The 72,089-nt window shown below is 39.8% G+C and overlaps 1 long non-coding RNA gene across 1 annotated transcript; it reads left to right on the forward strand.

Moving 5' to 3' along the window:
* The first annotated feature begins 45,190 nt into the window (after positions 1 to 45,190).
* On the forward strand, positions 45,191 to 48,326 carry LOC121826872 (uncharacterized). The gene is made up of 2 exons (XR_006069025.2): positions 45,191 to 45,370; positions 48,041 to 48,326. It is a non-coding gene; the product is annotated as an uncharacterized LOC121826872 (long non-coding RNA).
* Positions 48,327 to 72,089: the final 23,763 nt, after the last annotated feature.

The following is a 72,089-nucleotide window of genomic DNA, read 5'->3' on the forward strand; positions in this document are numbered from 1 at the left end:
TCAAATAACAAGAAACAAGCAAGCAACCAATAAAACAACAACAAAAAAGAATAATTTAAATTCCTCATATGAGAAAACAATCATGATAGTTGTTTTTCTGAGATAGTTGTATTTTCTGTTTACTTAACAGGATGGCTCTCAGTTCCATACAGATTTACTACAAATGATATACTCTCACTCATCTTTAGAAGCAGTACAAAAATCCAATGTAGTACATTCCATGTTTTTATTATTAATTTTTTGATTAGTGCACAAAATAATGGATTTCATTATTTCGATTATTTTTGTTATTTCTTGCATCTCTCCACCACTGCTTTTCTTTATATTACCACTTCATCCCCACATAGGCTCTGCTTTTATATCTTCATAAATGCATACATTTGTACATAATATGTATTGCTAAATCTGGATTCTGCATGCAATATTTGAGAGAAAGTATGCTATATTTGCCTTTCTCCATTTCGTTCTCTGTATCCATTCCTACTCACTTTATATTCCTCTCTTCTCTTACTGAGTTCCCTTATACTTTTATGTTTTATATATTTTAATAGAAATTATACATATAAAAGAACACATACAAATTTTATCTTAGTCTAGTTTTTCTTTTCTTTTTTTCTTTCTTTTTTCTTTCTTTTCTTTTCTTTCTTTTTTTTTTTTTTGCTTAACATGATGATCTTCAATTCCATTAATTTTTTCCTGAAAAATGACATAATTTCTTTCTTTCTATCTAAACAAAGCTTCACTGTATATATATTTCCCATTTTCTTGACTCATTCATTCAATTTCATTGATTTCAAATGACTTTGTTAGAAACAAGAGTCTTGCTTGGCAGTTATTTATCTGAATGGCTTGAAATGTGTCATTCCATGATTTCCCAGATTTTAGGCTTTCAGTCGATACATTTGATATAATTTCAATAAGTTTGCTTTCTAAATAAGATACTGTTTCTTTTGTCTTTCAATATTATTTCTTTGATATGTATTCTTAGCATTTTAACTATTGGTGTGCATGGGTTCTTTTGTGGTCATGTCTCTTTGGAATTTTAAATGTCTCCAAACTTTTCCTGCCTTGCCCACAGTCAGGACAAATCTTTGTCACCCGCCAGTCCCACAGCCGCTCAGACCCAACCAAGTAAACACAGAGACTTATATTGCTTACAAACTGTATGGCCGTGGCAGGCTTCTTGCTAACTGTTCTTATAGCTTCAATTAATCCATTTCTATAAATCTATACCTTGCCATGTGGCTTGTAGCTTTCTGGTGTCTTCACATGCTGCTTGTCCTGGCGGTGGCTGGCAGTATCTCTCTTTGCCTTCCTGTTGTTTCTTTTCTCCTCTGTTAGTCCCGCCTATACTTCCTGCCTAGCCACTGGCCAATCAGTGTTTTATTTATTGACCAATCAGAGCAATTTGACATACAGACCATCCCACAGCAGTCTCCTGTAATTCAATGCCAATATCTGGCCCTAGAGTTAAGAAATTTTCATTGACTATATTTTCTGTACCTTTAGTTCATACTTAGTTTTCTTTTATCTCATGAGTTCTTAGGTTTGTTTTTTTTTTATCATCTCTGAGTCCTTGAAGTTCTACTCATGCTTCCTTTTAATTTTTTGTTAAGTCTAAATGTAATATGGTATTCTGTCTCCCTAATTTAAGATGTTGGTGATGCTTTCTATTGTGTTTTTCATTTGCCTTATTAAGTATTTTCATTTCAAACAATTCTTTTTTTTCCAGAACCTCAACTTCCTTTTTGGCTTTTTCATTCATTCCTGACTTCTTCATGCAGATATTAACGTTTCTCCCTTAGTTTATTTATTTTTATAATTCTCTTTGAAGTCATTGGCATTTTAAAAACCAGACATTTGAATTTCAATATCTTTGGGTTCATTTATTGATATATTATGAACTTTTGCAATCGTATTGCCTTGATTTTTCATATTTTTTATGTTTTTACTTTTCAATTTTTGTATCTGTTGGGATACAACTTTTTTTAAAATTGGGTTTCTTCTTAGTACCTAGCTTTTATTCAATCTTTTGACTGAATAGAGAATAAGAAACAGAAGTAACTATTTTTTAAAAATACAGATATTTAAACATAGTTTTAAAAAACCTAGAGGCATCAACTAAACCCCCAATAAGATTATAAGAGAAAGGAACTAAAGTACTTCAAAACAATTAAAAGTCACTATCTATTCCTTGCAGAAGAAAACACAATGTAAACGATATGCCCCTCCCCTGCCTGTCTTTTGCAGCCTGCTGGATGAAGTGGAGGCAGCCAGTTATATCTCTGAAGTCCAAACAATTTAGACTAGAAAGGCCTTTTTGCAGGCTGAGTCCCTTCCTTGCCTTTCCCGATAGGCTGGATTTCTGCCAGGGTTTTTCCACCCCCATATGAAGACCTGCCAGCAGAGAAGGGTAGGCGGAGCAGGGGCTGCCCTTGTACTATTCCTGCTAGCTAAGCAGATAGACTCTTTCCTTCACATGCCCCTTTACACCAGACAAGGGTCTGGCACAGGAAATTCCCAAACTGTGACTGACTGCTTTCCCCCCAATTTCTCAAGCATTCTGAGAGTGCCCAAAGCAATCCATGCTGGCTGGACAGGCTACAGGGCACCAACTGACTCAATGGGTCCCTTGCTGTTATTTGCATAGAGCTCATCTCCCTCCTTTTACCAGAGCTCAATTTATAGTTGCCCTGACAAATTTGCCCTCAACTTCCTTCTGTGACACAGCCTATACTTTCCACACCAGTAGATCTATGCCCATGAGTCTGAGTGAAAGTTGCACTAGTTTCCTGGTTTCACATGGGTGCTTGGAGGGTCACTTCTTATCCAGTAAAGCAAGAGAGGCCTTTCAGGCTTAGAGATATAAAATATGAAGTGTCTGTTCTTCAGCCAAATTACTTGATGGTAAGTAGTCTCCTCACATGATCCCCTTCTAAAAATCAGTGAGCAAGCTAATAAGTGTGAGGGTCCCTTCTCCAGTGTCTACCTGCTTCAGGAAACACTGATCTCCTGCCTCAAAACTCTATTTTTGCAGAGTAACAACTCCTGTTTCCATGGAACACCCTCCAAAACACGTATATACTCTCTTGATTTTATCCCAAGTTTATTCATGTGTGTGTGTGTGTGTCTGTGTGTGTGTGTGTGTGTGTGTGTGTGTGTGTGTGTGTGTGTGTGTATGCTCTTGTGTGTAAGTTCCAACAGAGACTGGAACAGGACATCAGATCCCCTGGACCTGGAATTACAAGAGGCTGTGGATTGCCCAGTATGGGTGCTGGGAACTGAACTATAGTTCTCTACAAGAGCAACAAGAGCTCTAACCACCAAGCCACCTCACCACTCCCCTTTTCTTTTTTACTTGGAACCTTCATGGAAAACTTTACTATCATTTTGGCTAGTACCTGATGCTAGGACCCATTCTTTCTCTTATAACCTAATGCTCAATATTTTTGGATTTCACTGATTCTTGGTCTGCTGCTGCTGCTACATTCCTTTCCCTTCCCATGACACCTACCTGTTCTACAGCCTGGTGTTCGGCTTCATGTTCATGAATTTGCAGGAAAGTACCCCAACCTTCCAAACTAAAGTCTACTAGTTAGACTGGGTCCTAAAAGATAAAGTAACTGAAAATTTCTCATGAATATTCACTTCAATTTGAATTTTTTAAGTCAACCACACTATCTTGTGACATATTTCTGTGCTCTGAGTTTATAGAGAGAGGAACAGAATCTTTTGCCCCATTCAGCTTGATCAAATCATAATTTTAAAGTGTAAAGTACCAAATACTAGTTTCTGTGACACCAGAATTTCCACAAAGGGTAAAATCATGGGTTTTGACAATGCTGTCACTCTATGTGTTGGTTACAAGTCTTTTATTGCCATGACAAAAAGGAGGGATTGTCTCACAGTTTGAGAGCACAGTCCATCGAGGTGAGAAAGTCATGGCAGCAGTCCCTGGAGGCAACCAGTCACACTGCACCTGCCATCAGGATGTGGGGAACAATGGACAATGATACTCAGTTATCTTTGTGCTTTTCATTTGGTCAGTGAAATGGTGCTTCTCATAGTGGAAGTGAATCCTTCCACCTCAATGAGGCTGCCCTAGATACATTTTCACAGATGTGTCCAGAGGCTTGTCTCCTAGGTGAGTCTAGATCCTGACAAGTGAATGATAAATATTAACCACCTTATCCTCTTGGTCATCACTGATCTTATTTATATTCATTTCCCAAGTATATTTATGCCACCTTTTCTAGCCACAAATACTCTATCAAGTAGAAGCCTGTATGGAAAGGTTCTACTTGGCATTTTGATCATGCCCTTTTTGCTTACTATTCAATGATTACAACCAATCAAATATAATGTGGTAGATCATACAGGGTGATAGTTGTTAAAATATCCATTTATCCCAAACAGTTAAAGGGCATGGGAATAATAATAAAGTGGTATCTATATGCATACAAAGAAAACCCATCCACCTAGGCAACATACATATATACATACACACACATATGCACACACACACACACACACACACACACACAAGCATATCTTCTTTCTTCTTTTGCAAGAAATAAGCATTTTTTGTACTTTCTTAGCATATTTCTAGAGATGTGAGTTATAGGGCCAAGCCTCTAAAAGTTTAAGCAAAGAAGTAAAGGACTGTGAACTTGGATTATATATATATGAAATAATTGGAAAATGCAAAGGACAGTATCCATGTATCTTTTAATCAAGCAGGCCTATAACAGCTATTTATATATATTCCACAATTGCATTTCTAATTCATTTACAAGTGCATGTAGTATGCTGGTAAATGGTACCTGACCTATTGTATAGACAGTACTGATTAAAAATTCATCCTGAAATTGTTTGTTGAATTTCTATTTTAACTTGGTAAAATCAAAATCGCAATTGTAAACAATGTAAAGAGGCAAGAATCATGAAGTCACTCTCAAAGCTAGAAAATCCAGATTTTCTCCGATAATTGAAAATTTCTAAAGCTTCCTTCAAATTGAATATGATGAGTACATAGAAAATAGTAACAATAATTTTTAATGTGATAGACTGCTACAAAACTCTAGAATGTGAATATTAATTAGATGAACAACATGTTGAAATCAGTAGAATTTAGTAAACACAATTAAATATGAAGAAAATAGAATGTCAGGATAGAAAGAATTATAACTGGTCTGTAAGAGGTCAAGGCATATATCTTTTTTGGGAGAGTTTTCTTTGTTCCCTTTGTCAGATTTGTCTCCAATTTCTTTTGGCTCAAAAACTGGTGGCTCCATTGAATTTCCAGTATAATTAAAAATATCTCAGCACAGCCAAGCCTCTGCCCTAAATCTTCTATGAAGAAAGCATCTGAGTTTCCTAGATCATTAACTCCAACAACGTAATCATGTGCCTTCCCATCTTTTGAGGCATGCTAGTGTGGGAAAGGTTTTGATGCATGCTCGCCATAGAGAGGGCAGGTGTCTTGTCCACATCCAGCTTCAGAAATCTGGCTGAAAGATGCGTCTTGTACAATATTGCATTTTACTCCTGAATGGGGAGTTTCTGCAGAAATGGCAAAGCTACTTTTCACTCTTCTTACTCCCTAAAATGTCTCTCACTAGGAATTTCTCTGTGCTCTCTATGCCTTAAAATGTCACCCTGCTTCAGCCGCAGATCCTTGCTTGGTGTCTCGAATCTCTTTCCTATGAGCTCTAGTTCATCTTCAGCCATCTGGCCCAGTTTCTGGGATTCATAATCCAAGTAACTTCCACTGGAGTGATAGTCTGAAGAAACTGGACTTCTAAGATTTTTGAAAATGCATCAACAGAGACACCACCTTCCGCTTTAGAAAAAGATGTGTTGCTCTTAGTGTGGAGCTCTCGGGACTGGCTGAGCTGTGAGAGAACCAGCTGGTTTCAGCCTCCTTGCAGCTGTGGACGGCTAGTATTCATAAATCTTATCGATGCTCAAAATCATTATCACTGAAAGAGATGTCTCATATGTGTGTACATGTGTGTATGTTTGCATATATTTACATATATCTGCATATGCATATCACACATGTGCAAAGGAAAATTTCAGTACCAGCTTTTCCATTTTTTTCCCTAAAAGAAGACAACAGAGGCAGAAGGGAGAGTTTTATGTTATCCACATAATTACCTGACTTGGTCCCTTCATTTTGCCTGGACAGAACAAGTTGTGCAAGACTAAAGGACAAAGCAGACCCTTAAAACTTTAATTAGCACCTTATTGCCAGAATTTGCAGCTAGTTGTTAAATGTTACAACGCCTTCCTTCTCCATGAACATTTTCTTTTCTCCCACTACTAATTGCCTTCATAGGTTTTCTCTAATGATGTGCTTTCGTCCTTCACCTCACTAGCAGTATGAAGAAGACAAGGAAGAAACTCACAGAAAATTGGTGAGAGTTTGCATACAGAGCTTTGATAATAGATCATGAATTACTACCATTTTAATGACCCTTTGGTATATTTTATGCAAATAATTATGAAGAAAAGTATCTTGGAGTGGTTGCCTGAACTTCCTATCTACACACATAGAAATGTTTATGGCAACTCTACTGGTGAGTTGAAGTGGATAAGAAAGGCAAAGGAAAACTAATGTCCAAGAAATCACTTTATAATGACCTCATTGGCAATTTAACAACTAAATGTCTTTACTTGGGTCCAGTAGAGTCTAGATTATGGTCAATTCTCTTCTTTGGGTACAATATCAAAAGTATGCCCTTTCACCTTCCTTTCCTGATTTATTATTTATTTATTTACTTATATGTGTTTATGTGACACCTGTGTGTGTGTGTGTGTGTGTGTGTGTGTGTGTGTGTGTGTGTGTGGTATGTATGTATGTATGTATGTATTGTACATGAGTACTCAGGCCAGAAGAGGATACAGGGTGTCCTGCTCAACTATTTGTCACATTATTCCACTGAGGCAGGATCTGTCAATGAACCTGAGCTGGCAGTCTGCAAATCCCAGCAATCTTCTTATGTGTCCCCCCCACAATGGTAGATCACAGATCCCCTCACAACCATGTCAAGAATTTAACATGGTATTGGGATTTGACCTGGCCCCTCATGTTTATGCTGCAGTCGCTAGAACTCAGAGCCAACTCCCCAGTCCCTAGTACACTTCTTCCTGCACAAATCTATGGATTGAAAAACCAGCAATGATCTGAAAAAAATCCAAAAGTTTTATACCACTTCAACTCTAGAGAGTTTCTTATGAATATTGTCACTGGCAATAGTATGAATTTGGTCATCTGTCTTCAATTATGTAAAACATGGTCACACAGTTTCCCATCTCTGTCTATCTCATGGTATCCCAGTGTATGTAGAAGATATGAGAAAGATTTAGAAGTGTTCATAGTTGTGTCCAAAAGAATAGATGGACATTTTTGATAGTTGACTTGCAACCATACCTTCTTTCAGGTCAAGAAATGACATGGAGAAGATAGAAAACATTGGGGCCAGTCAGTCCCAAGCTCAGTCTTTAATTTTAAATTCTTCCTCATTTCCACAATAACTATGATGTCGAGAGCAACAGTGGGGGAACTGTGAATCTCAAGTCCATCTACTGCTCACTAACTGATGACTCTTTCAGCGCTAAGTGACCCCATGTCTTTCTGTAAAAGGATATTAATCATACCTGTCTTGGTGAGTTGTAGGGTTCCCACTCATTTGTGAGGTGAACTGGCCTCGGTGCTCTTGGCGCACTGAAGTAAACTTTCTTAATGCAAAGATTTGCAAAGATTTCCATATGGCTCTGAGGCTTTCCTCAGAGAAAATAAAAGTAGATAATAAATGCATTGTGTTCAGTAGCAATAAAGCAGGTCTTCAATAAGTCACCTTTTATTGATGTACAAGCTATTCTGGGCTAACTCTCCTCTAAAAACTACAACCTTCAAACACAAGAATTTATAGAGGGAAAAACTCACTCTTGATCTGAGCCTGTTTATGATTTTCAGCATGTAAAATGACTATGGAAGTTTGAGGCTATGATTTATAGAACTTAAGAGTTCTCAGAGCACTCAGATTCCCGAGACCCTTCTCTGAGACTTACACTTTACTTTGGAATTACCAAGAATATGGCACTTCATGCCAAAACCACCACTCTGGAGATGTCTTTATTTGATGTTACTTACCCATTTCCCTTGCCCATCTCTGCTCATAAAATGCAGCCCCTGAGTGAGACTTTAGGTGCCCATTAGTGTCCTTTACAAGGGAATTTGAGAAAGGGGATGTGCGTGTTATATAAAATGATAACCTTTTGCAATAATTTCCAGCCTAGGATTATACACAGAAGCATTTTGCCTTAGTGAAACACAGTGCCTGCTTGCTCCATGTGGCGTGAGTGTGTGTGTGTGTGTGTGTGTGTGTGTGTGTGTGTGTGTGTGTGTGGTGGGCTTATTTAGAAAGCCTAATGTTTGTGTTTACCAAGGGGATAAGATGAATAAGTTATTCCAGCTGTTTGCAAAAATTCTCACTTTCAGCAAAAACAGCCTATTTACAGGGACAGTCTTAAAGGGTGGGATGTTTTTCTTTCTGTCCTTCAGGGACACAAGCCAAAAACAAAACAAAAAAAGTGGCAGCTTTTCATGGAGAAAGGTGTAGACTTCACTTTGGGGCCAATATGGAGTTCTGTTTGCATCTGTTCTCACTGGAGAATGAATGTCTACTTTCACCTTTCTTTGTTTTCTTACCAGCTGCCTGCTTCCTTTTATGGAGTATGGCATCTTGCAATGTATGTTGAGATCTTGGTGAGGAAAGACATTCCAGGTCTTTAATAGAGTCCTAGGTCACCCAAGTCAGAACAAATGGTGACAGGAATATAAGAAAACCTTTTCGTGTGTGGAACTATGATGGTTTGAATAAAAATGCCCCCCACGGGCTCATCTATTTGAATGCTTAGTCACCAGGGAGTGGCACTGTTTAAGAGGGATTGGGAGGTGTGGCCTTTTCAGAGGAAACGCCTTTGTGTCATTGAGAGTCGGCTTTGAAGTTTCCAAAGCCAAGCCTGTGGGTTAGATGTAGAACTCCCAGCTCCTTCTCCAGCACCATGTCTGCCTGCATGCTGTCATGCTCCCACCAAGATGACAGTGAACTAAAGCTCTGGAACAAGCCCCAATTAAATTCTATTAAAGTATCTCTTTGAAAGAAGTTGCCGTTGTTATGGTATCTCTTCACAGAAATAGAACACTAAGACAGGAACCTAATCAGAAACCTGATTTAGGGCTCACTGAATGGCACTTTCAAGACCTATGTTAGGTGCTTAGGTTCCAAGCAGAGAAAGGCCTGAGTGGTGAGGAGGAAGAATTAGTCATTATTTACTCATTGTATTTCTGCAAATTGTACTTATACATATTAGTAGAATAAAAAAATCAATAAATATACACTCAGATAACATTGTGGGCTACTGCATTAATCCAACCATTTAAAACTGGGTATTTTCTGCTGCTGGTGAGGTTGTGGGGAAAAGTGACATGCTCATTCATTGCCACGGTAGCAGCAATTGGTGCAGATATATACACATTTTTATTCAACCCAGAAATTTATCCTATGGAAGCAATTCAAGTTGAAACCTAAAGCTATAAGCTTTAAAATATTTATGGTGAATAAAATATATATCACTTATGACTGCAGAATTTAAATGAGTATATGAATCTAACAATAGGAGGTAGTTAAATTAATTTGGTAGGTTAACTGCGTAGAATATTATAAAGTCATTAAAAATAATTATGAATACTATGTAACAGCATGGAAAGTATTTATGATATACTATTAATTGAAAAAAGCAGACTATAAAGTTACTATGATTGCTAGAATTCCAACAACATAAAATGTGTGTGTGTTCAAAGACTGAGAAAAGTAATAAAAATATTTTATGTTTGTAAGATTAAAAGTAAAGTTTTTCAATAGTATATTTGTTTGAGTGCCTTTAAAAGTACTGAAAACTTTTGAGTGTGAGAGAGCCCTGAGTCAGCTAAATGAAGTTTGAAAGAAAGTGAAGTTACTTGCTGTGACTATAGATAGATAGATGATAGATAGATAGATAGATAGATAGATAGATAGATAGATACATAGATATAGATATTCTCTGTCTCTCTTCCTGTCTGTGTCTGTATCTGATATATATATATATATATATATATATATATATATATATATATATATATATGTATTCTTTCTCTCTGTGTCTATATCTGTCTGTCTGTCTGTCTGTCTCTGTGTGTGTGTGTGTGTGTGTGTGTGTGTGTGTGTGTGTGCGTGTGCCTGCCTGCTTGCCTGTCTCCCCTCACAGTTTCAGTCTCTGGACCAACACTTATCTGCACCCATAAGCTGACTGAACATGTGAAGGTAAGGAACATTAGGCTAGTCCACTAACCTCAGTTTCCCATCTTGAAGCAAGAAGGTAACAGTACTCAATCTCAGTCTCATAAAGTTCACAAACAGACATGGCAAGCATGACACTTAGACACTCCACATAGGCTAACTTTTGTCATCATTTTACAGGGCATGAGTTCCACAGGAAACTTGGGACTAAGGATGTTGAAGGAAGCTGCTTAATTTAATCCCAAACTACCAAAGTTCTTTAATTTAGAGTGGTGGAATGCAGAGGGAAGCTGAAGGTAATTAAATAAAAAAATGTCCTTTGTAAAATGCCAGCAGTTTCTTATACATTTATAAACCAATATAATGTTGACCAACCAGAATAGTCAAGAAAACTTTATGCAAGGCTAATTTAATCAAAAGCATGATCTATGAGGAGACAAACAAAAACAGAAATGTGGTTGATATATTGTGCACCCCAATAAACTTAACTGGGGATCAGAGAACAGAACAGCCACAATATTAAACATAGAAGTTAGGCAGTGGTAGCACATACCTTTAATCCTAGCATTCCAGAGGCAGGGATCCATTTGGATCTCTGTGAGTTCAAAGCCACACTGGAAACAGCCAGGCCTTGTGACATACACCTTTAATCCCAGAAAGTGAAGGCAGGAAGCAGAAAGGTATGTAAGGCATGAGGACCAGGAACTAAAGCTGGTTAAGCTTTTAGGCTTTTGAGAGGCAGTTCAGCTGAGATTCATTCGGATGAGGACTCAGAGGCTTCCAGTCTGAGGAAACAGGATCAGATGAGGAATTGGCAAGGTGAGGTTAGCTGTGGCTTGTTCTGCTTCTCTGATCTTTCAGCATTTACCCCAATAACGCACCGGGTTTGTTTTTATTAAGACCTTCTAACAATTCGTGCTACACAGAAATCTCTTTAGACTCCATCTGGGAGTGGCCGTATAAAATTACAGATGAAAATTATGCTCACAGTCTGGAAATGCATGGATGAATTCCAGTTGTCTTTTCTTCCTTTAAATCATGACAATGTGTGGCCTTTTCTGATGACATTGATTAACCTGGCCTGAAAATGTATGGCTTGTTACTCAACAGATTCAGATCAGACATTTATGGTTGGAGCAACTGGAAGGTGGTACAGGACAGAGTGCCAGTGGTGGCTTCCTCAGTGATTCACAGCTTGGTGCTTCCTAAGGTTCCCACACCAGATGGTAGTTTATCTCTTCCTGGATTTGTAGGCCCCAATGGTCAGGGCTGTGGATAATTTCAATATATCATGTTGTCAATCCCCCTGCCTCCAAAGGGTGGTCTTCAGACAATTAAACTCATTTGTCCTGACAGAGCAAGACACCACATTGTCTTAGGTTAACAATCTAGTCTTACTTAGAAAATCTTTACCCATCAATATGCGTATGTATTGGAGCACTGAAGAGCCAAGAAGATTGACATTGAGAAAGTCTAAAACATTTAAAGATGCCTTTTGTTAGCAAGTGTGTGGGGAGCTCTAGGTGCCTGCACATTTCTGGAATGAATACAAATCGCTATGACTCAACATGAAGACATGTTGGCAATAACCATAAAACTGAGAGGCGCACATATCATTCCAGTCAGCAGGTTAGTCCTGTTAGATTGACCCTCTTCTCTTCCTACAGCATCGGACACAGACTGCTCAACCCACTTGAAGCAGCCTTCCCTTGGAGTTGGCATTGCTTCATAAGTCTGTGTCCCATCCTGACTCGTCTCCTGCAAGTGTTTCTGTTTATGTGCTTACCAGAGGCCCCTGGTGCAGTCTACAGGTATGAAGAAACTGCTGGAGTCCTCTTTTGTGGGTGCCAGCAACATCTGGAGATAAAAGAGGGTCTGATGAGATGACTCCGCAGGTCAAGATGCTGTCTGTGTAAACCTGGTGATCTGAGTTTAACACCAGGAACCCATGTAAATGTGGAAGAGAAGAACCATAAGGCATAGACAGGAGATGGGCCAAATAGCTTCAGTTTGGGGAGCATGACCATTCTTCAGTTGAGTGAGGTATAATATAATATAAAAGTGGAAGCAGTTGTTACTGTGGGCATCTTTTACTCTACCTTAAATTGTTTTAGAACATATCTGTCACAGAATATTCACCTGGTTACTAGCTGTTGTTCTAATGGCCCAAGGAAAGGCTCCAAATGGATTGAAAAGCTAACATTTTCCTTTTTGTCTCTGGAGACCTCTGGGTTTCTGGTCTCAAGATGGGCTCAAGTCTCTCTTCATGTTCACTTGAGGAGAGGAACCAGACCCAGATCAGGCAGGCTGTTGGTGGGGTCAGAGGGAAGACTGCTGAGCAGGGGGTGGGGATGTTTCCAGTGTAATAACTGCTTCATGCAAAGAAATGCATTTCATAGGCTTCAGAGGTCTTAGGGACAAGGAGCTCCAAGGGTTCTGAGAGCAGTCTTCCTTGACTCGTCCTCCCCATAGGTGCTGCTACACTGGGTCTAAGGATAGGAATTACTACTTAAGGATAGAAACAAGCCTACCAAACTCTCACTGCCATCTGAGGGAAATGTGTAGGGGCCTGTGGATTTCCTGTAGACCAAAAATGCCTGTTGGACACATCGGAGTTACAAAGATGAAACTTATCTGTCTGGTTCTAGGATTCTCTTCCTCTTTATTAGAGTTTTCATAAAATATTTGTGTAGTAACAGGAGTTCTGGGGATGACTCCTGGGCCAAGGTCAACCCCAAAAATTGCAGAGCCAAGTGTAAATTCAGACCATGAAGAACCCTGTTCACAAGGTAAGGAGACATTCCACTGTGTGGAAACTCTCCTTTCTTCTGTGATCACTCAGCTCTAGCTTCTTGAATTTTCTGCCTCTATTTCTATGTAAATGAGTTTAAGTCTTAGAATGATTTTTGCTGAATACACAGGGGTAGTTGAGAAGGGGCCTTACTCTATAGCCCACATTGGTCTGAAACTCATTGTGGTCTTATAGCTCTACCCCTGCATCAGCTCTCTGAAGGCTAGAATTACAAATGTAAATGAACATGCCCAACTTGCCATTTTCATAATTTTCAATTCTGTCTTTGAATGTAAACAGAAGAGCATTTGTCTGTGTACGAAATCATCAAAGTCACACAGTTTCCAAGCCACAGTTTATGTAGCATCTGTTCTCTGTTCTACCCAGAACAGCAGAAGCAGAAGCATGCTGTTGTTGTTGCTGGTGTTGCTGTTGTTGTTGTTGCTTACTGTTTTGGAATGCCTAGAGATAAAGCTGGCTGGCGTTCTGGGCATGCTCCACTACTGAGTCACACCCCCAGCCACTTGACTGCTTTTATTTGACTGCTCTGTGTGCTTGTGCTCTGTGAATGCCTCCTCGGTTTGTTGAAGAAGCGCAGTGAAAGGACTCTGGGTTTTCTACCTTCCTCTTCCTCTCATCAGTGTCAGTGTAAGTGATTAGTTAGAATGCTGACTGGCTTGATTTTGTGCAGTCACAGTTGCTATAAGTTCATGAATGCAGCCATCTTGTCATATCTAGAAGAGACTATTTCAATATGGTCCTCCCTGGCCTCTGGTTCTTACAGTCTTCCTTCCTCCCCTTCTGTGATGGTCCATGACTTTGGTTGGTTTTTTTTTGGGGGGGGGTGATATTGATGGATCATTTTGTAGCTGAGCTCCCCACAGTCACTTAATGTCTTAAGCACCAATGCAACTGACTTAAGTACATAGCTTCATTGGTGGGAGTAGGACTCTGTAGAATGGTAGAGACGAGCTGATTAACCATGAGCTATCAACATTGCCTGAGTGCCTTTATGTACATAGAAAATGTGTCAGACCAGCCTATCTTACAGAAAATGGAAAACACCATTTAATTTGGACATGTGATACAGAGGAAATTGGTTTTCAAATACTTTTTTCTATTTCAAAGGAACACCCTCAAGTTTTTCTATTTTTTTAAGGTCTTTATATAAACTCAAAGGGCCCAAGGAAACCCATTTATTTCCTGTCCTTTGAAATGTCACTGCTTCTCTGAAGCCTTCACCTCCACCCAATGTGGGCTATCCATGCCTTCAGTTCTGCTATAGAATCTTAACACGGCATTGATTATGTAGTACTGAGTTGTTCGCTTTTCTCTCCCACTCCCTACTTGGAAGACATTCTGTACATATTCCTGGATGTGTCTGGTCTCACAACCTGTAGTTGTTTTCTGGGCTTCTGCCTTGTTATAAATAGAGCCTTACCTTATTGGATAATTTGGTTGTATTTTGTCAGTTTTAAAACTGAACATGTATTCTTTTGCTGAGTAGTCTTTTCAAAACCTTTCAGTGTATGCCCACTGATTTGGAGGGATGTTAGGCACATGGTAAGTTTTTAATGTATTTGTTGTTATCTTTTGACTTTAAATTTCCATTGTCAACATTCCATGTTTTTAGGGATTGACTGGGAAACATGCGTTCAGTTACTATCTTGCTGTTTTCTTAGGGCCATAGTTACCACTATTAACTTGTTACTGTAGTAGCCATTATAAAACTTTTGATCATGAATGACCATCTAAATTACCACATCTATGTAGTATTTAGGTGATAGTATCAATTGGAAACCTTGAAATGAAGTATCATATTAAACTTACCAAAAAGGATCTAATGTGTTAAAATATAGAGATGCAATAAAAATTTCAAGTGATTATTTCATTTTAAGTTGTGAATGGTATGAACTCAATATTTCCTTTGTATTAAGCAACATGGAGAAGAAAGAGCTTGAACTCTTTGATTTTAGCATCAATATTATAAGAAAATCTAAAATGTAGATTAATCCATGACTTAGGTATAGAATGATGCACCTTGCTAATTGCATTCCACGGGCTACTTCATCCTCATATACATCTTGGCAGTACTTGGTATCAGCTTCCATCACTCCAACAAATACCCGAGATAGCAGCTGGAGAGATGAAAAAATAGGAAAGTGCCTTCCATGAAAGCATGAGACCTGAGTTCAACTACTAGCACATATGTAAAGTTAAAAAAGAAAGAAAAAGAAAGAAGCAAAGCCTAGAGTGGTAGCTTGCATATACAATCCAATGGCAGAGCGCTTGATGTTTAGCCTGTCTACGCAAATTCCAAGTTCAGTGAGATACCCTACTGAATGCCCCCTAGCAGTAGCACTACTACTCCCTGAAGGGATCGGGAAGTATGGCCTTATGAGAGGAAGTATGTTACTGAGAGAGGGCTTTGAGGTTCCAAAAGCCCAAGACAGGCTTAGGGTTTCTCTCTTCCTCTTGAGTGCAGAGTCAGATGTAGAACTCTCAGATACTTCTCCAGCACCATATCTGCTTGCATGGCTGCCATGTTCCCCTGCCATGATGATACTGGACTAAGCAAACTTCTGAAACTGTAAGCAAAACAATTAAATGCTTTCTTTTGTAAGAGTTGCCAAGGTTATGGTGTCTCTTCACTGCAACAGAATACTGACTAATATAAGTTGGTACCAGAAGTGGGGTATTGATGTGATGGCCTGGACCATGATGCTTGTTGGCGAAATGTGGACTTTGTAACTTTAAATGATGAAAGCATTTTAGAAGTTTTAAGCACTTAAAGGCTTTAAGCAGGGCCTTATGAGCCATCCTAGTAGGAACATGAAAGACAGTGATGGTGATGATGGAGCCCATCTCCAGAAGTTTCAGAAAGGAAGAATATTAAGTAAGTAGTGTAGAGACCATTCTTGTTATATCTTGGCAAAAAAAATGTAGCTGCTTTTGTCCTTGTTCTAAAAATCTGCCTGAGGCTATATTGAAGAGTTTTAGATTAATGGAATTGGTAGAGATTTCAAAATAGCCTACTATTGGCTGTGTTGTATAGTTATTAGTGGCCACTCTTGCGCAGATCAATAATGTAAAGGGGCAAGTTGAGCAAGGAAAAATACAAAACTTGGAGTTTGAGAAGCAAAGGAGCACCAAGAAGTTTAATGGTGCTAAGTCCTGTGCTCAAAGAGATTTAAAAAAAAAAAAAAGCATTTAAAACCCTGCTGCTAAATAGAATAAGGAGAATGGTAGCCTCATGGAAAGATCCAACACAGCTATGTTTCCAATTTGTGAAAAGGAATTAAAGAAAACCTTAAGCAGTGAAGGAAACCACAGAAAACAGAAAGATGATGAAAATGTATTTGAAGGAGGGGGCCAAGTTCCAGCCTGAGCAAGCAGCAGAACTTGGCAACTTTGGCCACAGGATTCTGGTGTTAGAGTCAAAGATACAATAAAGGGGCTAAAGAATCTCCCTCCACAATATTAAGGAAAGCCACTGAGGCCAGGAGTGTCTCAGGGTTGTCCCTGTATGGAAACCCAGAGAGGCAATTGCATGAAACTGAAGGTGAATCCTGGATTGTGTTGGAGACCCCAAGATGTTGGAGATGCCAGAATTGTGGGATACCTGCCACGAAACACTGCTAACAGGGAAAAGAAACAACCCAAGAAAGAGAAGTGTGTTGCAGTCAACAATGGTGAAAGGAGTTGTAGATCTGAAGACTGCTTTGACACTGGACATGGAAATGCAGAGTCTGGAGTTTTCCCAGCTGGTTTTTAGTCTTGCTTTGGTCCAATATTTCCTCACTATTCTCCCTTTTCTCCCTTTTGGAATGGTAATGCATATTTTTGTACAACTGTATGTTAGAAGTATGTGATCTGTTTTTTGATTTTGATTTTGTCCTAGGTTACAGTTAAAATGTTGCTATTATTCTCAGAAAAGACCTTGAACTTTGGACTTTAAACAGTGTTAAAATTGTTATAGACTATGGAGACTTTTGAAGTTGGATTGAATGCTTTTTTGCATTATGCGATGTCTATAAGCCTATGAGGTGCAGGGAGTGGAATGTTGTGGTTTGAATAAGAATGCCCCCAGGCTCATATATTTGAATTCTTAATCATTAGGAGTGCTACTACTTGGGAGGGGTAGGGAAGTGTGCCCTTGATGGAATGGGTGTGGCTTTGTCGGAGGAATTGCATCACTGGGGGTGGACTTTGAAGTTTCAAAAACCCAAGTGAAGCTAAGTATTGCTCTCTTCCTGCTGCCTGAAGATCCAGATGTAGAATTCTCAGCTACTTCTGAAGCACCACATCTGCCTGTGTGCCAACCATACTCCCCTGCCATCATGATAATGGACTAAGCCCCTGAAACTATAAACAGTTAACCATTAAATGACTTCCTTTATAAGAGGTGTCGTGATTACCTACCTCAAAAAAAAAATGAGAAGTGATTAAGAAAGACTTAGAATCTATTTCTAGACTCCCCATGGTGTATATGAGCACATGTGTACACACACACACACACACACACAAGAGCATGTACACATACATAAAGACCTGAAACAATCTTGTACAAAGCTCATTTAGGCTCCTCTCTTTTAAAGATTTGGGCCATAGTTTGTTGGTCCCATTGCTTTTGGGGAATGTACTATGCAGCCACATCATGGTAGGAACTCCTAGTAAATTAAAACTACTTCCTTCATGGCTATCAAGTAAAAGTAAGGAGGTGGAAGAGACTGGACCCCCACTGTCCCCACTGAGGGCATGTCCTCAATGACCCACACAGTTCCCACTAGGTACAAACTTCTAACTACCACCCCAGGGACTAATATATGGGCCTCTGGGGTGTGATCAAGACCTAAATTAAAACAACATCATTCAGACACTAAACCATGAACTATATCCTCAAACCTCTTTGTATTTTGTCTGAAATGATGAACTTTCTTAGCATTATTCTGATTTGTTTATTACTTAATTTTGACCTTGTTCCAGGTATTACTGCTGATAATGCTTCAAAAACACCTTCTTGGCTTATTTCTCACGTGGATTCAGTTAATCCTAAAGTCTGCCAATCCTCATGAGGGTAAAATATAGAGCATTGACTCAACTATCATGACAATGTTTGATGCCACGATTACACCAGCAGACATATCTTGCCAGCCCAATCATTGATGTAGCTCTCAAGGTTGAACTGGGTAATACTGGTGATTACTTTTTTTCCTTCAGTAGCATGCATAATAATAAAGAAGAAGCTCCCAGGTGAATACCAGCTTGATATATTTTTAAACAGTCATATGGAAACCTACTGAGAGGCTTCTTAAAATATGTACATATGCATAACTTTATAAAAGAATACAAATTTAATTTTTGTCATGTATATTCATTGTACATAGTACTGTTTTACATGAGGATTTTTTCCTCTAAGTACATATTGCACATTGAGCATATTTTTCCTATACCTTCCTCCCTTCACCTTTTTTTAATCTCTCTCTCTCCAATTAGTCTCTTTTGTTTCTCTAGACCATTTTACTTCCTACTTGCATGTCATATACATGTGTATATTCATATATTATTTATTTATAATATATTATTTTATGTAACTATATGAAAATCTAAGAACCACAAATAAGAGAAACCATAGCATTTTTCTATCTGGAACTGGCTTAATTCCATTAGTATGATTAATATAATTATTACTAGTTTTATAAATTGTCCTAAAACAATTATAACTTCATTAATCTTGATGGCTAAATAAAAGTCTATTGTTTTAATATATCATATTTTCTTTATTCATTTCTTTGTTGCTGGGCACCTATGTTTGGTACCATAATTTAGTTGAATATTGTTGCAGTAGGCAAGATTGTTCAAGAGTCTCCATGGTAAATTGACTTCATCAACCTTTTTTGTCATATAGAAATCAAAGAGCTACATATATTTAATATGACTTAAACATTGTATGTTATATACATGTATTTAAATGTAATGTAGTAGCCCATTAATTAGTACAATATTTGTACTTTATATACCAGTTGGAATATATGAAAAACATATATTCCATATATGCATATGAATAGATAAGTAACTAGAAAAGAGAGGGATATTTTAGTAGCCATTTCAGAGGATTCTTGATAGTTTTCTCAGATACTCTACTAAATAAATGGTAACTTCTTAAAGATTAACTACAGTGTAGAATCTGAAACCATGTGGCAGAGAAAGCTTGTTTACGTGATGGAAAAAGACAAAGACATGACCAGAGAGGCAGACCAAGATTCCACAATTCCTTTAGAAGGATGTGCCTACATGACTCATAACCTCCTATGAGATTCCATCTCTTAAGAGTTTGAGTTTGAAGATTCAGCTACCTACTAATGGATGAAGATGGGGACTAAGTTTTTAATGCATTTTGTGAAACATCCCTAATCCACACTCTACTGAGAGTCACACTCAAATTAGTGGAGAAATAAGAATATTACATATATATGATAGGGACAAGAATTCTCAGGGTCACAATGGTTAAAGGTTCATCTGTTCTACACAGTATCTACAACCTCATCTGGGGTTGTTTGAATGGCCAGAAAGCTAGGGCAACTCATTTTAGGCATTATGCCTGGTATCTGTGAGGGGTGTAGAACAAGAATGCATCTGCACTCAGATAGCTGATATCTGAAGGCACACAGACAGAGTAGTGGATGACTTGTGATGTTATTGGCTCTTTATGTAACTTGTGCTTCTTCAAAACATGGAGGCCTCAAGGTGTGGCTTGAATGTAGTTGCTCCTCTCAGAATGAGTAATTTAAGAGTCAGAACATGAAAGACCCAAACTGGCATGGCGACTTTCAGTATATTACACTGGTTTGTAAAATCACAGAGGTAACCAGAATTTAAGGGCATTTACGGTGAAGGAGTAGCAATGTGCCATGCAAAGGAGCATGTGAGATGAAAGGTGTGATCATATATCTGGAAAATACAGTAAGTCACAGGGTAAAAGAGATAGAACAAAGGGTAACATTATTCTAGAGATACCTTTTCTAAAACACTAGGGAAACATTTAAGTGTTCTAAAATAAGGCTCATGGACACAATATAGCCTATCACCTATTTTTATAAGTAAAAGCTTATTGTAATTCAGCCACTCTTATTATTTAGGTACAATCTATAAGTACTTTCATGCCAAACCCTAAAGCTGAGTCATGTCAACAGAGACTGTGTGGTCCATAAAAATCTAAAGCATCTATTATTTAGGTTTTTTTTCCAGTAAACAAGCCAGCACATGTTCTGTAAAGTAAAAAAAAAATTAACTTATTTATCAATTACAAAGAGTTAAGTTTAAAAAAAAACCCTACAGCTACATGTAAGCAATAACCAATAAATGTACTTTTAATTCAAATTAATATCATAAATACACTGAAGGGAGGAAAGAACTAATTAAAGAACCTATTGAATTTAGTGTACAACTGTACACCTTCTGGCTAAGAAGAGAGGATCATGTAAACCGAACCATACTTCTTTGTAGTGTGTGTGTGTGTGTGTGTGTGTGTGTGTGTGTGTGTGTGTGTGTTATGGATCTAGAAATTCTGAAACCAATTTATGTGTATTATAAAATGAAACAAATGGCAGGAAGTGTTGATCATCATGACTGAAGGACACTATAGTGCTGAAGGGAGGTAGGCAAGGGGTCGGACTGAATCTGTAGGTATCCATGTGAACATATATCTATATTTGTCACTCCATCAATATGTCATATATACCTTCTAAGTCTGATATGCCTATAATCAAATGACACTTGATCACCTAGTATCAGCAAAATTGTTTAGTGTCTATATATAACATTCTAAATAAAATATTATTCATTATTTTGTTTGTTCGTGGTGCTTAGAATCGAACCCAGAGCCTTGTACATGCGAGGTAAGGACTCTACCACTGAGCTATATCCTCTTCATAAATACCACTTCTATTTCTTGAAGAAATGACAAATTCCAGAAGTAAGGGGGAAATGTAACCAAAGGATTCTGAATCATCTTGTGCCAGAAAGCAAGACAGCATTCAATAAGTCAGTGAATAAACACATTGGCATGTCAAAAAGTTACAGGATAACATTCTTCAAAACTGCCAGTTTGACAAAAACAAGGAATCTGAAACTTGTCACAATAGTCTAAGGAGCAAGACAGTTTAATATAATGTGCCACCCTGAGAAGGATCCTAGAATACAAAAAGGAAGATGGAGGAAGCTCATGAGACTCAAAGAATTGAGTGTAGTTAATAGCAAGGGTCAATACTAGCTTTTCAGCTGCTATAATTGAGTTATAGTCATATAAGAAGTTAATAGTTGGGCAAAATAAGTGCAAGGCATGCAGAAATAATTTATTGTGTTTTGTAATTTTGCTGGAAAATAACTCTAAAATCCAATGTTTTTAAAAATACACTTCAGAAAAGCAAAACCATAAGGGATCACCTTGCAGAGGCTCCCACTGGCTAGATCTAGGACAATTGTATAATAACAATTATAGTATAGTCAATAAAATAGGAATCTGTAAGTGTATTCTAATAATAAGCATCTTGGTGACACAAGACGGTCAGCTTGCGAGTGTGAATGGAACATGCATTAAACATTCCTCCATTCCACACCAGAGTTAGAGGTTCAGGCAAGAATCTTCACTAGGTGCTAAATCTATTCAAATTGGAATTTGATGAAAACCATATATTTTTAGTCTGTAATGTTTTTAGAGAAATGGCTTATGAGTTCCAAGTGTGTAAAACATTAATTTTACTATGAGAAAAAAAACACCCCAAATCCAAGAGACTGGGTGACCACCATCAGTTTTTCTGATGAGGAACAGGTGGCCATGCTGCACTGCTCCAGGACCGGGACTTTGTACAGCATGCTAGGCAGTGAGACACACTCAGATGTAATCACGAGGAAATACAAGAAACAAACATGAAAATCCTCCATCCGAAAAGTATGTCACAGAAGACAAAGCCGAGCCAGGCAGAGGAAAAGATCTCTCCTCGTAAAGGGGCAGAAAAGGACCACAAAAGACAGGAGACAAGTGACAGAAGCAAGAACCTAGACTGAAATTATACCTCAAATGTACATTCCTCAACAGAACTGTGGTTGTGTAAGACAGTAGTCTTGTTTCTAGGAGAAATCAATGAAGAAATACTAAAAATTAAAAGAATAATGCACATAGTCTACCTTCAAATGGCTCAGAAAAAAAAAGATAAGAGAATGAGGGGGGATTATAAAGGAACTTTGGGGTGTTCTTCTTTGTACTATTCTTGCAAATTTTACTTGAATTCGAAATTAAACCTAAAAGGGAAACTGAAAATATTTTTTTTATTTCTAAATTTTTATTAGATTTTTACATTTTATTTTGTAGGGGTGGGGGATGGACTATGTGCCCAGGTAAACATATGTAGGTCAGAGGACAACATGTGGGAACTAGTTCTCGTCTTCTACCATGTGGGAATTGGATTGAACTCAGGTCATCAGGCTTGTCAGCAGGCAGTTTTACCTAGTGAACCAAACATCTCTCCTGTTCACTAGCCCAAGGTGTGTGTTTGTCGGGGGTGGGATGCGCACATGTGTGTGAGTGCACGTGCATGCGTTCATGTGTATATTAAGTTAAGGTATGTGTGGGGCTGGAGGGATGGTCTAACGGGTTAAGAACATTTGCTGCTCTTTCAGTTGACCAGATTGCCATTCTTATCATCCATATCAGAGAGCTGACAACAGCTGTAACTCCAGGTCCAGTGGATCTGGCACCCTCTCCCAGACCTCTGCCAGTACCTGTGCACACATGCCTCTACACTCATAGAAATACATACAAATAAATGACAGAAGAAAATCTTTAAAAAATGTATGAACACAACTGATCAAAATGTCAACAAACATCAGCTTTTTTTTCTTGTTTGATTAATATAATTACTTGAAAATCATTGCAAAAATTCCTGAATAAAGAAGAAAAAATAACTATCAATTTTTTTCTCCCCTTTACTAGGTAAAGAAAGTAAACTAATATCTGTTTCTCCCCCAAAGAAATGAATATAAAGTATTTGAGGGTTTGAATCACAAGGCATCTTTTACTTGGTAGCTGTGAGCTTTATAATCTCTAGAAAAAAAATTCAACAAGGAAGTTTGTGGTTTCATATGTAAATGAACTGAATAAATGGATTACATGTATGTGTGTACGCACACACACATACATACATGCACACACACACGCACACACAGAGAAAGAGAGACAAAGACAGAGACAGAGACAGAGAGAGACAGCTGGTCTAATACTCAGCTTCCCCTTTAGATACTGAGAAACACCAGGAAGAGACTGTTTGCTTAATAGAGGAGTGGGTGACCTTTCTTTTTCCTTGAAGAATCTGCAGGAGTTTTACAATGTGTTCATTTGGAGCACACCAGTGTATTTGGAAACACTCAGATTAAAAGATACGGCATAAATTCACTTCAATTTGACAAGTAAGACAAGATTGTGAAACAAAAGGAAACTAAGAAAAGCCTCAGCTAAAACAGGCATCTAGAACTGAATTGACCCAGATATATTCTATATGTGTGACTCCATAACAATCCCTCTACACCCAAATTACTCTTGAAGACAATATTTAGGTGGTAACAGGAAGTGAACTGAGACACTGGGTGTGGCTTGAGCATGTGTGAGACCTCAAAACCTGCCTCTGCAGTGACACACTTCCTCCAACAAAGCCATACCTATTCCAACAAAGCTGCACCTCCTAATAGTGCCACTCCCTGTGAGTTTATGGGGGCCAATTACATTCAAACCACCACACCTGCCTTATTTATTCACACAGCACATCCAAGGAGAATCTGCATCTCCACTGAAATGATTATACTCCAAACCACCATCTTCTCACATTTGAGCTAACAACCTCCAGTTACCTAGGGTGATGTGTAAACCCAACAACTCAGCTCAATCCCTATGGAAATCCCATTAGCAATTTTTTTGTACAAGTATTTTTAAGCAATCTTAAATTTTGGTGGAATCTAGAAGCATCCTAAATAACTAATAAAGTTTTGGAGTAAAAAAAAAACAAAAACAACTTAAGAGGACCCACATTTCCTTATTTTGAAATGTCCTACAAAACTACAATAATCAAACAGTTTGATCCTGCTGTACAGACAGGTACAGATCAAGGGATGGGATGGAAGGCACAGCTAAGATCATCAAATGGTCTTGACAAGGGTACTAAGACAGCATGAGGGGTAAAGGAGAGTCTTTAAAGGGATCCTAGAGAAACAAACAGTCATGTGCACGAGAATGGAGTTGGGCCCAGGACATGGTGGGCAAGTCACTCTACCTACTGGGTTTCAGCTCAGCCCACAAATTAGATATTTATATCCCTCAAATTTATAACTACTTAGCTGAAGAACACACAAATAAACTTTATTTTAAAAGGGCAATGCATGTATTACAGAAATGCACGCAGCTGTAGTTTAGAGCCTAAGATCCCCCTCTCCCCGCTCCCCATGTGTCTCTCTCTCCAGCTTGTCACTGTTGAAAAACAGTAGATTCTTTAAGAAGTAGGGCTTAGAAGGACTCCTATAAGTCATCTGGGAGCATACCCCCTAAACAAGATAGCAGGACTCCAGCCCCTTCATCTCTCTTTTACAGTGTCCATGAACTTAGCGGCTTTGCTTCACCACACACTATCACTGTAATCTGCCACAACAGATCCAAATCAACGGGAACAATGGATATTGTACCAAACACCTTGAAATGGTGAGCCAAAACAACCATTTTTTTAAATATGCTGATTATGTCAACATTTTAGTTATCAATTTAGATTTAAGTGCTATAAATCTCACTAACAACCATGTCAACATCACAGTGAACTATCACCCAACATCTGTTAGAGTATCTGTTATCAAAAAGACAAAAAACATATTAACTATTGGAAAAGATGTGGAGAAAACAAAGCTGCTGGCCATTGTCGGTGAGAATGAAAAACAGTACAGCTGCTGGGGAAATGACACAGACCTTCCCTGAAAAATCTCAGAGAGGGATTAACCATACAATTCAATCAGTCCATTCGTGGAAATATATCCAAACTACTGAAGCAGAATCTCAGGAAGTCCTGTAGCCGTGTGCACAGCACACTAACCGCAACAGCCAAACATTAAAGCACCTACATATTCTCATGTACAGATGAATGAGTAAAGGCATTTTGGTATATATATATATTCAGATATTCTCCAGGTTTGAAAAAGGAGGAACTCATAAAGTTAAACAGGATAATATTGAGAAAGTCATGCTGAGTTAAATAATCCAGTCACAAAAAGACAAACAGTGTATCATTTCATTCTAATAAGAAATGGAATTGATAGAAAATAAAACAACAATGGCCCAGGCTGGGAAGGGAGAAGGGCACTTTGCCAGCCAGTGGCCATCACATCATTTGTGCAAGAAGAAACACTCTAGAGACTTGCACAATGGCATGCATATGACTTACACCACTGAACTATGTACTTTTAAATGGGTAAGAGGGTATACTTGATGTCATGCCATGTTGTTGGTTTTGAGATCACAGTTGGACTTAAACAAATAATTTCTGGTTTATATAAATGTCTTCTCAATAATATTGGGGGGAGGGGCACTCTCCCCTAGATATTTTCTACCATTCCTGAAAAGTTTGTGATCACTTTGGGTTCTATGCTGGAAGGAGGTGAATAGTGGGGTCTTTAGGACCTGTTCCTTGATTTAGCCCAAACCTGAAAAGTGACAGGATTTTCTCATGTGTTCTCTTGTGCCATTGAGTTCCACTAAAGCTTTTTACTACTGTTTACACATTTTCATTTAAGCACTCATCATTTCTATTTCTTTCATCATATTTTTTTTAAAAAGTATGCCTTCCTTGATATATAATTGCATAATAGATTGATTTATTTATGTATTTACTTGAATGCATTCACTGTACATAGTGCTGGGTTTCATGAAGGAGATTTCTTTTGAGTATTTTTGTCCTTTTGAGGTCCCTGTGCCCCCTCTCTTTCCTGCCCCCTGCCCCTTCCTGGCAGTCTCTGTCTTCCTCCTTTCTGCCTTCATATCATGCATGTATATATTACAGATTCTAGATCTCACACATAAGGGGAAACATGTTATCACTCTGAGTTGGGCTTATTTTGTTCCATATGGTGAATTAAGTATAAAAATTTATTTTATGTACTATTACACAGAAAACAAAGTATGGCATTGTAATGGCTTAGAGATGTATGGATTTATTTTCCTCTCATATAGAGATTTCACCAAGATCCATGTCGCCTCATCTTTCTGCCCATTAGCCTTTAGCTCTGCTGTCTGTCTTTAAAGTTTCCTCATGTTTGGAGGTAGGGCTGGGATCAGGACTAGGAGCTCCAGATGTCATGACTGTGTTCCTGGAAGCTGGTAAGAGGAGGGCAAGAGTTGACTCACAGGAACAATTGATGATGTTCTCCAACTTACAGTGCTTCCTCCAACCGGAAGAAGAGAAAATAGATTCAGGGTAAACAATTAGCTATCTCTGCTTGATTAAAATTGAAAAATTAGCTAAAGTTAACTAAATTTGATGACAAAGTTGATTCATACTATGAAAGACCCACAGAACTGATATTTTAGATGGAAGCATGATTGCTGTTTACTCATGAGATGAAGAGCCAATAAAGTATTATATGTTTCCTGAACTACTTAATGCTGGCTATTCCTAGCAGAATGCCTTAAGAATATTACTTAAATAATTTTAACTTTATCAAAAAGAATGATGTTTGGTTTCCTTAACATTTCAAAGAAAGAAATTTATAGTTATTGTACAAATGCCATGCTGCAGAACTCAGTGATGGTAGATCACATGTGCAAAGGCCTGAGACCACTCTAGCCAACAAGATGAACCTCAAGTAACCTCCATAATTAAAGCAAACAGAAGAAAAGCACATGGGTTGGAGCTTGCACCTCCAAATGAGTCACCTTCCAAAATCTAGATAACTGTTAAAGTTTTTTTCTAGAGATAGGTACTGGGACAGAAGAAGACATTGTCTCAGGCGATGGTTTATGACCCTCATGAGAGTTTCCACTTCAAGAAGAATGTTACTGACCCCAACACTTGCAAAGCTGAGGCAGGAGGATCTCACATTTGAAGCCAGCCTACCCTACATGTGAAGAATTTGTCTCAAAGGAAGAAAAAGACAGTGATGAAAGAGGAAGTGGAAAACGATCAGAATTCAATAATGGATCCTACAGTCCTGGCTCCAAAGGGCTTTTCTTTGTTTCCAGTAAAGATTAGCCTCCACTGAGACTGCTGGCATCTATGCACTGAATTTCATCAATTCATATTCTCAGGCCTCCTTTTTTTTATCGGAAAATTATGTGCAAGGAGAACACAGAGAGTCACCAGGTTCTTTGCAGAGCAATTTCAGTGCCAAGTCAGATCATCACCAAGAAATTAATTTATTTATGCATTGGTTAGCTTATCTTAAGATTTATTTATTTTTAATACATTTTAATTAATATATAATCATATCACTTTCTCCTTTTCTTTCCTTTCTCCCAGCCCCTCCCATGCCTCCCACTGTCAAATTAATAACCTCTTTTTATTATTGTTATATACATTTTTATACATATCTCTGCACAGAAACTTAAATATATAACCTACTGAGTTGAGTTTATTGTTTGTGCATACATGTTTTCAGGGCTGACCTCTTCATATAGCATAGCCATTTAGGTGGCTCATTCCTGAGAAAAGCCAATTCTCCCTCTCCCAGTGGATTATAGCTATTTGTCTAAGGGTGGCACTCCAGGAAAATTTTCCCTTCCACATTAGCATGTCTATTGATATTACTATTGCTCTGGTATTATTTATGCAGCCGTGACTGGAGGAGACTGTTTCACAGCAGACTTTCTAGTACTCTGGCCTTTACAATCTTTCCACTCTCTTCTATGACGTTCCCTGAGCCACAGATGGAGGGGCTATGCTATAGAGGTATCTCTTGGGGCTGGGCTTCCCATGATCCATTGATCTCTATACCAAGTCCAGTTGTGGTTTTCTGTTATGGTCTCCATTTGCTGTAAAGAGAAACTTTTTTGATGATGGGTGGTAGCTACACTTACCAAGATAAGATTTAGAATGTAATAAGAAATTATGCTGGTTTACCACAATGGTGGTAGATTTTTTTTTTTTATTATTAATGTCCATGACCTCACTAAACCCTGGAAATTGGCCAGGTTTCTGGCCAATACTAGGAAATGCTGGGCATGACTTCCCTCCTGTTGAGTTGGCCATAGGTCCAACTAGACTGTTCTTGGTTACCAACAACATGTAAATACCACTTGTTGTACCTTTATGGGTATCTTGTCATGCTGATCATTGTTATGGTTCATGTGGGTCACAACTGATAGAACTATTAATTGTTTCCCTCCCCTGGCAGCTTGTGTAGTGTTTTCTGGACCCATGGAAGCTAGATCTCAGGAAGGAGACTTTCAGGTCAGATCTAGCTTGAATCATCCGAGTCCTGTGTCCTTTGTGTGCAGTGCCTTCAATAATACAGGCTTCCTTCAACCTGTGAGAGGCAACCAAGGGCTACATCAATTGTCTATACTCTGTTTTTTTAAACATAATTATTGGTTGAATCTTTGGGAATTTCACATCATGCACCCCCATTCCACACATTTCCCAGTCCTTCCATATCCACCCTTCACGCTTGTAACCTCCCCACACACAAAGAAAATAAGGAGAGAGGTGGGGCCAGCTCTCCCATGCCCATGTCAACCACTGGTGACACCATGTGGTGGCCGGTGATGGGTGGAGGCCCTCAGACATCAACACAGCTTCAGACTGCAGTACAGATGACAGGCATCCACATAGCCTTTGGTGTTAACACAGGCCATGGGCATCAACACAGATGCTTCTTGCAGAAGGGCCATGGACCCAGACATGGCTCTCTGAGGCAGCACATACCTTAGGTGACTGCACAGATCTCTCACATCAAGCTGTTCCTCACTGCCTTTGAGTCTCCGGTTCTGCCTCTCTTCATAGTGCACAAACTGCTAAGCTTCTCTTTCTCTTCCCATCTCTCCACAGCATACTTGCTTGCTTCTATCCATGTGTGCCCAGTGGCCCAGTGTCTCTCAGCACTTCTGGCTGTGGTCAAACAGTCCATATTCTTTTGAGAGTCACTGGGACTACCCTGATCAACAATTCAAAAGGAGGTGTCTAGTGCCTGGTACTAGGTTGTTAGTCTATCATTCTTGTGTGGAGCATTAGCAGCTCTAATAGCATAACTTCCTTTAAGATATGTATATATAGTATGCGTGTGTTTGTATATGTACACACAGACATACATATATATAGATATAATTTATATGTATTGTATATAATTTTTGGTAAGTATTAAATAATGTGATTCCTGACACTTTATCAAACAACCTTAATGTTATTTGTATCCCGTCTCTCCTTTTTCTTCACTGACCTCCTTTCCTCCTCCCCTGTTGAAGGCCCTTCCCCATTTTCAGTTTCCTACTTCACATCACCTATTTTTTTTCCTTTTATTTTATTTTACAATACCATTCAGTTCTACATAACAGCCACAGATTCCCTTATTCTCCCCCTTCCTGCCCCCCTCCCCTTCCCCCCAGCCTACCCCCCATTCCCACCTCCTCCAGGGCAAAGCCTCCCCCGAGGACTGAGATCGACCTGGTAGGCTCAGTCCAGGCAGGTCCAGTCCCCTCCTCCCAGATTGAGCCAAGCGTCCCTACATAAGTCCCAGGTTTCAAACAGCCAACTCATGCAATGAGCCCAGGACCTGGTACCACTGCCTAGATGCCTTCCAAACAGATCAAGCCAATCAACTGTCTCACCTATTCAGAGGGCCTGATGTAGTTGGGGGCCCCTCAGCCTTTGGTTCATAGTTCATGTGTTTCCATTCATTTGGCTATTTGTCCCTGTGCTTTATCCAACCTTGGTTTCAACAATTCTCGATCATATAAGCCCTCCTCTTTCTCACTAATTGGACTCCCGGTGCTCCACCCGGGGCCTAGCCGTGGATCTCTGCATCCAGATTCCTCAGTCCTTGGATGGGATTTCTGGCACAACTGTTAGGGTGTTTGGCGATCCCATCACCAGAGTAGGTCAGTCCTGGCTGTCTCTCGGCCATTGCCAGCAGTCTTTTGTGGGGGTATTTTTGTGGATTTCTGTGGGCCTCCTTAGCACTTTGTTTCTTCCTTTTCTCACGTGGTCTTCATTCACCATGGTCTCCTATTCCTTGTTCTCCCTCTCTTTTCTTGATCCAGCTAGGATCTCCCGCTCTCTTTCCCTCGACCCTCGCCCTTCATTGCTCCCACTCATGTCCAGGTTGTTCATGTAGATCTCAGCCATTTCTCCATCATTGGGTGATACTCGCGTCTTTCTTGGGGTCCTGTTTTCCAGGTAGCCTCACTGGTGATGTGAGTAGCAGTCCAATCATCCTTGTTCCACATCTAGTATCCTCCTATGAGTGAGTACGTACCATATTTGTCTTTCTGAGTCTGGGTTACCTCACTCAGGATGATTTTTTCTAGATCCATCCATTTGCCTGCAAACCTCATGATGTCATTGTTTTTCTCTGCTGAGTAGTATTTCATTGTGTATATGTGCCAGACCTGGAAAGAATAATACTCAACTTTACATCACCTATTTTTTGTTTGTTTTCTTCGAGACAGGGTTTCTCTGTGTAGCTTTGTGCCTTTCCTGGAACTCGCTTTGGAGACCAGGCCGGCCTCAAACTCACAGAGATTTATGTAGTTAAAAGGATATTTATTTAATGGCGTAACTCACAAATTAAGTAATAGGTAGGTCGCAGGGTCTGGGGAAGGTGTAACGCAGTCCAGCGGTGTTCTCCTGAGCTCTGCACAGTCCACCTTCACTGTTCAGCGTCCGGCACAGAGAGAGCACACAGAGAGCGCGCTGGCCCATCCAGCTCTTGGGTCTCCAGGCACCTCCCCTCGCCCCACCTCGTAGGCATGACAGTTGCCAGAGTCTCAATGGGGGTTGGAACGTCCAGATCCAAGCTGGAATGGCTACCCACTACAGAGATCTGCCTGCCTCTGCCTCCCGAGTGCTGGGATTAAAGGCGTGCACCACCACCACCCGGCCCAGACATCACCTATTCCTTGCTATTCCCTACTTAAGCCGCATCTGTGGTTACTTCATGTAACTCACATCTGAGGATTTGGAGCTAGGAACCACAGACGAGAGAGAGCATTCATTGTTTGTCTTTATGGATCTGGGTTACCTTGCTCAATATAGTCTTTTCTAGTCCATCCACTTACCTGCAAATTTTATGATCTCATTTCTCTTTATAGCTGAATAGCATTCCAAGGGTACAGGTACAGCTAATAAGCTTCTCATCTTTTGAAAGACATTTAGATTGTTTCTATTTCCTAGTTATTGTTAATAGGCTATCAATGAACAAAGCTGAGCAATATCTCTAGAGTAAAATGGCAAATCCTTTGTGCAATAATCTCTCTGGATCTATGGTATGTTTATTTTTAGTTTTCTGAGGATTCTTCATACTGATTTCAAAAGTGGCTGCACCAATTTGTATCACCCAAAACAGTGAATGAGGTTCCCCTTTCCCCCCCGCTTCACCAGCATTTGTTGTGAGTTGTTTTGTTGATCTTAGCCATTTTGATTAAGGGATGATGAAATCTCAAATTGTTTTAGTTTGCATTTCCCTAGATTCTGAGGATGATGAACATTTTTAAATGTATTTCTTAACAATTTTATTTCTTCTATTGAAAACTCTCTTCTAGCCCAGTTTCTAATTCAGTCATTTGTTTTCTTGACTTTGTTTTTTGAGTTCTTTTTATATTATAGATAATCCTCTGTTAGATGGGTAGCTTGCAAAGATTCTCACCTACTCTGTGGGTTAGTTCTTCATTAAGTTGATTGTTTCCTTAGCTGTGTATAACCTTTTTACTTTTATGAGGACCCAGTTATCAATTATTGATTTTAATTCCTGGGCAAATGGAGTCCTGTTCAAAGTCCTCTCCTAACCTATATCTTATAGGGAACTGCCTAGATTTTCTTCTAGCAGTTTTAGTGTTCTTGGTTTCAAATTGAGGTCTTTGATTCATTTTGACCTAAATTTTGTAAAGAGTGACAGACACAAGTCTAATTTTGTTCTCTACATGTGAACATCTAGTTTTCCTAGCACCATCTATTTAAGATTCTGTCTTTTGCCATTATATTTTTTAAGGTGTTGGCTCTAGATCTTCTTTAAAAGTTGGGTAGAATTCTGCTATGAAACCATCCATATCTATACTTTTTTTCAGTTGGAAAGATTTTAATTACTGTTTCAACCTCCTATTTTGTTATGGATAGATTTAGGTTATTTGTCTCTTCTTGGTTCAACTTTAACAGTTTGGATGAATCATGAAATTCATCTACTTATTTTACATTTTCCTACTTAATGGAGTACAGGTTTTTAAAGTATTCTGTAAGTAAATTTGTTGCAATTCTGTGGATTTGGTCCCAGGTTTTGGCACCAAAATGTGACTTCTGCAACTCTGGGAACGGTATCCTGACTACTTGGTTAGTCAGGCAACACCTTGAGCTGCTTAGGACAACTCTGATGGCTGGAGCTGCAAAGAGATAGTTCAGCCCTGGAGGGTGAGGTATCCCAGACATCTTGAGCTGCTCAGAACAGCTCTGCCCTGGAGGTGTCCCAGACACCTGGAGCTGATTAGGATAGCTCTGATGGCTGAAGCTGCAAAGAGACAGCTCAGCCCTGGAAGGAAAGTTTTTTTGACTGCTCGGGATAGTCAAGCCTGGAACTGCTTCAGCAGGGAAGGGTATCCTAACTGTTTGGGAAAGTCAGGCCTGGAGCTGCCAGGACAGCTCTGTAGGAAAGGGTATTCTGACTGTTCAGGAGAGTCAGGCTATACCTGGTATGATGGGGTATAGTCTCCCCACAGGATATAGCAATCCTGCTCCTTTCCTGGAAAGCTACTACAACTGAGCTTTGCTTAGCCCCCACTTAAGAGGGCTTTCTAGCAGAGCTGTGCTTCTCCAGCCTAAGAAATTGCAGAAATATAGCAATCTTCTCTGGCTCTGGAGAAAAGTGTCACTTTTTCAGCTCTTTCAGCTCTCCCTTGCTTTGTCCACTGAGGGACATCTCAACAAGGATCTTCTGTTCAGCTTTTCCTTGCATTGTTCACTGAGGGACGTCTTAACAAGGATCTTCTCTATGCCAGAGAATGAAGATCTTCACACCCAAAACTCTTTTGAGAAAGAGATTTATTTGGGAAGAAGGAGTCCAGGAGAGTAACTGCTTCTACTAGGGTGGAGAGAACTGACCAGGCAGGGTGGTTTATATAGAACGTCTTGTGGGCAGAGTCAACTAGTGATTGGTTAGTTTTTCTGCCTAGGAATTGGCCAGTTTTGTAGGCTAGGGACAGAGATGGCCCGGATTTTTGAGCCAAACTTTGTTTCTTTCACTGGCCTTTCTTGGCTTTTTAACACTGCCTCTAAGACCAGGGCACATTTCTTTCACTGACTCTGATGCTGGGGACCAAGAGTGTTATTCTGGCACTAGTTTCAGAGTCAGAGCATGTTTCCTTGGTTCTGTATTTGGGGATAAAGTGTTCATTTCTCTGGCTCAGGTCCCAAACCTAGGCTGTGTTCCTTTCCCTGGTCCTAGGTCCCAGGGCCAGGGTGATACTGTACTCCTCTGTGATTGGTTGGTTTCATAAGTCAGTTGACCAGGGGCAGAGATGGCTCTGATCTCAGCCAAACTGTGTTTCTTTCACTGGCCTTATTTGAGCCATCTTTCCCTAATTCTGGGCTCCAGGGTCAGGGTGGGTTTCTTTAGCCAGCCCCTTTTCCCTACATATTCCCTTGTAATAGTCTTAATTTTTGATGTCTGTTGTAATGTTTCCTTGTCCTTTTCTGATTCCATTTATTTGAGTCCTCTCACTTTTTCTTTTGGTTAGTTGGGCCCAGGATCTGTCAATCTTGTTTATCTTCTCAAAGACCAGCTTTTAGATTTATTGATTCTTTGTAGTGCTTTCTTTGTTTGTATTTCATTAATTTGTCCTTTGATTTTTATTATTCTTACTGTATACTGGGTTTGGGTTTGGTTTGTTCTTGTTTTTTCAAATTCTTGAGTTTCATCATTAAACCATTTATCTGTGCTCGTTCTGATCTTTTAATGTAGGTACTTAAGGCTGTAAGCTTCCCTCTTAGAACTGCTTTTAATGTGTCCCAGAGGTTTGATTTCATTTTCATTTTCATGTCATCTCATTTCATTCCAGGAAAGTTTCATTTCTTTCTTGATATCCCTTTCTTGAACCATTTATCATTCAATAATGAGTTGTTTAATCTCCCTGACTTAATACACTTCCTATAGTTTTGTTTGCTGTCATCCTTAAGTTTTATTGAATAATGGTCAAACAGAACATGGAACCATTTCAATTTTTCTGTATTTGTGATGGTTTGTTTTGTGTTCCAGGATATCATCTGTTTTAGAGAAGCTTCCATACCCTGCTGAATAGAATGAATAATCTTTGACATTTGGATGGAATAATCAGTAGGTATCTGTTAGGTTGATTTGATCTAAGATGACATTTATTTCTGGAGTTTCTCTGTTTATTTTTTTGTCCATATCTACTCAAGGAATGTTGGGATGTTGAAATCATCTACAATCATCGGGTTTGTGTTAATCTGGGTCTTTAATACCATTAGTGTACTCCTTTCCTGTTCTTTTTACATCCTCTTAGGTTCTTTGATCATTTTGTCTAATTCTCTACTTAATCTTGGTTTATTCTACTTGTAAGGCTTTTCCCCCTGAGTCTAACCAGGATACTGAGGTTTTTCTTTTCAGTTCTATCTTAATTTCAGCTGTGTATTCTTCAATGAGTCTATCTATTGAACTCAGTTTTCAAATTCTGAATTATCTTTGTCATTTCATTCAACCATGTATTTGCATTTTCTTGAATATCACTCAACTATTTATTGTTATCCTCTTCAAGTTTAATAAATCATTGCTTCGTGTCTTCATTAAATTCCTTTCATTCTTTAATCAGGTTTATGAGTGGTCTTTTGAATTCTGTGTTCTGGTCTTCATCTACTTAGTTTTCTTTAAAGAACACTTTTATATAGAACTAATGGATTTATGAGAGACATGCTGTCTTGGCCATTCACATTGATTTTGTTTTTGTGATTCAATCTGAGCATGTGGACTTCTTTCTTTAGTTGTGGGTCTGATGTAATAATCTGGACCCTCTCAGATTATGTCAGTACAGAAGGTGTATGAGATGAGCTAGAAAGTGGCTTAATCAACTGTTTAATTAGACCAGGGAGAGATGGCTCCCAAATCCTAGGCCTGGAGCCAGGACTGGGAATGAAGAGATGGCAGTGGACAGAGGGAAGGATGGGAGAGAACAGAACCATCTCACCAGTCAAAAGTGGTTCTTGAAGAAAGCAGGTCCAAAGGCAACCAACCTGGATCTAGGCCTTTGGGGTGTGGACATGATGACAGGCATAGGAGTTGGGGTACAATGAGGAGATGAGAAGATGAGAAAAGGAAGAAGTGACTTACTTACCCTACGAAAGTGTCTGGGGAACTAAGGTTTGTAGGTTGTGGTCCAAAGGGAGGCTTGTGGATTTGCAGATGGCTGTGGGTTGGGAAAAGGGCAGCAAAAGGGAGATGTGACTTACCCAGGAAAGGTGGCTACCTAACAAAGAAGGTTCATGGAACTTGGCTCACTTAATAATTTATAATTGTTTATTTACAAATCTCATTTTTGCTTGAATTAAAATTATTTATTACTAAAATCCCCACAGTAACACATTAACACACAGACATGCATAGCTTGTATGTGTATATGAATAAAATAAATGAATATGTACAAAGTTTTTAGGAAATAAAAATAACCTACTAGTCAAAACTTAAGCTAATTTGTGTTACTTTCATGGTGAGTTCTATAATATTTAAATTTCTAAGTAGGAAGAGGGTCAGTAAGGGGGATTAAAATTTAATAAAAGACTGTTGACAATGAGGTCGCTACTAGCATTTCTGTCCCCGTCTCTATGGTTACAAAGGCCCCTGCAGAAACGCCCTGGTAGCTGTCATGCGAACAACCTGGAGTTGTTCTTAGAGCTAACTCTTAGACAATACTATTTCCAACCTAACAGTTGCTCAGTTCCAATATCTGTGCATCTGTATCTGCATCTACTTCTGCATCTGCATCTAGCACTTCCTCCTAATGCTCAGTCTTAGCCCCCAGAAATCTTCAGACATAACTAAGTCTGGAGCTCTGTGAGGAGCAAGTACCAGGAAATACAAGGCTCACTTTGTAATGTGAGTCCCAAGTTGACTTTCTTAAAAAGTATGTTCTGATCCATGTCCTCTTTATAAATCCTGAGTTGCTGCATGCCAAATACTCTTTGCCCATTTCCCCTGAATGGCAAACTTCATAAGTATAGGCATTTCAACTAGTCATGTCTGGAGACAGTGTGTTGCCATGACTGTAGGCCGCAGCTTGTATTGTGAACACAGAAACCTTTGATACCCAGAAGAGTATTAAATTTATCTGAGAGGTTTCAATTTTACACTAAATCGGTGTTTCATTTTGTACTTGCTGGATTTTTCAAACTGTTTACAGATGAAAAGAACTCTGTGTGCATTGAACCATTCAATCCATTTTGGTTAGAAGTATGATATTTTCATTTCTAACAAAAGTGCCTGTAAATCCCAAGGCAGCCTCACGCTGGGTTTTCTTTAATGTAAATTACCCCCGTGGACTGCTACTTAAAAAGTTCAGCCAATATATAAATTTCCTGTTCCCTGCAGTCCTTCTGAGGGCATTTTCTACAATCTAGAAAAACTCAGCTAGCCGTAATCAGATTTCTATGTTTAAAATAAGAGATACAGGCAAGCTGATTTACGACAGCTGAGCCCCCAGTGATGGCACTAGTGGAGCATTGATACAACCCTGTGCACGTCTGGCTGATGCTTTGAAATCTTTGAATTCTTGTTGGTAATCATAGAGAAAATGGAAGACAGAAACCATGGGATAAGAGTTGAGTTGCTACAGTTACCAACAGGGGAGGGAACACGAACCATGTCAATGGGCCTAAGAAGACAGATTCATGCCAATATTTATCGGAGCTCAGGGAAATGCACATGCCGAAAGTGCATAGGAAGGTCACAGGCTCACAGAATCCTGGTGGAAACAAGTGGTAGCTGTCTAACTACAACAAAACCTCCCATCCAAGTCCGTGTCTCAGCAACAGGAAGGACAAGAAGCCCACTGGGTTGTTGTGGTTAAAAGTGTGCTTGGCTCATTCTGTCTGGGGAGGTAGTGTGTGCTTTTCTCCACTCCATCTGTACCTCATCTTAGAAACCTGCTTTCAGCAGCAGCTCTTAACAAAGTTCAGGAGGGCAATGCAAAGCGGACTCGATGCTGCTTCTTTACCTCTGGCTCCATTGTGTGAGCAGCTTTGCCCACCCCCTCCTCACTCTCTGCCATGGTGCTCTCAACGTGACCAAGCCGAGCAACCACAGCTGACACCTTTGAAACTGTGAACGCAAATCTTCCTCCTTTTATGCTGTTTACCACATCAGTTTTGTCACAGGCAACAAAAGCTAACAAAGAGTACAGACTTATCAGAATGTCTAAGAATCAGAAGGCTTTCTTTATTGTGCTTTTACGACTAAAAAAGCTGAGAACTTGCTACTTCCAAATATACCTGGATCACAATGTCAAATGTTCTATTGGAAACAAATCTCCCTTCCCCTTTTCCCCTGTTGAAGTTCTTGCAGCAGTTTGTTAAGGCTTGGCAGTTGGCTTTCTCAGAAATGGCCTCAAGCTTGTAATTCACTTCTTTAAATCACAGAACACCTATTGGGAGATAATAGGACCTGTTAAATTGACAGACTCTAATAAAGCCCCATATTGGAAATAAAGCTGATTTAGTTATCAGTCAAGTGGATAAGACTGAGATAGGATAGTTTCAAGACATCCTAAAGGAGTTTAGAATGTTAGCTTCCACCTTTTCAGAGACAAAGCTAACTAAAATGAGTTGTAATAACTGTTCGTATAATATTTATGTTCATATGTTTACACAATTTCCTAAGTTGTGAGATCATTCCATGTTTATCCTCACCCCCTTCTCCTAAGATCTAGTATATCATTTAGCAACAGATTGTCAACAGAAGTTGGTGAAATGAGTCAGTTGAAGTTGGTGCATCAATCAATCAATCAATGTTACATTTGATGAGAACATCTTTGTGACAGTTTGCACACCATGTTTACCATCCTTCCATCTGAGAGTAAACTGTGTTGCTTCTCTGAACTACAGCATCTACAGATGATCCAATTAATCATCATCTATAGAAATATTCATGTGTGAAGTTTTAAACCATGCCATGTAGGAACACAAAATTTCCTTACAAATGAAACAATGAGATCTTGTGTGAGTCCTTCAATAATTTTTTTTTTTTTTTGGTTTTTCGAGACAGGGTTTCTCTGTGTAGCTTTGCACCTTTCCTGGAACTCACTTGGTAGCCCAGGCTGGCCTCGAACTCACAGAGATCCGCCTGCCTCTGCCTCCCGAGTGCTGGGATTAAAGGCATGCGCCACCGCCGCCCGGCCCTTCAATAATATTTTATATCTTTCTTCATTTCATTCTTATGTTTCTTTTTCTTGTGAGGTTTTTATGTAAGAGTCAGGTAGTTCCAATACAGCAGCTGTTTCCTGTATAGCTAGATGAACATTATTATCAGCTTTCATTTTGTTCAGTTCCATAAACAAGTAATGTTTACCATCAAAATAGTATTGTCAACTACCCTTTCATCATATATTATAAAATAATAAGCTATCCCCAAAAAGAAAAGCTTAAAATAAATGCTATCACTTGATCTCATGGCTTTGGGTAGCATAAATTCAAGATCTCAGTTGACAAATTTTGTTGGTATGCTATCAGCTAGACTTAACACTTGGACAATGCTAAAAACATGGATTGGTTTTTGAGAACCCAGGAGGGTTTTGCTCATAAACTTGCTATCTACACGGGAATAGGTTTAATGATTAAACCTGACTGATTGGGATCTATCTATAAGTCTTTATTCTTGGGACCTCTACACATTGTCTACTCATCAAGATATTTGTACTTTTTATCTGATGGCTTAAAATTCCATGATTACAGGGTGGAAGTTTGTAGTCCTCCTAGAAGGCTGGCCTCAAAATCAATGTGATATTACTCATGTCATGCACTATGGATTAAGTAGCTGCAGACCTGCTTAGATCCAACAGTACCCTTTTAAAAATTAAAATAAAAATAAAGCAAAGATGTTATCACAATTTCCTAAAGGAAAATATCTTCTGGACATCTGGGTTAGATGATAGATTAAAAGCCACATTAGTGCAATCAGATGGAAAGAATGGGATAAAGTAATAGATTCTATTCATGTATGAGAAATATCTAAAGAAAAGGTTAGGTGGGAATCCTACTAATGCCCAGTCATGCCATGCTTACTCACATGCAGCTTAGGTCAGCTGCAACTATCAAAGAAGTTGTCTCAGTGGTGGGCATCAAAAGATCCAGAGAGAGAGGGCCAATGCTGTGGAGATGCAGCAAGAGGCTAGATATGGCATGCATGGAGAGAAGGCCCAGGCAGAGAAGACTGTGGAGACTGAAGCTAAACAGCAGCACAGGAGCCAGAAGTTAACACCGGGAGATGTTCACCTCAGCCCTCACCTTTCCCTGGGCAAGCTACCCAGAATTGTGCCAAGTGTGCTGCAGAACTTGGAACAGTATCTTTATGGGTTCCAAGAAGACAAATACAATCACATGAGCCCTCCACACCCCATCAGCCTCCTGCCTACAGAAAGAGCAATCCAGAAACAACAGAGACAAAGTTGTTTAGGCAGCTGAATGGGGAACTCTGGCAGAAAGTGGACTACAGCCACAGAACATCTCCTCTGGAAGGACACACAGACTTAACTTGTTGGAACTGCTGAGACCAGAAGCCCTCTTCTCCACCTGTGAACACTCAGGAAAAAGACAATCCAAGGATAAGAAGAGGACTCAAAATTTTAATGAGGCTTAACTGCTAACTGAGGTCATAGTACCTTCCTTTTCATTTCATTGGTTTTAAAATTATTTACACTTTATACTTTAATTATTTGGTTGTGTTTTAACTTGTGTCTCATTGGTAACAGCTTTTATGTATGTTCTTTCTTTCTCTCACCTACTCCACAATATTTTCTCCGTGACACATCTAACCCATATATTTTCCTTCTCATTCATGCATTGCTCCATCTTTTCTCTTCCCTCCTCATTTTATTTTTTAAATATTGCTACTTTTAGCTCTAACAATAAAAATAAAAAATGAAAACTGTGTGTTCCCCAAGCTGTACCTTAGCAGTATCTCTGAGCCTTATCAGTGACACACGTGAAATACACAGTACCTTCTATTTCAAGTTAACACCAAGAATGCTGTCAAATCCTGTTACTGCAGTGATCTTCCCTTCTGAAAAGTAGTAGGGAATATAAATCCCAGTGAAGACTTACATAAAATCAAACAAATGAAGAGAATGGGGGAAGGGGCCGGGGGAGGATTAGAGGACACATTCAACCCAGGGAATGCATAAAACACAACAGAAACACAAAAATATGAGACAATAATCTACTGTGCCACCTCAATGAGCTCATAACTCAAGAACAGAAACCAGAGATAATGAGATACCTGAAATGCTAGCAAAAGATTGTAGAGTCTTCATTAAAAGAATTGATGACCACATGAAAGTGTTCAAACAAGTAGATGAAGGAAATAAGGATATCAGTTCAGGATTGAGACAACAAAGCCAGAGGAGAGGGTGAATGGTCAACATTTAGGTGTAAACATGAAGAAATTTTAACAAGAGAATTGAACTCTGAAAAAGACCAAACAAATGGAAGAATCAACCAAATAAAAACACCATGGAAAGTATTATCAATGGCAGTTATTGCAACAGACTTATAGAAAATACAGAGTTCTCAGGATGTAGATAGAATATAGCCCAATTCTTGGTCCGAATATCCCATGGGTGGTCTCTAGCTAAGATTCTGATAGAATCCTTTTTTCTCTCTGAAACCTCCTGAGCTGGGCCTCCATGGTCCATAGTTCTCCCAGTGGTGCTATCTTCTAAGCCTTTTGTAACCCCCAAATTCAAAGTCTTCTACTACATTCTTCTCACAAATCAGTTCCACATGCCTAAATCCGCATAATAAGGTTTACCACATCACCAGCTCCACTTCTTAATACCAGGATTTTTTTGCATTTGTTACTGGTTTTGTTGATGTGATAGAATGCTTCAACAAAAGCAAACTGAGGCTAGAAGGATTTGTTTTGGCTTACAGTGTACAGCCCATCATGGTAAGAAAATCACGGATACAGGCAGCTGTTTAAACTACATCCACAATCTGGAAGCAGAGAGTGATAAATACCAATGCTCTCAGTTCACTTTCTCCTCTTTATTCAATGTGGGATCTCAGACCATGAAACAATACTACCCACCTTTAAGGTGAGTCTTTCTACCTAAGCCAATCAAGACAAGCCCTCACATACATATTTCCATAGTGATTGTAAATCCCATGATATTCACTGTTAAGTATCTTATCACTTAAACAGCATTGAGGACAGAAATCCCATGATTGTCTCAATAGATGCACAAGATTTGTATAACAAAAATCAACATGACTTTATGATAAAAGTCCTGAAGAAACTAGGTACAAGTAGAACACATCTCAGTACAATAAAGGCTATATAAAATCAATCTGTAGCAGAAAATATGTTAAGTGGGGAAACAGAGAATTCCCTTCAAAATGTAGAATTATAAAGAGCACTCATGCTCTCCATCTTTATTAAATATAGTGCTCAAAGTTTTAACTAGAGATGTAAGATGAAATAAATAAATAAATAAAAATGGTATATGTAAGAAAAGAATTCAAATTGCCCTTACTTGTATAGGACATAATCTAATAAAACCCTACAAACTGCACCAGAAAACTCTTAGACCTGATAAAAATATTTTCAGTAAACTGACAATATATAAAATCAATAGATAAAAATTAGTAGTTTTTCTGTATACCAACACTGAACATTCAGAGGAAGATATTAGGAAAAGATAGTCCATTCACAATAGCAAAAAATTGCTAAGAAAAAACCTAGCAAAGGAGGTGGAGGACCACTATAATGAAAATGTCAAAGGAAGTGGAGGATGGCACTAGATGATGGAAATACTATCAATGTTCAAAGATTGGCCATGATTGTAGAGGAATTTTTAAATGGTCTTATTAAATAATAAACACAGAGCCAAATACAGGGATTCAAGCTGTAGAGATCAGAGCAATAGATACCAACTAACCTTAGCTCACCACGTCGCTGTAGCTTCCCAAGCAAGCCTCTTCCTGTCTAACCTGTGCCTTTACTGCCTTTCTGTTCTGCCTTCTCATTGGTCTAAGCCCAGCCATATTACTTCCTCATCACTGCCTGTCTATACAAACCTCCAGGTCTCTATGGTTGGTACTGAGATTAAAGACATGTGTCACCATGCTTGGTTGTGTCCTTGAACACACAGAGACTCTGCCTGCCATGTGATTGGATTAAGGGCATGTGCTACCATGATCTGACTTCTGTTTGTGGCTGGCTGTAACCTCTGATCTCCAGGCAAACTTTATTTATTAACATACAAATAAAATATTACAATTCAGCACAAATAAAATATTACCACACATTATAGTAATGTAAGTATGGCTAGATCACCAAAAATGGTTGCTGTGAAGTAGTTTCCTCTGAGATTAAAAGCTTCCATTTAAAGAGAAGCTCATTAAGACACAGGGTATTAAAGGGGAGGTAAAACAGGAGAATATTTTAAGATAGGATGCTAAAGAGTTGGACACATTGCTCAGCAGTTAAGAGAACAGACTGGTCTTCCGGAAGACCCTGGTTCAATTCCCAGCACCCACACAGTGGCTCACAACTTTCTGTAACTCCAGGTCCCAAGGGATCTGATACCCTCTTCTGACCTCCAAAGGTAATGTGTGCATGTGATACACATACATATATGTAGAAAAAACACTCATACACATAAAATAAAATAAATGAATTTCTATTTTAAGAGATAGAATATTAAAAGTGAAGTAAAACAAGAGAATGCTCTCAGGGAAGGTGAAACATTCCATCCTGCAGGGAAACTAGTTAAGTTCAGGAAGTAAAAACTCTATTCCCTCAGGAAGTCCCTGAAACAGAGCAGATTAACTAGGCCTCTCCCTTGTCAAGCATAAATAAGCAACAAGGACTGCTGATAGTGACTTTCAAACAAACTGAGTTGCCTAAAAGAGGTTTAGATCAGCTGAGCCACCTGGAAAAGATGGAGATCATCCATGATCTCTGCCAAAAGCAGGGACCAGATGAGCTCCCTGGAAGAAGCTCAAACCAACTGAGCTACCTGTGAAGGACACTCTCAGATGTACAGCTGCCTGGGGGTTGTTTGTTCAGGGTGCTCATTCAGCTTCCATTAATTGTTACCCATACTGGGGTGGAGTTTTGGTGATGTAGCTGTCTTTGAATGGTTTCGTTTCCTATACATAACCCTTCACCCATATTCTTGTCAGTAACCCAAATAAAGTTCATGAAGTTGGACATTGATGGTATCCATACTTTGGTCATCAGTTCACTACCTGGGGTGAATAGGGTTTTGTTCACATCTCCTCAAGAATAGTGCCACACAGCACTGGTCTTTAGATTCAACACATTCCCCATCAAAATCCCAATGATGGCCAGTGCATGCCTTTAATCCCAGAACTCAGGAAGCAGAGGTAGGCAGATCTCTGAGTTTGAGGCCAGGCTGATCTAAAGAGTGAGTTTCAGGACATCCAGACCTACATAAATAAACCCTGTCTTGAAAAACTAAAGGAAAAAATTCCAACGATGTTCTAGGAAGAATAATATCGAGACTACACAAAGAACTCACATAACAAATAATCAAGAAAACAAATGACCTGATCTACAGCCTACAGGTCTGGGCTACAGATTTGAACAGAGAATTCTCAAAAGAAAAAAAACAATTAAGAGTTATCTTTAAAAGTGTTCAAAATCTTAGCAATTAGGGAAATGTAGATTAAAACTTCTTTAAGATTTTATCTTACTCACATCAGAATGACCAAGGTCAAGTAAACAATTGTCAACCAGTTCTAGTAAGGATGCGAGAAATGGGGAACCTTCATTCACTGTTGGTGGGAATGCCAACCTGTGCAGCCACTATAGAAAGTAATATGGAGAATTCTTTTAAAATTAAAACTAAATCTACCATATGACCTAGCCATACCATTTTCCTAAGAGCATGTCTTAGGAAATGCTCTATTGCTATGAAGAACCACCATGAGTTTGGCAACTTTTATAATGGAAAGCATTTAATTGGGCTTGTTCACAATTCAGAGGTTTAGTCCATTGTCATCATGATAGAAAGCATGGTGACATGCAGGCAGGCATGTGCTATAGAGTAGCTGAGAGTTCTATATTTTGATCTGCAAGCAGAGAGAGAAACACTGGGCCTGGCTTAAGCTTTTTAAATCCCAAACCCCACCTACAGTGACACACTTTTTTCAACAGCGCCATACCTACTCCAACAAAGCCATACCTCCTAATAGTACTACTTTTTGGTGACCAAGCATTCAAATCTATAAGCCTATGGGGTCATTTTTATTCAAATAACCACATGTGGAATATCCCCAAATGCAATTTCCTACTCCACTAATATTGCTTAAATATGTTCATTGCCACTTTATTCACAATTAGCTTAGGAAACAGAAACAAGCTAAATGTCCTTCAACTGATGAATAGAAATGAAAATATAGTACAAAAATACAATGGAATACTGATGGGTGATGTCATTCTGTATGCTGTGAAAATGTGTTGCTCTGATTGGTTGATAAGTAAAGCTCTTTGGCCAATGGTGAGGCAGAATAAGGCTAGGTGGGACATTCTAAAGAGAGAGAGGGGAAGGAAGAAGACAGACCAGGGGAGACACTGCTAACTGCCACCGGAAGAAGCAGCTATCTAATTTGGCTTCAAACCCTATCGGGAAGGAATTCATACCTTGTAGTGTAAATATAGATGACTACCTGGGGAGACCATGCAAGAAGAATCTGCAACTGCCACTTTCCTAAACAACTGTAATGCCTGACTGTATTCTAAATACTTATACTGACACACCTGGGTAAGTTTAGTTCTCAGCCCTCATAAAAGAAGATTCTCTTTGCAGCAGACAGACAATTACAGAAATCTGTAACTGGTCCAAACGCACAAGACAATTGACAGTGGGGTAGCCAACCTCAACTGAAAAATCTATACCTATACCTAGGGGTAAGGGAACATTGACGAAGAGAGGGAAGAAGATTGTTAAAGCCAGAGGACCAGGGTGTGCACTGCAAGATGTGTCTTCTATAAATGACAGGGAAGGTGCATCTATGACATCTTCACAGTGTGGTTACCTAAATAAGACCCACATAATGATAACACCATTGTCATGCTAATGCAGATAGGGGAAGTCTCACAAGGCTTAGCCCTAGATGAATAATTATAGGCCATTAATGGCTACAGAACAAAAGAGTGTCTTCTCTAGGGACAAGCTCCCTGATAGGTTATCCTGTCCCAAGAAGTAATACCTAAACATATACATAAGAGAAATACTACATGGAGCCATCAGAGTTCTCTCTCTCTCTCTCTCTCTCTCTCTCTCTCTCTCTCTCTCTCTCTCTCTCTCTCTCTCTCTGTGTGTGTGTGTGTGTGTGTGTGTGTGTGTTTGTGTGTAATTAAAGAGGTCAATAACTTGAAAGGGAGTGGGAGGACTGAGAAGGAGTTGGAAGGGGGAGAGAGAAGGTAGAATGACATAAATACAGTATTCATGCATGAAATTCTTAATTAAAAATGTAAAGAACAAGTTAATTAAAATTTTATTTCATGTCAATATGAAGTTGAACAACAAAAGCCAATCTCCATGTAGAAAAGTGCAAGTAGATGCTTCAAACAGACCACCATCTTAGTAGGTTTGTGGGGGGGGGGGGAGAAGGAGATATTTGCACATCAAATAAAGTGTTTATCATTGGAAATATTGCAGCTCTTATCTATACTGATGTTAATGGTTCAGGGGAGAAGGAAAATTTGCCTACATACAGTAGTGAGAGAGAAGTGTTAGCATGATGCCCATGAGTACTCAGGAAGAGCTGTGACCCAGCAGGTATAGGTCACAAAAGACGGAGGGGAGAAAATAAGGGCACAGATTTTAATGAGTGAGTGGATGAAGATGTAATAACATAACTGGGAGAAATGGGGGCAAAAGGGTCTTAGAAATTGTAAAAAAAAAAAAAAAGAGGATGTAAGATAATTAATACAGAGAGTAAATAGAAGAAGAGATGGGGGCCTTGAGAATGCAGAAAATTAGATGGATCATCAATGGAGTTTCTGAAGTTTCCTGGGCAGCTCTTGAATAGGAGTTGGAATGACTAAGTATTAGTCTTTCTAAGCACATCATAGTAACTAGCTTAGATGATATATCATTGCTATGCCAATCACTTTGGCAAACTCCAAGAGTTAAATATCACACAAAAAGCATGGCTCAGGAAGGGAGACACACAATATTTTCAAAACCTTTTGAGGTGCTGTAATTAATAGGAGATAAGCACAAAACCTCTACTGTGACTGCCCTACTTTGCACTCCCACAAACAGTGCAACAGTGTTCAGATCTCTCTGCCTCATTGTGGACTCCTGATATTTTCTCCTACTTGGATTTTGTTCATGGCACTCTAATGACTATTAGATACTATTTTATTGGTTTTCCTTTCCCTGATAATTGGTAATGTTGAGTGTCTTTTCATGGACCTGTTGGTCATATGTGCCTTTATTTGGAAAAATGCCTATTCAAGTCCGTTGCTCATTTTCCAAGTAGGCTGACTATTTTGTTATTGAAATATAGCACCATATGTATTTTAGACAATGTCTTATCAGATCAATTACTTGCAAATATTTTTGTAGGTTATCTTTTTCTCTGCTAATTGTTTCCTTCACTGAACGGAAGCTTCAGGTTAAATATAAAACTAGCATATATTCAAGGAATCCTACTGAGCTCTTACATGAAACAATTGAAAATGGATCTTAAGACAATATTTGCACTTCAAGTCCATTACAGCATTGTTCACAGTAGCCAAGATGTGGCCGCAATCTTCATAACCATTCTCAGATGAATGATGCACAACTGGCACACACTGCTTACTTCACATAAAGTAGGAGCCCAACAATAAAGAGACAGGAAACAGATTCTTGGTACCAAACAATTGGCATACATAACAATTGCTGATGTAAATATCTAGCTTCACATCCACATTCACACATAAAGATCTTGTTTCACATTCCCAGATTTTCTAATGGCCTAGACAGTGCAAACATATCATAATGTGCTGTAACCCAAAGCCTCCTACCCATCCACCAGTAAAGACCCACACCAGCTATACAGCTGTAACAGTGTGTCATTTCTTACTTTTATCAACTCAAACAAAATGGAAAAAAAAAGGGTTTCTTCGGTTTTATTTGGGGGTAGTTTATTTATTCATTTTCCTTAATTTGGGAATCTGGTTAGCCAATTCTAACATTGCTACTCTCCAATGACTAAAACATTGGATTTGAGATTTTTGTGTCTTGGGGTGACTTCTGTAGTATTGTTTGGTTTCACATTGTCTTTCTTCCTACTAGCATCCTTCACTAATCCAAACCAAAGATCTCCTATCAACTTCTACCCCCATGCTGATCCCAGCCCTCAAAACCAAAACAAACAAACAAGTGTTTACTACAGTTGCTTGTTGTTTCATCTTTCTCTGTCTCTCCTGCCTTTAGGTTGGATATTCAGCCACATTCTATTGCAATCCTTCCTTTACCCATTGATGGAGAAGCAGCCAATGCATTCCCAGTTCCACGAAGCTACATGGGGAGAAGGCTGGATGCCTGAATCCTGGGAGTCTCGAGAAAAAGCTACCAGAAGAGGATGCCCACCTGACAACATAGATGGAAAGTAAATGGCTTCTGTCCAAAACCACGGAAATTAAGAAGTTTGCTTTTTTCTGAGGCATTCTCTAGCTCCCTTCTATCCAATAAAGCAGCCCAGATAATGTAATTTACCAAATGACTGGTGTGTGTGTGTGTGTGTGTGTGTGTGTGTGTGTGTGTGTGTGTGTGGTTGTGTGTGTGTGTTTTCTTTAATGAACACCTGGGATACTGTGATTTTACACCAAGGGGTCTTACTGTACAGAATTACCTCAAAGTTTCAGAAAGAGCTTGGGCTTGCCAAGGATCCCTCGAAAGCTGCTACCACAGATTGTGTGGGAACGATCTTCATCATGGCCCTGCACATCCTGTGATGTGCTTTCTCCTGAAAAGCACATAGCACCATCCAATAAGACTTGACAATGACTTCGTGGTTATTAAGTCTAAAGGCAGAGATTGTTGTGGCCTCAGAGAAGCCCGATAGAATATTTTCCTACACTGCTAAAGTCAGCTCACTTCAAGAGAGTGCATGGCCAAGCATAGGATCCCTAGGCAATTAGACTTTATCCTACATGAATCTCAATCCCAAGGTGACACACCCATTACTTCTTAGCTAGACATTTTACCTTTAAAGAAAGAATTTATCTAGCCTTGTATTTAAAATGAAATGCATCAATTGCTTTTAGGTACGGTCATAAATGACATTCAGCAAACCCATGAATACAATTCTTGCCCCTGACTAGTCAGGCTGTTCTCAGAAAGAGAGCAGTGGAGACAGCTCTTCTAACAGCTCCTGGCAGGACACTGTCTGTATACAGCATGTCTGTGCAACAAGCCTACAGATCATCTGCCTCACTGATTGTTTTGAAGTTTCCTGGAGCTGACACATCCTGAGCCCCACATGAACATCTCCGAAAATAAATGGTAAGCTTCAGTAGTAGCCTGCAGTGAGTAACAATAATAATAACAACAATTCCCTGTGTTACTTTAAGTTGAAAGGCCCAGCCATTTTTCTGAATGTTTGATTTTGGTTTTGTTTTCTTCAAAAAAAAAATGTACTTTCCCACTGCACACTCTATTTCTAACCATCAGCTGACACTCAGAATCACTTAGAAGTCTGTTCTGATATTGGCATACTGCTGTGCCTGGGTATACCTATCTGTGTATATATTCCTGAGTTGCAATGTGACCTTAAACATTATTTAATGCCCAGATTTTTAGCCTTAAAATCTTCCGAAGAGCAGTGCTGATACCTACTCATACCTAAGTAAAGAACTGGCTTCATGTCATCCTAAGTGTAGGTTCCGATTTCAGCTCTGCCACCTACTGTGTGACCTTGAATGAGATTCCTAAGCTCTCTGAATCTGAAGTTTCTAGTGATGGTTCCATGTGCTCTAAGAATTAAGAAGGTGATATAAAAGTTCCCTAACTCACTGTGTGATACATTGTAAATATTCAACAAGTATTGATTCCTTACAAAGTACTGTGGGAAGTCATTAGCCTAGGAGTATTCCAGACCACAGGGAAGACCCAACAGTCATTCTCACTGGGTCACTTTCATCCAGACACTACTCACAGAGGGAGAGCTGAGGTTAGTTATGACTGTGCCTGTTTGTACTAGGGAGGGAGAGGTAGGGTGTGCAGAAAACAAATGTATCTTGGTTTTATGACATCCGAAAGTCAGATTTTTTTTAAGAATGGCTATGTATGTTCCTGTCAGACAGGTGAAGCCCACTGTCCTAGGGTCAGAAGATACATCAACCCAGAGTCTAATGAAGTAGGAAAGAAGTGACGTTCGCAACACACGTCATCCCACCACAATTCCAAAGTAGCTACTGGTTCTGGGAAATGTCAGAGGAGGACTATATGTCCATCCATGGAGCACCAGCTCAATCATCACTACTGCACTGTAGCTTCAGAACCTCCAAGATTAAACCCTTTGAGGCAAGAATCTTTAGAATTGAAGTCAATCCCTCACACTTGGCAGAAGCATTAGGAAGGAAAGATTGAATGGGAATAGGACTAGTGTAAAATGTACTAAAAGTACCCAGGGGAATCTGAACTCATATTTATACCTTTGGCCCCGGCTCAGTTTTGAGGACACTGAAAGCATACAGGGGTCTGTATGACTGTTTCTAACTTCATCGTTTCTGATTGGTACTGCCAAAGGCCGTATAAACACCACATTTTCTTCTATTCTACATCTGTACTTTCGATGAATGTCATTTATTTCTTCTCCAAACTTGAGCAAGTTGCACATATTTTCTCTTACATAGAAGAGGTAGAGAAGGTCAGCAGCCATACAGACCTCACAGTCCAGCAGCCCTGAGTTCAAGGTCTGCCATTCCCCTTAACTCAACACGCTTAGTTCTTGCTGAGGCTTAATTATCTTAAACATAACATGCTATTACACACAAAGTTGATGAGCTTTAAATAAAGTCCCACATGTAAAGCATTAAGCAGAGTGTCTGGCTCATAGCAAGCATTTGAAACATTATGGTTATATTACGAATGTTCCCATTCTCATTGTTTTCTCTCTCGTGCTTTAGCATAAATTCTCAAGGAGTTAGAGTAAGGTTTCTCGTGCATGGCTTCCTCTGGAGGACTGGACTGAAAAAGAATTATGAGGAAATGTTTGCTGAGTGTATTTAAGTTGGACGTAGTGTTTAGCTTTTGAAAGGATGATTTTGCATCTGATGGAGACCACAGTTAACTAACTTAGACAAATGGGAGATTCTTAAGAAAAATACTGCGTCTTTCACTCATCTGAAGGCCATCTGACTGAGATAGAAAGTAAGGCAGCAAGAAACCTGAGAAAGGAAGAAAGGCACCCAGATTTGAACAACAAAATTTAATAGAAAATGATGTACAAATAAGGAATGAAGAGGAGAAAGGAGCATTGTTTTTCATAATAAAATAGCTGCTCATGGGGCAGTGGTGGCGAGCACCTTTAATCCCAGCACTTGGGAGGCATGTGGATCTCTGTGAACCCGAGCCCAGCCTGGTCTCCAGAGCTAGTTCTAGGACAGCTAGGGCTGTTACACATAGAAAACCTGTCTTGAAAAAGAAAATAAATAAATAAATAAATAAATAAATAAATAAATAAATAAATAAACAAATAAACAGCTCATTTTTTACATGCGCCCCCCCAAAAAATAAATAACTATCAAGTATATAACCTGAACTAGGCTTTAAGCAATTATGCCCATAATCTTTTAATATATTAGCTGGATAGCATTGACAAATCAAAAGGATTTGATATGACACACTGCTGTGGATATCACTCTATATAAATAAAACACTGATGGCCAGTGACCAGGCAGGAAGTATAGGTGGGACAAAGAGAGGAGAATTGGGGAAACAGGAAGAAGGGGAGACACTACAGCCACCGCCAGGACAAGCAACATGTAAAGACGCCGGTAAGCCACCAGCCATGTGGCTAGGTATAGATTTATAGAAATGGGTTAATTTAAGATATAAGAACAGTTAGCAAGAAGCCTGTCACGGCCATACAGTTTATAAGTAATATAACTGTCTGAGTGATTATTTTATATGTGGATTGTGGGACTGCGGGGCTTAATGGAACCTGGAGAGAAGCTCTCCAGCAACAACACACTAAAAACAGAACTAAGAGAACCCCATCCTTATCAAAATGACACTGGAAACAAAGAGGACCCTGTTTTCACTGCTTGAGGGACAGTGTCAACTCAACTTGTCTGGTACACCAGATTCTTGACCAGACAAACACCAGAGAAGAATCCAGCAACTCAAGGCCAGTGGCAATGGTGCACTGCCATGTCTTTGTGCTTACGAGGGTGTGGAAAGGTTGAGTTTACTGAAGACAGAAACAAAGAAGGCTAAATATTGAGAGTCACCAAACACAACTGTAGCCTCTCTCTGGCCACCCTGCAAGGAGAATGCCATGGAAACAAACTCTTGGCCTTTCTCTCTTCCATCCACTGATCTGCTGGAGCTCTCAGTGAAGCTTCTGGCCAGAGTACAAGATTGGCCTCCAGGCCCCACAGCTAAGGTAAACTGTATAAGCATTAGACTCAGGTCACCAGGAAATGGCCCTAATATACACAAGTCCTCTGATTGTGTCATGTCAAGACTTTAGTCCTCACTCACTCCATCCACACAGTAAGAGATTTACAATAAAATCGAAACCTCGTATAATTTCATATTCTACAAGCTGGGAGAGAGCTGAAAGCATTTTCTGCTTGAGCTCATGGATTTAGCAAGGACTGTTTCCCTTCTCCTTCCCTGGAGATCTGAGGTATTCACAGACCATCATTAAAGTAACACCAGGGAGCAGGCTGCCTCTGACAGCTCTTAGGGACAATGACCTTTGTGGCACAAAGCCCTTATTCTACCCAGGCCACATGCTCTCTTGCAGCATTGTAACTCAAGCTCCACTGCACAGCTTCCAGGGATCAAGACCCAAGCCTGCTCCTGTGGTGTGTGGTGTTGACAGAATTATGGCCTCTTTCCTCGGGGTTTCTGAAAATCCCCACAAGGGAAGCAGGGGGATTAGAAGAGGGGAGTACACATGGGCTGTCTTATGAGGCTTCACATGTCCTTGCACAGACCCCAGAGAGCCTTTTGCAACGTGCAATTGAAGCCACAAGTGTGTCCAACATAAATTTTTCCATCTCTTGGGGAAGCATTAAAATTGTTATTCTAAAACTAATACATGTATTACCAAACGATATCTCGCCTGAAGTGCCAGCATTTGCTGCATTCCATAAGAACGGAGAAGTCAGCTCTGTTCCTCTCCTTGCAAGTAGCTTTCTTGCTGGAATTCACATTAAATATAAAAGATCAAAACCTTCACTCCCAAATGAGCTTTATGGAACACTCAACTACAGAATCAGTTCACCATTGCGGTCATGATTCAGATAAAATACTGAACTCACACACACACACACACAAAAAAAAAAAGACAAACAAGCAAACATATTTTTTTTTTTAATTTTTTCGAGACAGTGTTTCTCTGTGTAGCTTTGCGCCTTTCCTGGAACTCACTTGGTAGCCCAGGCTGGCCTCGAACTCACAGAGATCCGCCTGGCTCTGCCTCCCGTGTGCTGGGATTAAAGGCGTGCGCCACCACCGCCCAGCGCAAACATATTTTTGACATGATTTACAAAGCACAAACACAGGATTTTTTTTCCTAACTATGATTATGTGACATAGTTACTCGGTGTTACTACTGTCCTTGCCTTAAGTTATGATTCATTGACACCTGTCAGTATCATGAAATTTCTAAGTATCAATACCTAACCCAATACCTGTGTACTTGGCTATTGATATCACGACTTTTAAACAGTGCCTTGATTTTTATGAAAATGAACGTCCCACTACCACAGCATTGCCTATGAAGTAGGGTGTCACAAAAGTCACCTCACAGATAAACAAATTGATGATTAAAGCAAACTCCTATCTTCATGAACTAGACCTATCTAGAGCATACCACAAAAACAAACCATTAATCCATACCAACCCAATGCCTCAGAACCAATGGCCATTGAATGCTCTGATGTTCGAGACTAGCTTGCAGGGCATCCTCTAATAATCCTCCCATATGGAGAGCCCATTTATGGTAGAATGCAGTTCCCCTTGCTTACACCTTTGCCAAGGAATAATTAGTAAGAAAGGAGATGTTGTGTCTTTCCCCCTGTGATAACGACACTGGTGTTTCTTCTGTTCTTAGACAGGGTTTTGCTCTGTATTCCAGGCTCACCTGGTACTCACAATGAAAGCCAGGCTGGCCTAGAACTCACAGGAACCCTCTAGCCTTGGATTTGGGAAGCTGAGACTATAGGCATGTGCCCCTGTGCTTGGCTGATATTTTTAGCACAATCAAAATTTTCAATACTTAAAAAATTGAGCCAAAGTTTCTGTAGAAGCTTCTGAGTTTCCTCACATTTGGAAAAAGTAAGTTCAGTGCATACAACCAGATGAGACAGTGGGTGTGGCATTATCTGTACAGCACTTGCCACCACGCAGACCATTAGACAGGGAGGAATCTGAATTATTCCACTAGGACTTCCTATCCTGGTCAACATACCATTTCGCATTAACTCTAGAGAAGGAAAAAAATAGTGCTTTATTCTTCATTTTTCTACTTTAATAGGCAGTCATCTTCACAAAGTTATAATGGATTGGTGAGAGAATATATGATTCAATAATAATATGATACTAAAATTAATAATAATGGCCAAGAAATATGTGTGTGAAGCATGAATTCAGAAGAGGTAGATTCATCTCTCAAGATTGCTTCTCACTCCTTACAAATTTATCAGACACTGAGACCATCCTGAATTTATTAGTAAACGTGTGATTTATTTTGCACATGATTTAAGATGAAGGAAATGTGTTCTTACAATCTTTCCTGGATGATGAGGAGTCACCAGGGAATTGGCTCATTTTGTTAGACTGTTTGCACCAGCCATGAGTCATGTCTCTGCCGCCTGTGCTAAATTCCCTTCTTGATCCTCTCTCTCCCTGTGGAAAACACAACATGCTATATATAACTCAGCACATATATATGTGCATGTGTAATCTGTAAGATCACGTGACCCGGTAGCATGAAATGCAGCGCCATTGATTCAGTTTCTTTCGGAGAGACTAGGCCCTCTGCAGTCCTGCGTTTCAAGACTCTCTTCTTTCTCCTTAATGAAGAAGTTTGCACTTTCTGTCTTCTGGCTTCCTTTTTGGCCTGGTGTTCAGAGAAGAGAAAATATCCTTAAGTGTCCTTCAAAACATTATTTTCTCAATAATTTCTTAGTGAAGTTGGTTCATTGAGCCATTTTTTTTCTCTCTTTTTTTTTTCCTCTCTGGATTTGTTGCTGTTGTTGTTCAGTTTTAGTACTTTGTTTTCTATCCTAATGTTTTTTGGATTAGCTCCATTCATCTCCCAACTCCATCAGTTTAAATAGACATCTCTTTTCTTCTTGGAAGGAAAACGACAAGAAAAAAAAATTCAGTGTGAATTTGCATTCCAGAGAATAAACATGGGCAGCTAATTAGGTGGTCAGTTGTATTAAATTTTGATCCTTGAAAACCAGAGGCTTTAGCTGACAGTTCAGCCACACTATAACTTAGCACATATGTGTGTGTGACAAACAGTGGAGTATACTCTTTGCTCATGCTGCTTCAGCCACGGGCCACTTGCTGTCACCCACTGCATATACAAGTGTACACAATTAGAAAACGTACAGGAAACATGATTTCACATCATCGATCACATCACTGGTTGTCTAAAAGTGGAACGTTTTCTCTTACTCCTGCTCCTTGCCTTCCTTCCTCGGGTCCTCTGATGCTCTGACATCTATAAGGAGCTCCACAATGAGCCAGCTAGAACACCAGGACTCATCCCTCACTTCTTTTCTCATTGCTAGCCAACCTTCAAATCCAATGCATGTTACATAACATTCGAAGTTGTTAAATTTTCTCCATCTGTGCTATTACCACCTAATTCCAATGGATATCACCATCTTCTGGCCTGACTGTAGTAATAAGTACCTTTTTGTTTTTTACTCTGTGGCCAGTGATGAATCTGTGTGTGTGTGTGTGTGTGTGTGTGTGTGTGTGTGTGTGTGTGTGCGCGTGCGCACGTGCGCGCGCGCGTGTGCCTGTGTGTAGAGGCCAGAGACCAGTACTGGATATCTTCCTCAATAGCTTTCCACCTAATTTTTAAATAAAGTCTCTCTGTGAACCTGGAGCTTGCTGACCGGGGCTTACAAGGCACATGGGTCTTCCTGTCTTCCCCTGCCCTGTGTTGGCACTGTAGGTGTGTACCACCCAATCAGACTGTTTTTACAAGTGCTGAGGATACTTGGGCCCTCATGCTAATGTGACAAGTACTTTACTGAACAGAGCAGCCCTAATATTTTCTTTTTTTTAAGAATCTATTAGCATATATTCACCACACGAAATCAGACTGATATTCTCATTCAAGCATATCATGTATTTTGTCCTTCCCCATCTTTCCCTCCTCGCTCCCACTGGCTCTAGTCCTCTTCTTCCTCCTGTTCCCCAATAGACCTTTTTCTTTCATGTCAATCTCCTTCTCCATCATCACTTGCTACTTGAAAGCAAGAAGCAGGGAGAACTTGTTCGAAACAGGGTGAGGTAACGTAAAAATGAGTGCAGTAAAAAGATGGAAGACACGGAGAGAGAGGACTAGAGGAAGAAGGCAAGTAGAGGAGAAGAGCATGTCATTAAGAAGTCAGTCTAAGCCGGGCGGTGGTGGCGCACGCCTTTAATCCCAGCACTCGGGAGGCAGAGCCAGGCGGATCTCTGTGAGTTCGAGGCCAGCCTGGGCTACCAAGTGAGTTCCAGGACAGGCGCAAAGCTACACAGAGAAACCCTGTCTCAAAAAACCAAAAAAAAAAAAAAAAAAAAAAAGAAGTCAGTCTGGACCCCCAAGTCTGTCCTGATGTAGCAGGGTAGAGGACTACAGAAGCTGTAGAGAAGGAACTAGAGCAGCTGGGCTACCCAGTACATACTACTATGTGTAAAGTTTAAAGAGCGATTAGTGAAGGGTCACAAAGAAAATAGTAAAGTGAGACTGGTTAATTCTGGAAAAGAACAGGAATTATATCAGTCCATAGTAGAAGGGGAGTTGATGTGAGTGGAGTTTTGCTTACCATACTTACAAATCACAGTGCCCCAAATTGGAAAAATAAAGTAAGAATTCTATTTTAAATGTAGCCTTTTGGAAACTAAAATCTAATTTTAAATGTCTGCTTCTTGAACATTGGGATTGAGGAGTGGTAAAAATAGAATATTAGGTTTTTGTTACACATTATAGCATAAGTTGACACTTCAATTTATGGTTATGAGGCTGGGGAATGGCTCAGGGGAGCAAGAGCTTGTCCTGCAAGTGTGAAGACTGGAGCTCAGATTCCCAGAACTCACTTTCTGGCCAGACAAGCATAGCAGATACCTGTAATCCCCAAACACAGGACACAGACCCAGGCAATCCTAGGGGCAAGCTGGTTAGCTAAAGTGGCCAGTCAACAAGCTATGGGTTCCGTGAGAAACCCTGCCTCAAGAAATAAGGTGGAGAGCAACTGAGGGAAACCAACTGAGTGAAACATGTGACATCAACTTGGGCCTTCCATGTACACGTGCACACTCATGCACCTGCACATCCACCTGCACACACACATTCAAACACACATACACAAATATTCATACCACATACAGATGGACAGACAAAAAATATTAGTTAACTAAAATAAAATTATGGCCATATATCACCTTTGTGAAATTTTAACTAATTTAAAATTTAACTATCCAAAATGATGGAAACCATAAAAACATACCGATACAATATCAACCAAAGGAACCAACATAAATATTAGGTAAAGTAGTTTAGGCAAAAGCATTATCAGAATAGTGAAAGTTTTGTTCAACTTTAAAAGGGAGAACTTATGGGGGAACTTATTATTACTCCTTACCTGCATTTCTCCAAAGACATAAATTCAGATTATAGGAAGTAAAAGTCAATAGAATTATATAAAGAATATTTTTTAATGCCACAGCAATTTCAAAGAGGTAAAAGAGCAGAGAAATGCATACACCTAATGTGTGACTCAGCTAACTATAACTTGATTTTTTAACTATCTTGCATGGCATGATTACTCACAGCATAATTATTCATATTAGATTAGCCCCAAACTAGACAAAATGAATCCCTGTCAGACAGTACGTAGTCGACAAATAATTTTTGGTATCTTCACCAATAAAGACCTATTAAGCAATAAAAAAGGAAAGAATGCTGAGCCCTAAATATTAATAAAGTCAATCCCTCAATACGAGTTTTATAAAGTAGTATTATACTTAAGACTGTAGAATAAACAAAACTAATCTATGGTGATAGAAAGTAGAAGATTGGTTTTTTAGAAATGCAAAGGAGATGGAGAAAGAGAGCATTGCGGGCAAAAGTGCTCCCAGAGAATTTGGAAGGTGGTGATGTTCAGTGGCTTTATTGGTCTTACACATTTGTCCCACTTCATTTAAGATATGGTGTGATATTTATTTGCAGGTGACAATTTGACAGATCATGGAATGCCCAAACAACTGGCAAGATGTTTTATGTTTTTAATTTTTATCACAAATACTTGAAAGAAACACTTTAAAGTATAAAGTATTCATTTTGGTTCATGGTTTCAAAGGCTTTCATGGTCTTCTGGCTCCATTACTGCCTAAGGCAAAGGTGAAACTTCACAAATTAGAGAATAAGGCAGTCAGGAAGCAGGAAGGGTTGGCCAAGCAAATCCCCCAATGGCCTACTTCTTCCAACTTTCCAACTAGGCCCCTCCTCCTAATAGCCCATTTAATTAAGAACTTGCCAATGGATTGATCCATTTATGAACTTGACAACCTATTTATTCCCCTGCTTGGAGGTCATGTGTTTAACATATGAGCCCTTTTAGAGGAGATGCCACATCCAAATCATAATAATATATCTGTGAAAAAAGTTTTGAAAGATAACATCTGAATGGGTAGACTCAGTAAAGAGGATTGTCCTCCCCAAAGTGAGTGTATTTTGATTAATCAATTTCTGTGGTGGTATTGATTTTGTTACCCTTTAAAACAAACAAAAATAATAATAATAATTGGCTATGGCCAATCTTGGTAAAATTAATTTGTCTTTATAGACACTTAAAGACTTATAGAGCCAGGAGCATATTTTTGCATTGAAAGGGCCTGTGTGAATCCTAAAGCCCAGGACTAGGTCTGAAGAAACACATGTACTGACTCTTGGCATGATCTATTCTTAGCAATGTTGAGATGCATGAAATGGTTGTGACTTATGCCGTGGTAGAACCTGGAATCACAAGAGTAGGGAAAAAATTACAGTGTTCCCAACAGTCCTAGGACAGAGGACCCTGAAATCATGGGTGAAAATGTAGTTTATGGGCCAGTAGGTTCATGATCATAGGTTTACTACATCTTACACAATTCTTGGAGGGTGGGGAACTTCAGTGAGATTTGAGATAAAGGCTCTGGATAGCCAATATTGAATGGTTGGTTTCATCTCAGAAATTGAAAGTAAGACCTTACTCCTGAAGACACCACACACTTGGGAAGAGGCTTTGAAGGAATGAAGCTTGAACTGACATAGAAGCCTGCTCTCTGAAGGCTAGCTCTCCTAGTATCAAAAGGTGCTAGGCAAGCATCCAAGGGAAAAAAATCAATCAGTGACCTTATCTACCCATAAAGCCTTTGGACCACAACAATGTCCTGAACGGCAGGATATTCCAAAAGGTGCAATAGTGGCACTCACATCCAAGATAAAGCTGCAGTCCTCTAGTTGGACTTAAGGCCAATTCGGTAGGAGGGAATCCATGCCTGGTACTGTAACCCTAGCGAAATACTTGTGGCTGATGAGATCGTGGACTTAGAAACCAACCCATTACTGCCAGTTTTCTAAACCAGCATCATTTCTAGCTGCATTTTGAATACTAATCCTTATTACAGATAAATGTAGCTCTCACTCCTTATCAAAGAAGCTTCTTTTTGCAGCAGGCAGAGAGCACAACTGGTCAAGAAACAGAGAAAAACTGGCAGTGGGGTGCCCATCCTCTAGCTGATATATCTACAAAACAACTCTTTTGGTAGAAGGCTCATGGAACCATCACAGAAGAATGGACCAGAAAGTTTGCAAGAGCCAGAGGACCAGGACCACTGCTGAGAGATACTGTTATATATATGACAGGGAAGCAGAACCCAGGAAATCTAAAAAATATGATGACCTAAACAAAACCTGCATAATCACAGCATCAGTTGACATGACAGCATTAGATGACCCCTTCCTAGATGAAGAGCTATAGGCAATTTATGGCTGCTGAGAGAGGGAGAATCAGTCTTCTCTAGGGACCAGTTCCCTACAAGTGATCCAATCCCAAGTTATCAGCCCTAAACACATACACACAGAGCTACACTAGACAAACTCAGTAGATTGTATTCATAATCTTATATATATGATGATGAATTTATTATGTATACATATATACATAAAATAAAAGGCCATTAATTTGAAAATTAGTTGGGAAATACTGAAGGAGTTGGAGGGGAGAGAAGGTGGGAGAAGGTTATGTAAATACAATATTCATGAAATTCTCAAAAACTAAATATTTTTTAAAAGGAAAAAAAGAAACCAATAACAGCTTAACTTGTGTTACTTTTCTAATTTCCTCACTAGCTGGACCTCTGGGTGACAGTGGCTACCTCCTTGGAGCACTTAACACCCAAACTAACAGAACCATTGTAGTCCTCAATGGTGATGAAAGCCTTCAACCGGGCCCACTGGTCAGCTCAGGTATGCTTCTGCACCAGTATGATCCTTAAAACCGTATCCTAAATGGGTGTTCATAAGAAAAAGTCAGTAATATCAGATCCCTTGATGGGCAGGGAGAACATGTAGATCTCCAGGACCCTGATGTTTATGTTCTTGGTCAGGGGAACCACCTTGGTGACAAGGATCTAATTCTTATCTAGGGCTTTGCCTCCACAAGTTTCAGCCTCAGCCATGTCTGGGCCATGATCACATGGCCTGGGAGACTGCTGCCAGAGACTGTGTGAAGCTGCCATGGTTTCCCAAGCCTGAGCCCCTGGGTCCTCCTAGCCCTCTGGGTTAGCAGCCCTCCTGCGGCACTGATGTCACCTGACATTTCCTGAAGAAGTCACATTAGTTGACATTCTCCTGGTGCAATGGTATGTTGTTTTTTAAAGCATTTATGGCTCCAAGTTTGTTATCTCTAGAGAATTAGTAAAATGACTCAACCGTCTACACAGATGCAAACTTCAGACTAATGGGCATATAATCACTCTGGATTTAATGAGCATAGTTTGCCAGTTACTGCCCACAGCCAAGAGGTCCAAGCCAACTTGTCTTGTCCAACTTGATAGGTTTTGTCCTCTTTCTGAACAACTGCAGCTGGCAACACAAATAAAATAGGCACATGGCATTCAAAGGTGTGATAATCAGAGTTATAACATGCCAGATAATGATGTCTCACAGGAAAAAATAAAAAACCTGTGTGGAGTATTGCCTCATTTCCAGCACGGCTGATTTGAAACAGGGGTAATCGTTCCATTAATCTTGATCCCGGAAAACAAACATGACAGCATTTATCTGGCCTCACACAGACCTCAAATATTACAGACAAATGTCCTTTTATTTGGCTACACTTGAATGCCTTGAGGTAAATGTGGTTAACGGAAGGAATGGGCTACCCAAGGTCAAGTGTCGTTCTGGGTAAAATGAAGCCCAAGGTAAATGTGTTCTCGTCATAGAAGAGACCTGGTTATAACATGAATTGCCAGACAGTCTTATTATTATATTATAAAAAGAAAAAAAACCTTGAAGCCAGATATTGGGGTGAAAACTGAAAGATCAGAGAAACATAACAAGCCACAGCCAACCTCACCAGCTCCTCAGCCCATCCTGTTTCCTCAGACTGGAAGCCTCTGAGTCCTCACCCAAAAGTGCCTCTGCTGAACTGCTGCTAAAGAGCTTCTAGTTCCTGGTCCTCACGCCGTATATACCTTTCTGCTTCCTGCCATCACCTGCTGGGATTAAAGATGTGGGAGCCACCACTGTCTGGTCTCTATGTCTAATCTAGTGGCTGTTCTGTTCTCTGATCTGCAGGATCAGATATACTAGAGTACATTATATATCAACCACACCTGATACGTTCTTGTATCTTAGAAAAGCAACCAGGCAGGCTGCTCCAGAGCAGAGATCTCTCTGAAATCAACACTACCTTTGGGAAGAGGAGATATAGGAGTGGACCACCACAACTAACAGTGCAATGCTTCTTAAATCATCTTTTAGTCTATTACAACTCCAGAAAGCATCTTTCTGTTCTTTGATATTATGATTCTATGTGAAAACTTAATGTCATCTGGGCCAGGGATGATGCCAAGGACCATGTCTGGGTCTGTGGCCCTACCACAGACAGGGTCTGTGTTGATGTCCATGGCCCATGATACCAACAAAGGCCACACAGATACTTGGGGTCTGGGCTACAGCCTGTGGCTGTGTTGGTGTCTGAGGGCCATGCTGCCACTGGGGTCATGCCAATCTTGGTGGCCTGCACTGCCATACAAGGCCCTGGTGCCTTCTGGACCTGGGCTGATGCCATAGACCATATCTGGGTCCATGGCCCAGTAGCAGCCAGGGGCTGGGTTGATCTCTATGACCCTATTGCCACCAGAGGTTGTGTGGATGCCCAGGGTCTAGACAAGACACCTGAGACCATGTTGGTGTCAGAAGGCCTTGCTGCTTCCAGAGCCATACTGATCTGTGTGAGCCATGCTGCCACTGGGGCCATGGTGATGTCTGGGCCCTAACTGCTGCCAAGGGCCAGGTCTGGGTCCATGTTCCTGCTGCAGCTGGGGTCTGTGATGATGTCCATGGCCCAGGTTACCACAGAGGGTCATAAGAATCATGTCTGTTGAAATCCAAAGGCCATGCTGAGCAGGTCCTGCTTCTCACTGGACACTGCAGCAGATAACCTGGCTCCACCCTCCATGGGAGAGCTGGCACCCACACTCAGGAGAGCTGTCCTGATCCCTCACCACTGGCATGGGCCTAGGAGAGCTGGCTCTGCCCCTCACTTGAGGAGGATGGTCCCAGTGGCCCAGACCAACCAGCTCAGTTCCCACTTAGATCCCTATCTGGAGGCAGAAATTTCTCTGGTCCTGCCTTGCCCAGCATTCCAGACGAATCTCTCCCACCCTCAGTCCCACAGCTGCTTATAAATAGTCACTCAGAGGCTTATATTAATTCAAAACTGTATGGCCTATGGCTTCAGCTTCTTGCTAGCTAGTTCTTTCATTTTAAATTAACCCATTCCTATTAATCAATATGTTGTCACATGGTCATGGCATTACCAATCTGCTGGCATCTTGTTGCTCCTTTGACAGTGGCTGGGGTCTCTCCCAATTCTGCCCTTCTCTCTGTGTCTCAGCTTGGATTTCCCACCTCACTGTAAGCTTTCTTGCCACAGGCCAAAACAGTTTCATTTATTATCCAATAGGAGCCACACAGATATATTCACAGCATACAGAAAGATATCCCACAGCACATATCCTGAGCCTTGGAGTGGCCCACTCTAACATCTACTCCATCTATGATCCTCTGGAGGAGGTGAAGGGACTGGTCCTCCAGAACAATAACCACAGGATCTTGGGACAACAACAGGGTACCAGAGAGGAGTTTTGATGAGGGTCCAGTGATGATAGTGTGCCAGAGGCCTTGAACAAGACCAATGACTCATTGCAATGAACATTTTAGGTGTGGGGATGATTGGAAAAAAGGGTGTACTGTGTGGCACATGGCAGCTCCCAAAGCCAATACCATAAATAAAGAGGTGTTGGAAAGACAGAAGAACAAGGTAGGTTTTTTGTTTGTTTTGCTTTGTTCTTAATTAATTTTCGGGGGTTCTCAAAGGAGGAACGCTGCAGGGGTGAGGGGAAGATATGGAAAGACTGAAAGGTGAGCAGGATTGGGTATGAAATTCCCAAAGAATCAATAAAGATTTATGTTTTAAAAAATGGAGATGGCAATAATTGAACAATTGTATTATACTACCATCACCATTATTCTGTCATGCTCTCAGGATGACTAGTGGAATTAGAAGAAGATTATATAACATAGAAAAATGATTAACAATTAATTGATCTTCCATGTACCTGACTAGATTCTTCCTCTCTGTGGTGGTTAGGTTCTGTTTTAGGTTGCCTGTTGTTAACAAACCTCCAATTCTGGGGCAAAGCTTCCAACACTCTACCAGAGACCAACAGAGACCCTAGATGTCATCTGGGACATGGGTAGAGACCAGCTAAGACCCCTGAGGTCATCTGGGACATGGGTAGAGACTTGCTGAGATCCTTGAGGTCATCTGGGACATAGGTAGAGACCAGCTGAGATTCATAAGTTTATCTGAGACATGAGTAGAGACATGCTGAGATCCCAAAGGTCATCTGAGACATGGGTAGAGACATGCTGAGATTTACAAGGTCATCTGAAACATGGGTAGAGACCAGCTGAGATCCCTGATGTCATCTAGGACATGGGTAGAGACCTGCTGAGATCCAAAAGGAGGTCCAGTGCACAGCATCAGATTTTTTCTCTGTTTCACACAATATTTAGCCTGCACCCTTGACTGTGTATATCAAAGAATGTAAGCTGTGGATTGTGTTGCTTGTTTGATGCTAAAGTATTAAAATCAAGATATCAGATATGCTTGTACATAATCTGCCTGAGGCCTTGGGTGATGTTTTTGAAACATATTAGAAGCTGAATATTTTCACAAAAATTGGCATCTAGATGAGTTTCAAAATTTTTTGTGTCCTGGTCGAATATATTTGCAGTGAACACTTAGAGACAGGCATATTTTTTAAATGAAGAATAAAGCATGGCTTTTAGGTAAGGGCAAAAGCAGGCAACTAAAGAATGGAGTGACTGTCTATGGCTTCACTAGAAAAGTTTTCCCACATGACAGCAGTTTAGAGGTTCTTTTTCGTGGAACTCAGCAAATCAGACTATTGGCATCTCTTTGTTAAATCTACCTCTGCTTTCCAGAGAGAAAGCCATTAGAAAAACCCATTTCACCCTCTTGTTAGTTTGATTCATGTTCAAGGGTCCTTTCAACCGTTATGAGATGAAAAGGTTCATTAACATTGTTCCCTCCTTGCAGATCTCCTTCTACAGGGTTAGAAACAGTCTGTTCTTTCTTCTGCTTCAAGAAAAGTGGGAGATTGCAGCTGTGTAGGACTGTTTAATTGCTTCCCTCCCTTGGTAGCTTGCATAATATTTTCTAGAATCATGGAAGCTAGACCTCAGGAAAAAGGCTTCCAGGTCAGATCCAGCTTGAATCATCTGAGTCCTGTGTCGTAAGTGTTCAGCAATAGGGATCCACCCTCAACCCCTGAGAGGCAACCAAGGGCTACATCAATAATCTATGTTGTTTTGGGAGTCATCTGGACTACCCTAACCAACCTTTCAAAGGGAGGTTTCTTCTACTTTGTACCATGAATTCCATCTGTCTGTGGTTCTTGTGTGGAGAATTATCAGCCCAGGTGATTTAAATGCCTCTGATGTATAACCACCATAAATACCAACATGGCAAGATAGGCATGAAGGCACAATAGGTCGCACTCACATGTTAGTGGTAGCCAAAAGCTGTCTAATTGGACTTAATGCCCACTCAACAAGAGAGAAATCATGCCAGGTACTGGAAAATTATATCCAGAGATAAGTGTAGCTATCACCCCCATCAAGGAAATCTCTCTTTACAATAAATGGAGACAATTACAGAAAACCACAATTGGACACAATGCAGAAATCACCAATAGGTGTGGGAAGCCCAGCCTCAAGGGATACATCTACATTACAGCTCCTACATCTATGGCTCAGGAACCATCATATAAGAGGGGGTGGTAAGATTGCAAGAGCCAGAATACCAGGAAATCTGCTGTGAGACAGTCTTTTCCAGAAATGGCATAAACAAGACCAGAAGATGGCAATATCAATGGATATGATAACATAGAAGGGAGAATATTTCTTGGGGTTCCCACCTAGGCCAAGAACCACAGGCAACTAATAACTGCTGGGAGAAGGAGAATTCACGTTTGCCAGGGATGATTCCCCTTTATTGGTTGTCTACTGCAGAGTGTTCGTCCTTGAAACCTTATACCACCAACAGGGATGAATTCAACAGGCTGTATTTATACATATGTGCATACAGACAGATATGTATACATATATGTATATAACAATAATAACCAAAGAAAAAGAGGCTGTCACCTTGCAAGGTGAGGGGGAGACGTGGGAGAGGTTTAAGGGAGGGTAGCTGAGAGAGGATGGATAGAGTAAAAGGAGGGGGAGAGTGATGTAATTCTATTTCAATTAAAAACATATTTTAAGAAAAAAAACTTCAGGGGAAAAGACAAAACAAAGATAAAGGGGGGAAACATGTGGAGACAAGTCAGATGATTAGACACAGGTCTTGTGACCTAATCACTCTTGATTCATTTTTCAGTAACATGCCTGGTTTTCCCTTACAGAGAAGAGGACAAAGGTGATGTGAAATAGTCAGCTGGCCACAAAAAGCAGTTTCAAAGCCCTTGTCATCTCCGGGATCTCCACAAATGTATTTAATAGGAAAGAAGCTATGTACTGAACAGCATGAACAATTGTTCTAGTTCCGTTTCTGTGATAAAATACTGTGGCAAAAGAAACTTTGGAGAGAAAGGCCTTTATTTCAGCTTACAATTCTAAGTTACTGTCCATCACTGTTGAGAAGTCAAGGCAAGAACTTCAGACAATTAGTCACATCATATCCACAGTCAAGATCAGAGAAAAATGAATGTGTACATGCTTGCTTTCTTGGGCTCAGCTCAATTTCTTCTCCCTGAGGTCAGAACTCCCTGCCTAGGGACTGTGCCTGTGTGCCTACAGTGGCCTGGGTCTTCTCACATTAAATACTTGAATGAAGACATTTCCCCAACTACAGACAGTCTAACCTGCATTTAAAAAAAAAGCCCTTGAGACTCTTTCCCAGATGATTTTAGGAATGTCAAGTTGGCAAAGCTAACCATCACATCAAAATATTAATGTTCACGATTTTTAAATATCTATACTAATGCACACACATATAATATATACATTTTTCTATGAATATAATATGTCTCTAGAAATGCCAATAAAACTACTACCATAATTATAATTACCTTCGTTAAAAATGGGTGGAGGAAAGATAAGGAAATACCTCTTCGTATTTTTTTAATTTGATAGACCATTCATATATATTACCTAGTTAATAAAATCATTTTACGATAACATAAATACAAAGTAAATGTGAAATTAAATTAATGTATTGCAATCTGTGTCTCATCTGGCATTTGTTGAAAGGGAAGATATACCAATATTAGATAGGTTTTAAAGACAGGGACTGAACAAGGACTTTCTTCTTTATGTATTTGGACATTTCAAAGAAGAAAGTGAACATTTCTAACAATTTCTCCCTATAATTAAATGACTTTTTTGCCACATTCATCCTCTCAATCGAATTGTGGCCCTCGGGAAACTCCTGTCTTGTAGATAAGGTACTCAACCTGGAGTCATGGTTTCTAGTTTTGGCAGCTCACCATTTTCTGAATCTGTTTAATTCTCACCTGAATATCTCTAAAGAATGGGGTAAGGTTGGTGCACACCTTTAATCTTTTTACTCAGAAGGCAGAGGCAGGCTGATCTCGGTGAGTTTTGGATAAACTTGTCCTACATAGCAAGTTCCAGGCCAGCCAGAGCTAAATAGTGAAACCCTGTCTCAAAAAAAGAAATGAAATCAAGCAAACAAAGAAAGAGTATGGAACAAATGAAGAAATATGTACAGCAATCATTTTCAGGGGGGAAGAAGTTATCTCAGATCCTCCAATAGTGGTTGTACCGTCCTACAAAGACAGAAGTCAACAAACTTTTCCTAATACCTCCTCTATACCACCTCCCTATACCTCCCTTATTCTTTATGCAATATTTATTACCAATTATATTTTTTGAAACTTTGACTGAATGGCTTTTACTTTAGACTGAATGGCTCTGAATCCCCCATGGCACAATTGATAAATGGTGGCAACAGATGAATATAGCCAAGTTGCAAGTAACTGTGCTCGTGTGGGCTGTTCTCTTAAAGTATGTAGTATTTCATGTCTCTTTCCAAAGAGTATGTAAGCATGGATCTATTGCTATGCAAATGCTTTAAGCATTACTTACGGAAACATGCAATATACTCTCAATATTCAAATGGATGCACATGTGATGTCCTCCACAAATTTTCATCCCAGTGCATGAAGTGTATCAGAGAAATAATTAGTGAGTACTTCAATAGGTTCCTTAGATTTCATTATTTCCTTTTAAAATTAAATCTTCATTAGATTGCACTTTTGCTTAACTTCTCAATAAATTTAGTACCCAGACAAACTTCAATATGCTATTAGATGGGACCTCAAAGAGAATTTTTTTATTCATTTTACATATCAACCACAGATTCCCCCCATCCCTCCTCCCACTTCTCCCTCTCCTTCTTCCCCCAGCCACCCACCCCTCATCCCCTCCTCCAAAAGGGTAAGTTATCCCATGGAGGGACAGCTAATGAGAAATATTCTTGACCAATGAAGCAAAAATCCTTAATTTATGGAACAATTCCTCAGGCACATGCTGTTCACATTATATGGAATAACCTATGTGCTTGTTAGTTTATTATCAATTTGACACAAGCTAGAGTTATCTTGAAAGCGAGAATATCAGTTGAGAAGATGCCCCCATTAGACTGGCCTGTAACATAGCACATGGGACATTTTCTTGATTAACAATTGACATGGGAGATCCCAGCCCACTCTGGGTAGTATTACCTCTGGGCAGGTGGTATAAGGAAACAGACTGAACAGACCATGGGGAGTAAGACAGAAAGAAGTATGACTCCATGGCTTCTGCTTCATATCCTGTCTCCAGTTTCTTGCCTTGAGTTACTGTCCTGACTTCCCTCAGTGACAGATTGTGATGGAGGCATTGTAAGCCAAATAAAGCCTTTCTTCCCCATGTTGCTTTTGGTCATGGTGTTTACCATGTCAATAGAAAGAAAGCCAAAGCAACTTTCAGGGTGCTTTTTTTCCAAGTAAGAAATGGAAGGAATCAGTGGTAGCAGCACAAGAAGGGCTTTGTCTGGCAAGAAAGCCAACGGGTAAAAATGGAAAGGCTTTAAATAAAGAGCATGTGTGGTTCTTGACAGCCCAGACATATTGGCCCGAATTATGAAGCCAAGCAAAACAGAGAAAACTTCAGGTCTGAAGCTACAGCCCTCTTTCTATGGTGCTTCTGGGAAAATGCACAATATCCTGAAGGATGCAGTCTCTACTTTGACTGAGAACCACATCATCCACTCTCTCACCCCAGCCCTTCTCTCCTCTGAATGGTTCCAACAAAGACAACCACCTCATTCTCATGGTATTTCTGTTATGTCTGAGGATTTTAAATTCACTGAGAATTGCTGAGCAAGGTAGTCTGGAGGGGGATGGTTACTTCCAGCACAGGCTGTCTTCAACCTGTCAGGGACCATCAGGAAAATGATATTCTAGTGTGGTTGGTGAGAAAGTACTTTCCATTGTATGCAGGCGTGAAAATAAAAGTTGCAGTTGTTTTGTCAAGAATGTTTCCTTAAACAGGAAGTTAAACTGGGCCCAAATATTGCTAACTATTTTAAAATATAAGAATCAAGACTCAGCAACAGTCTGCATATACCCCTCAGCACAGCAGCCTCAACATCACTCTTTAATCATAAAAGTCCACTTCTCTAGACTTCTTAGTACATCTAAGGAAATGTCGGTGAAAAGCCAAAATATTTAGTCAAATAACTCTGAGTGTGCTGTAGTGAAAACCAAGTAGGACTGAAACGGTTTTGCCATCATCACCCCCAGTGAATTGTTGGATAGTAGGCAAACAGCTTCTCACTGCATTCTGTGATTATCTCTGCCACTGGATTATTCTATCACATTAAATCTTCATTCTCCATATAAAACAAACATCTTGAAGAATAAGACCATGACTTAGTCTCCTTTGTGATTCTCTGTGTGCCACATGATGCCGGACAGGTCATAGGAATTTGAAAGACTTCTCTAGGGCTCACAAGAACTGAACTGAATTTACTCTTGACAACAGGTAAACACAGACTGACAGTGATTATACATACATACATACATACATACGTACATACATACATACGTACATGGAGATATGTATATCCAAAGATTCCTTCTAGAAAAAGAATGACCCCCTTGTGACATGGTATAACAGGAAATCAAAGTGAAGTATGTTTCATGGGACAACTTGTGAATTCAAAGTTGATGAGACACTGAGATCTGAGGACTCACTCAGTAAGAAACAAGCCATTAAGAAAAGGGAGTCATCCCTTGGACCCCATCTCATTACACAAATGCCCTCCACCCTCATCAGCCAAAGCTGACTCTTGGGTTTTCTCTGCAAGTATGGCAAATTTGCAAGAGACAAGCAATGTGGTCTGCTCCTGCCACTGATGGACCCGGACTTGCAGAGCTTTGCCTCATTTTGATATGTGATGCAGGAACTTGCTCAATGAACTCACACATAGGTGAACTGAGAAGAGCAGTTATGTCTGCAAAATACTTTGCCCTCCTTAGAAGACAGACACTCCTTTTGGAGGACTGGAGTTTTAGAACTCTGTTTTTATGTAATTTGGTAGAATTCAGTGATGTTCCAGATGGGAGGATGTTTATCCAATCTCATAGTCTGTCTTTTTTAACATAAATGTACTGTTTGCCATTTATGACAACACTTCTAAAACTCAAGAAATGAACAGATTCTCTGTAATGAAAAAGCTCATTTCCCTTGGGGGCCCTGGCATTAATGTTATTTTAATGGCATTCAAACCTGTACAACCCTAAACTTATAGTTATGAAAACCCTTATGTATCTAGCTCTCCAACAACTAAAAAGTTCTAAATTAAATACAAACAAAACTCCAAGCCAATAAGTTTTTAATTAGCAATCTTAATCCGATGTGATGGATGGAGGTGCATTACTGGAAAGCACACTAATCGCTGCTTGCAATCTGCGTTCTGCATCCATGACCGTAATGGGTCCTTTCCTTCTGCAGGCTTAAAAGTGTAGACATCATCTGAAGACTCACTTCTCTCTGTGGAATTAGCAAGAAATCTTCCTTCACAAAACGTGCATCATTTACATATTAAATCGGCCTCTATTATTTTCTTATTATCTTGAGATAATTAAAGTTGTACCACTTGGCAAGAAAGACACTGGCAGTATTTGTACAAACACAGGCACTAAATTCATCCTAATGATCTAGGTACCTTTCAGGATTCCTTTTAGTTGCAAATAAAGGAAAACCTAACTTCAGCTGGGTTATAAGTTAAAGAAACCCTGCCTGTTCACCCTGCAGGAGCTCTGGATAGGTTACAGGCTCCTGTCTTAAGCCAGTGTAAACATCATTGGAGGTGCCACCCAGAGCCATGGCTGGAGGCCACATCCCATGCAGGCTTTGTGCTTGCATAGGAAGGCGGCTTCCAAAGGAACTTGCGATGCTGTTATGAAGAAAAATCAGACAAAGACATACCGGATAGTGAACAATAAATAGCTACTACACACTTACAGTTTCAGATTATGGTTAAAATACAAACACAAAGTCTGAAACTATTGTGGAGAATTCAGATGCTGGGGTGGGGGTGGGCAGAACGGTCCTTAGATAGCCTAGAATTTGTCAAATCCCAGTTCGAGAAGTATTTATTTAGGGGCTGTATCCTAATTTCTTTTTTTCTTCTTTTTTTTTTGTTTTGTTTTTGTTTTTGTTTTTCAAGATAGGTTTTCTCTGTGTAGCTTTGGAGCCTGTCCTGGAACTCACTTTGTAGACTAGGCTGGCCTCGAACTCACAGAGATCCACCTGGCTCTACCTCCCGAGTGCTGGAATTAAAGGCATGCGCCACCACTGCCCAACTTTATATCCTAATTTCAAAACCTACTTTAAGATTTCAAAACAGTGGGTCCAGATAAGTAGATAGAATCTGATCAACAAAATACCTAAATTCATCCAAAGTCTACAGAAGCAAGCCGTTGTCATTATTTAGATAAGATGGTTTTATGATTTATATAAATAAAATCAGACCCCCAGCAACACACACACACACACACACACACACACACACACACACACACACACACCTCACATCAAGTGGATTTTCACTCAATTTGGAGTTCACACTTAAGCAACCTGACTTGAACTGTAGGCAGTATAAATTGATGAAATCTACATGGGGAGCTTCTAAAAGGCATATTC

This window comes from Peromyscus maniculatus, chromosome 1, assembly GCF_049852395.1.
Source record: "Peromyscus maniculatus bairdii isolate BWxNUB_F1_BW_parent chromosome 1, HU_Pman_BW_mat_3.1, whole genome shotgun sequence".
NCBI lineage: Eukaryota > Metazoa > Chordata > Mammalia > Rodentia > Cricetidae > Peromyscus > Peromyscus maniculatus.